Genomic DNA, 72,089 nt, shown 5'->3' with positions numbered 1-72,089 from the left:
CAACCGGACGCACACAGCGTGCGTTGAGGGGCTTTGCTTGACAGTGAGTGGTGAGCCATCGGTGTGAGGAGGCTGCCAGAGGGCAGTCACCACCTCGGGCATGACACCTAGGTCAGGAGAGGTGAGGGCACATGCTGATGGAGGACAACATGTGGTCTGGATGTCACACTTAAGAGATTAACAGGAGTGAGCTCACTGTGATGGTAAAGGAGATGCAGAAGCACATCACGGAAGAAACAGATGAAGATAGCACTGGGGCTACTTAGCCTGGAAAAGAAAAAGCTAAGGAGGGACTTCCCTGGAGGTCCAGTGGTTAAGACTTCGCCTTCCAGGCTCAATCCCTGGTCGGGGAACTAAGATCCTACATGCCTTGCAGCCAAAAAACCAAAACATAAAACAGAAGCAATACTGTAACAAATTCAATAAAGACTTGAAAAATGGTCCACATTTAAAAAAAAAAAAAAAAAAAAAAAGCTAAGGAGAACCCAGAGCAGCCATCAAATGGGTGAAGAGTTGTCTTGTGGGGAGAAGGTTTGAACTCTTTCTGTTGTTACCAAGAGCCGAAAGGAGGATCAAACATCCTGAAGTCACAGAGAGCCAGATTTCAGATTAAAGCAAGAAGTATCTTTGGCCTGCAGAAACTACCCCAAATGATTTTCCAAAATTTTCAAAAGGGAAAAAAGTCATCTTGAAGGCATTTGAGTAGGCTGGACAACACATTTGCAAGAATATCGCTGAGACAACTCATGCATCATCTAGGCAGTAAAAGTAGGAGATACTGGATTCTGAGTCATGGTTAGAGCTGTGGGTGGAAGAAGAAAAATCTTCACCTCAACACACGCAGTGACTTGAATCCCAGACGGAAAGTCTTGTTTTTCTAAGAGACCTAAAGGTATAGTTTGACCATGAGTCATTGTAGTCTTTCCCCAACTTCAGACTTCATTCTTATACTACTATCACAAATTTTGCAATACCCATTTAAGACCAGTACTGCTAATTCACTTAATATTTTGATTTACCTTGATTCCTTTTTCTTCTTAGATGTGTTTTTCAAAGTTACCCTATATGCTTGCTATGAAAGTCTGGACAGTCTATCTCAGCATCAGCTGAGACATTTAGATATTCAAAATCTCAAACTCTACTCCAGCTCTGCTGAATCAGAATATCTATTTCAACAAGATTCCCAGTTGGATTCCTATGCCCACCAAAGTTTGAGAAACACTGCTTTATATCACTACTATAAACAGATATTTCACTGTCTCTAAGTCGTTAGCACATATTATTCTATTTTATTCTAACTTTCTTCACATTTTCACAAAATATTATCTCTAAACTTGGGATGCATCTTATAATCAATGAAAGGAGTACTGTAATTAGCAGGGTGTTTTCCTTTATTAGTGGGACACAAAATAGGTTATCTTACAATCGATGGCATCTTACATTTTGCTAAAATAAGGTAATAGACTTTAATATAACTATTAAAATTAAGAAATAGTTGCCTAAAATCATTTTGTATTGGACCATTGGGACTATGCCATGGTTTTGGAAAGAGTGGCTTTATAAAAGCAAAATAATGCTCCCAAACATCACTTTGTTTGAGGCCCTTGAGAACAATTCAGTTTCCTCAGTCCCAACCACAGAGATTCTGTTGCAGATGATTTTGATGTGGATCAACTTTCGACACTTTGGGTAGCCGGCTGAACACTAAGTCAAGCTAAATGACATCAGATCATACACTTGCAGCCTGATGAGATTCCCTCACACTATAGTGCAACCATTCTCAAACTGTGGCCCATGGATCCTTGGAGATTCCTAAGAACTTTTCAAGAGGTACATGAGGTCAAAACAATTTTCATAATACCCAGATGCCATGTGCTTTCTTCACTGTGTTGACTTAATGATGCAAAAGCAAGGATGGATAGACGATCTGACACTTTATTACAAATCAAGATATGGCACCAAGCTGTACTAATAGTCATAGTATTCTTCACAGCCATACACTGACAGTGAAAAAGAATTTTTTTTTAATTTAAAAAGCCAGCTTCAGGACTTCCCTTGTGGCACAGTGGCTAAGAATCCGCCTGCCAATGCAGGGGACACGGGTTCGAGCCCTGGTCTGGGAAGATCCCACATGCTGCGGAGCAACTAAGCCCGTGAGCCACAACCACTGAGCCCGTGTGCCACAACTACCGAAGCCCACACGCCTAGAGCCCATGCTCCGCAACAAGAGAAGCCACCGCAATTAGAAGCCCGCGCACCGCAACGAAGACTAGCGCTCGCCGCAACTAGAGAAAGCCTGCACGCAGCAACAAAGACCCAACGCAGCCAAAAATAAATATAAATAAATAAATAATTTTTTTAAAAAGCCAGCTTCATTGAAAAATAACCTAAAAGTTGCAGCAGTGGAGAGTATTAATTTGATTACATCTCAATTTTATCCACATCTTTATAATATTCTACATGATCAAACAGGAAGTCCATGAAAAGCACTCCTTTTGCACACTGGACTTTGACATTTGTCTCAAGGAAAAACACATGTGCAGTTGTCTGAGTTGCAAGATGAACCAGCCACTTGATTCATGAAGCACCATTTTTACTTGAAAGAATGACTAGAGGACAAACTATTGTTTCTCAGACTTGTATATCTGGCACACAGTTTCTCAAAAAGCAGTGAAGTGTGTTTATCCTTTCAAGGAAAACTACTGACAGTGTTTTTTACTAATGATATAGTTGAGTTTTCAAGCAAAAATTAAAACTTTGGAAGACTTGTATCTACTATCATTAGCTTGACAACGTCCTAATATTTGAATTTTCTAATGAGATCAGTACTGATATTAATGATTGTGATTTTTTATACTGTATAATGAAACGTGCCAATATTTGGAAGTTCTGTATAATTCAGTGAACAATATTTTCCAAATGATCAACGTATGATGTTTACACATGGGTAAAAGTTTCATTCAAAGTTCAACACAGACCAACAGATCATAATGTTTGTTGATATGGTTTCAGATTCCACATTGCAACTAGCCTTTAAGGAACTACCACAGAAACTACCACGTGTCAAGTTTTGGTATAGTATCTAAAAAGAATATCCGCAATTATTTGAAAGGGTAATTAAAATACTCTTTCCTTTTCCAAATTATATATCTGTGAAAGATTTTCTATATCTACTTTAACCAATAAACAAACAAAAAAAACCAAAAAATCATACAGCAACAGACAGAATACAGAAGCAGGCATGAAAATCCATCCATCTTCTACTCAGCAGACATTAAAGTGAGTTGCAAAAATGAAAAACAATGGTACTCTTGCCACGAATTTTTTTGTTTTGGAAAATATAGTCATTTGCATAAAAATATGTCATTAATGTTAACATGCAATGAATTTGATAGGAACTTTAAATGAATTAGATTTTCTCAATTTTGACTTCTAATACCATAAATATTGGTAGATATGACCTGCATAAACCAAACTCACTGGGTTCTCAATGGTTTTTAAGAGTGTGAAGGGGTTCTGAGAAAACAAAGCTTGAGAACTGCTGCTGTCGTAAAACTCACTTAAGCCACAAAAGTAGGGACTATCTTCACAGATGAGGAAACAATATGGATGAATTCTTCCTCTCCACCAGGCAGTAACTGAGAAAATTTAAACTGCATGAAGCCTGCAAGCCAGAGGTCCTCTTTGTGGTGCTATATTGAGTTCCAATCTCTTAACTATGAAAACTTAACCACGAGCACACAGATGGTTCAGCAGAGCCGCTGGCCAAAGTAAAATCGAAATGCAACTTATCCTGAATAAGATCCAGAGGGAAGCAGTTGCTCCTCTTTCTGTAGGACTAGATCCCCCCAGAATCTCAAGGAGGGATATTGAAACAACAGTCAGTTACCAATGAAGAGTAATTTCATAAAGTGTAAGATTGAGGGCGGGGGAAGTTCCAAGGGACAACCATAAAATGTTCAATTTTCCCACTTCTAATAGGAAACATAAAAGGCTTTATTCAAAACATATGACCTATTTCTTAAGAGAGATATGGGGATATATGTGTGTAATTGAACTCCATTTTATGGTCACTTACAGAAGAATGTATGGAAAAGAAAAAGCAGAGAAAGAAAGGGAGAAGGGGAAGAGTTGTGGGGAAAAGAAGTAGAGGGTCAGGAAGGATACGGGAAGAGGTCCAGAGGGAACAGGAAAAGCAAATGCAGATGAGGAAAAGGAACCAGAAAAGTCACACAACCTGCAGGGGCCTTAGAAATGAGCTAGGCTTGCTTCTTCATTTTAAGTGAGATTAATGGCCCAAAGAAGTTAAGTGGTTTGACCAAGTTCAGTGCCGGGACTTTAAGCCAAATTTTCTAGCTTCTAAGCAAGGAAAACACATAAAGAGAAGGTCTGTGAAAGGGGATGGTTTGGAAAGAAGTGACAGGGGGGGATGAGCGGGAGGGTGGACAGAGAGATAGAGGCAGAAAGATACATAAACACACCATACACGCACATGCACACACACACACACGCTAAGCAGTGAGTTCTAAAGCATTTATTTAATTAAACACTGTTTGTCACACCCCGACACTGCTACACATAACTAAAGTTTGGAGACCCCTGCCTTAAGCCCAGTACTTCTCAACTCTACTATGCCTAGAAATCACCTGGAGATCTTGTTAAAGTGCAGATTCTGGTTTTGTAATGCGGGGTGGTTCTGAGATTCTGAATGTCTAACAACTCCTCGGTGATGCTGATGCAACATGTTCAAGGACCACTCTTGGAGTCAGAAGGCCCTACACCAGCAGTTCTCAGAGTGTGGTCCCTGGACCACAATGATGAATTCACCATCAGCTGATGAATGCACCACGAGCATTGCCTAAGAACTTGCTAGAAATGCATATTCTCAGGCCCCATCCCATACCTACTGAATCAGAAGCTCTGGGGGTGAGGCCCAGAAATCTGTGTTTTAACAAGCTCTCCAGGTAATTCTGGTGCATGTTAAAGTTTGGAACCATTGCACTAGGCCATAATGTCTCCTATCACCTTGTTGCCTGTAATTGGCTAAACAAGTGTGGCAGTACTTTATGTTCAAGTCATTACTTTTCACTGGGCTATCTGAACTTTCTACTAGGAATTATCAACACTTACCAAGAGGAACATGTCAATCTTGCCAACTATTCAGTTGGATTTCATGTCTGATGTCTAAAGGAAAAGATTCTCCTTGGATACAGAGAGTCTAAATTATACTCCCAGTTAAATGCCACCCATATCCCACCCCACTCCGTTCCCACAATGATAAAAATCAGTGTTCCCAAATCTGAGTAGTTTAGAGGAATTTTAAGAATCATGATATGGAAATGAACAAACCAAAAAACCTCAGCTCTCCTATGTCAAAAGAAAACCAAACTTTCACTTCAGGGTTTGGAGGAAGCGGTTTAGAAAGGCCACCACTGACAAAACGGTGCACTGTTAGTGGAGATGTAAATTTGTGCAGCCACTACAGAAAACAGTATAGAGATTCCTTTAAAAATTAAAAATAGAACTACCATATGATCCAGCAATTCCACTTCTGGGTATATACCCAAAGGAAATGAAATTACTATCCCAAAGAGATACTCCCACGTTCATTGTGGCATTATTTAGAATAGCCAAGACATGGAAACGATCTAAGTGTCCACTGATGGATAAATGGATAAAGAAAAGGTCATATATAATGGAATATTATTCAGCCATAGAAAAGAATGAAATCTTGCCATTGGCAACAGTGGACCTTGAGGGCATTATGCTATGTGAAATAAGTCAGACACAGAAAGACAGATCCTGTATAATCTCACGTATATGTGGAATCTTAAAAAACCAAACTCATAGCAACAGAGATCAGATCTGTGGTTGCCAGAGGTGGCGGGTGAGAGGTGGAAGAACTGGGTGAAAGGGGTTAAAAGGTACAAACTTCCAATTATGACATAAATAAGTTCCGTGGTTGTTAAGTACAGCATGGTAACTGTAGTTAATTACACTGTGTTGTATATTTGAAAGTTGCTAAGAGAGTAGAGCTTAAAAGCTCTCATCACAAGGGCTTCCCTGGTGGTGCAGTGGTTGAGAGTCTGCCTGCCAATGCAGGGGACACGGGTTCGAGCCTTGGTCTGGGAGGATCCCACATGCCGCGGAGCAACTGGGCCCGTGAGCCACAACTCCTGAGCCTGCGCGTCTGGAGCCTGTGCTCGGCAACAAGAGAGGCCGCGATAATGAGAGGCCCGCGTGCCGCGATGAAGAGTGGCCCCCACTTGCCGCAACTAGAGAAAGCCCTCGCACAGAAACGAAGACCCAACACAGCCTTAAAAAAAAAAAAATCTCATCACAAGAAAAAGAAACTGTAAGTGAAGGGATAGATGTTAAGTAGACCTAATGCTGTGATCATTTTGCAATATATACATATATCAAATCATTATGTTGTACACCTTAAACATATACAGTGTTATATGTCAGTTACATCTCAATAAAACTGGTGGGGCAGGTGGGTAGGAAAGGCCACCACTGTGTCCTCAGGACTCACTGGACACATCCTCTTGTGTCTGTCTCCAGGCGACGCCGGGGTGAGCAAGAAGGGCGGGAAGAAGAAGGGCTCCTCTTTCCAGACCGTGTCCGCTGTGTTCAGGGTTTGTTTTTTGGCAGCTTCCACATTCGGTTGTATTTCTGCCCAGTGCAACGGCGTTTGCTAAGGTTAATGTGCTTCTTCTGGTTTGTGTCTCAGGAAAATTTAAACAAATTGATGGCCAATTCAAGGAGCACTCATCCTCACTTTGTGTGATGTCTGATTCCCAATGAGACCAAGACTCCTGGTGAGTAAGAATCCATCAGAACAGGACTCCCTGAAACGTATGCAAAATTCTGTGGGTGTGGGTGTGGGTGCACACGTGAGTATGTACATGTGTCTGTGTGCACGTGCATGTGTGTTTCCCTGAGGACAGGCTCATGAGAGCCTTTATCACTTCTCAGTCTATGAAATAGGGCTGCCAGATTTGGCAAATTAAAACCACGAGATGCCCCATTAAATTCGAATTTCAGATGAGACAATGAAAAATTTCTTAGTATAAATATGACCCATGCAATATTTGGGATATACTTATACTAAAAAAAAAAAAAAGCATTTACTGTTTCTCTGAAATTCAAATTCAACTGGGCATCCTGGGCATATTTTATCTGGCATCCCTACTATGAAATTATATCCAAAATATTATGTACATATATAGGTACATTAAATCCATACCTTTCATAAAATTCTTAAAAACATTTCCCCCCAAAGTGAAGAGCCACTATATTTGGCAAATAATCAGTTTAGGTGTTCCATAATAAAAACAGCATCAATAACAACTGTTTTCTGAGCCTAATGCAGTCCCATTATTATGTTATCTCTACTGTTTACAACACTTCACTGCAAGATAAGCATAATCATCAACATTTTATAAATGAGAAAACTGAGAGTCAGAGACCAGGTATATAGACATAGAACACCATGTGGTACAGTAGACGTTTAACCATCACCAATCCTGGATTCACAAATATGGCTGAGTTTCAGGGCCATTTGTCACAAAGGAAAGAACAAACCATCACACAGACGGTGGCTATGAGGCAGCTCTCTCACCAGCCAAGCTGTTGAATCCCAAAGGCTGGGCTTCTGGCATCAAGGTCAAGGTCCTGCTTCAGCAATGTTACAGGAGAGCAGAGGAATTAGATGATCAAGGAAAAGATCCCAGCTCCACCTATTACTGCCCAAGGGACCGCAGATGAGTCCTTTAGCTTTCTGGTCTATAAAAGGAGGATTAAAATGGCATTTTCTTTATGCATTCACTTAGTTATTAATTCATTTATTTATTGAGTGAGCGCTTATAAAGTGTTGACTCATTTTGTAAATATTAACTCATTTAACCCGCCTTAGAGGGCTGTTGTGAGAATTAAATAAGCCAGTACACGTAAAGCATTTGAAACAGGTCCCATCACAAGAACAAAACAATTGTAACCATGTATGTTGACGGAGGTTAACCAGACTTATTGTGGTGATCATCTCAAAATATATACAAATATCGAATCAATATGTTGTACACCTGAAACTAGTAAAATGTTATATGCCAATTACACCTCAGTTTTTTTTTCACACACACACACTGTATTTTATTTTTACAAGAGATAAATAGACTGACACCAAGCATCGTACATGGATGACCACAACAAAAGCAACAATGATTGCAATTACCAAACATGAAACACACTCATACTATGCCATAATATTGACATTCAGTCCAGTAATCCTCCACTGTAACAGCTCCTTTACTTTGCAGTGAAAATTGATTTGTATATTCTTTGCCTCTGAGTCCTTGTGGGATTTTTTTTTTAATTCAGACAGAAAGTCACAAAAATTATACTCATCCTCATCTGTTCACTCAGTCCCATGTAATTAATTTTTTTGTTCATCTTGATCTTTTGTTAGCACTTTTATGAGTTCATCAGTTTTTCATTAGAGTTCTGAAAATGCTTATTCATTCAGTTCAGCTGTACAGTCAGTTACCAGAAACCTGTACTTGTCAGAGTCTTTTCCATGAATTTCTTGAAGATGAAACCCTTTTATAGGAACATATTTGCAAAAGCATCAGAGTACACCCAGAACTGTCTGTAAATGACAAAAGACTTAAAAATGACCACAGTTAAAGATCTGATGAAAGTTCATAATAATGCAGTTGACAAGAAAATTAGTTATTTCTGAGATATACATTTTAAAGTAATAACTAGGATTATGACTTATAACATTATACCAGAACATATAAGATTTTTAGAAATTTCATGTGATGTCTGAAACATTTATATTAACATATTGCCATACAAATAACCCAATGAAAGTTTAGTATTAGTTGTTTTGTTTGTTTGTTTGTTTATACTGCAGGTTCTTATTAGGCATCAATTTTATACACATCAGTGTATACATGTCAATCCCAATCGCCCAATTCAGCACACCACCATCCCCACCCCACCGCAGTTTTCCCTCCTTGGTGTCCATATGTCCATTCTCTACATCTGTGTCTCAAATTCTGCCCTGCAAACCGGCTCATCTGTACCATTTTTCTAGGTTCCACATACATGCGTTAATATACGATATTTGTTTTTCTCTTTCTGACTTACTTCACTCTGTACGACAGTCTCTAGATCCATCCACGTCTCAACCAATGACTCACTTTCGGTCCTTTTTCTGGCTGAGTAATATTCCATTGTATATATGTACCACACTTCTTTATCCATTCGTCTGTTGATGGGCATTTAGGTTGCTTCCATGACCTGGCTATTGTAAATAGTGCTGCAGTGAACATTCGGATGCATGTGTCTTTTTGAATTACGGTTTTCTCTGGGTATATGCCCAGTAGTGGGATTGCTGGGTCATATGGTAATTCTAATTTTAGTTTTTTAAGGAACCTCCATATTGTTCTCCATAGTGGCTGTATCAATTTACATTCCCACCAACAGTGCAAGAGGGTTCCCTTTTCTCCACACCCTCTCCAGCATTTGTTGTTTGTAGATTTTCTGATGATGCCCATTCTAACTGGTGTGAGGTGATACCTCATTGTAGTTTTGATTTGCATTTCTCTAATAATTAGTGATGTTGAGCATCTTTTCATGTGCTTCGTGGCCGTCTGTATGACTTCTTTGGAGAAATGTCTATTTAGGTCTTCTGCCCATTTTTGGATTGGGGTGTTTGTTTCTTTAATATTGAGCTGAATGAGCTGTTTATATATTTTGGAGATTAATCCTTTGTCCGTTGATTCGTTTGCAAATATTTTCTCCCATTCTGGGGGTTGTCTTTTCATCTTGTTTATGGTTTCCTTTGCTGTGCAAAAGCTTTGAAGTTTCATTAGGTCCCATTTGTTTATTTTTGTTTTTATTTCCATTACTCTAGGAGGTGGATCAAAAAAGATCTTGCTGTGATTTATGTCAAAGAGTGTTCTTCCTATGTTTTCCTCTAAGAGTTTTATAGTTTCCATTCTCACATTTAGGTCTCTAATCCATTTTGAGTTTACCTTTGTGTATGGTGTTAGAGAGTATTCTAATTTCATTCTTTTACATGTAGCTTTCCAGTTTTCCCAGCACCACTTATTGAAGAGACTGTCTTTTCTCCATTGTATATCATTGCCTCCTTTTTCATAGATTAGTTGACCATAGGTGTGTGGGTTTATCTCTGGGCTTTTTATCTTGTTCCATTGATCTATGTTTCTGTTTTTGTACCAGTACCATATTGTCTTGCTTACTGTAGCTTTGTAGTATAGTCTGAAGTCAGGGAGTCTGATTCCTCCAGCTCCGTTTTTTCCCCTCAAGACTGCTTTGGCTATTACAGGTATGTGACATTCCCCATCTCTCCCCCCATCACAGGTGAGTGACAGCCCCCAGCTCTCTCCCAATCACAGGTATGGGACAGCCCCCAGCTGTCTTCGCATCACAGATGCCCGACAGCCCCCAACTCTCTCCCCATCACAGGTATGAGACAGCCCCCGGCTGTCTCCGCATCACAGGTATGTGACAGCCAGCAGCTGTCTGCGCAGCACAGGAATGTAACAGCCACCAGTACTTTCCGCATCAAAGGTATGTGACAGACCCAGCTCTCTCCCCATCACAGGTGTTTGACGGTCCCCATTTGGCTCCCCATCAGAGGTGTGTGACAGCCGCCAGCTCTCTCCCCATGACAGGTGAGTGACAGCCCACAGCTCTCTACTCATCACAGGTGTCTGACGCCCCCAGCTCTCTCCCAATCACAGGTGAGAGACAGTCCCCAACTCTCTCCCCATCACAGGTATGTGAGAGCCCCCAGCTGTCTCCACATCACAGGTATGTGTGACCCCCAGCTCTCTCCCCATCACAGGTGTTTGACAGTCCCCATTTCTCCCTCCATCACAGGTATGTGACAGTACTCATCTCTCCCCCCATAACAGGTGTGTGAGAGCCCCCAGCTCTCTCCCTGTCACAGGTGAGTGATAGCCCCCAGCTCTCTCCCCATCTGAGGTATATGACAGCCCCCAGCTGTCTCTGCATCACAGGTGAATGAAAGCCCCCAACACTCTCCCCATCACAGGTATGTGACAGCCTCCAGCTGTCTCCACATCACAGGTATGTGACAGCCCCCAACTGTCTCCGCATCACAGGTGAGTGACAGCCCCCAGCTCTGTCCCCATCTAAGGTATGTGAGAGCCCCCAGCACTCTCCCCATCACAGGTATGTGTCAGCTCGCAGCTATCTCCGCATCATAGGTGCCTGATAGCCCCCAACTCTCTCCCCATCACAGGTATGTGACAGCCCCCAGCTGTCTCCACATCACAGGTATGTGACAGCCACCAGTAGTCTCCGCATCAAAGGTATGTGACAGACCCCCGCTTCTCCCCATCAAAGGTGTGTGACAGCTACCATCTCTCCCCGATCACAGGTGAGTGACAGCCCCCAGCTCTCTAGCAATCACAGGTGAGTGACAGAACCCAGCTCTCTCCCCATCACAGGTGATTGTAGCCCCCTGCTCTCTCCTCATCACAGGTTTGTGACAGACCACAGGTGTCTCCACATCACAGGTGCCTGAGAGACCCCAACCCTCTCCCCATCACAGGTATGTGACAGCTCCCAGCTGTCTCCGCATCACAGGTGCCTGACAGCCCCCATCTCTCTCCCCATCACAGGTATGTTACAGACCACAGTAATTGGACATCACAGGTATGAGACAGCCACTAGTTGTCTCCGCATCAACAGTATGTGTGAGCCCCAGCTCTCTCTCCATCACAGGTGTTTCACAGTCCCCATCTCTCTCCCCTTCACAGGTGTGTGACAGCCCCCAGCTCTCTCCCGATCACAGGTGAGGGACAGCCCCCAGCTCTCTCCCCATCACAGGAGTGTAACAGCCCCCAGCTCTCTCCCCATTACAGATGTGTGACAGGCCCAAGCTCTCTCTCCGTCACAGGTGTTTGACAGTCCCCATCCCTCTCCACATCATAGGTGTGTGAAAGCCCCCAGCTCCCTCGTCATCAAAGGTGAGTTACAGCTCCCATCTGTCTCCCCATCACAGGTGTGTGACAGCACCCAGCACTCCCCCCTTCACGGGTGAGTGACAGACCCCAGCACTCTCCCCATCACAGGTATGTGACAGCCGCCAGCTCTCTCCGCATCACAGGTGCCTGACAGCCCCCAGCTCTCTCCTCATCACAGGTATGTGACAGCCCCCACCTGTCTCCACATCACAGGTATGTGACAGGCCACAGCTGTCTCCGCAACACAGGTGTTTGACAATCCCCATCTCTCTCCCCATCACAGATATGTGACAGCCCCAAGCTCTCTCCCCATCACAGATGTTTGACAGTCCCCATCCCTCTCCACATCACAGGTGTGTGAAAGCCTCCAGCTCTCTCGCCATTAAAGGTAAGTTACAGCCCCCATCTGTCTCCCCATCACAAGTGTGTGACAGCCCCCAGCTCTCTCCCCATCACAGGTGGGTAACAGCACCCAGCTCTCTCCCCATCACAGGTGAGTGACAGCCCCCAGCTGTCTCCACATCACAGGTATGTAACAGCCACCCGCTTTATCCGCATCACAGGTGACTGACAGCCTCCAACACCTTTCCCAATCATAGGTGTCTGACAGCCCCCTTCTCTCTCCCCAACACAGGTGTTTCACAGTCCCCATCTATCTTCCCATCACAGGTGCGTGACAGCCCCCAGCACTCTCGCCATCACAGGTATGTGAGAGCACCCAGCCCTAAACAAATCACAGGTATGGGAGAGCCCCCAGCTGTCTCCGGATTACAGGTGCCTGACAGCCCCCAACTCTCTCCCCATCACAGATATGTGACAGCCCCCAACTCTCTCCACATGACAGGTACCTGACAGCCCCCAACTTTCCCCCCTTCACAGGTATGTGACAGCCCCCAGGCCTCTCCCCATCACAGGTGTTTGACTGTCCCCATTTCTTGCCCCATCACAGGTGTGAGACAGCCCCCAGCTCTCTCCCCATCACAGGTGATTGTAGCCCCCAGGTCTCTCCCCATCACAGGTTTCTGACAGCCCCAATTTGTCTACACATGACAGGTGCCTGACAGCCCCCAACTCTCTCCCCATCACAGGTATGTGACAGACCCCAGTATCTGCACATCACAGGTATGAGACAGCCACTAGTTTTCTCCGCATCACCAGTATGTGTGAGCCCCAGCTCTCTCTCCATCACAGGTGTTTGACAGTCCCCATCTCTCTCCCCTTCACAGGTGTGTGACAGACCTCAGCACTCTCCCGATCACAGGTGAGGGACAGCCCCCAGCTCTCTCCGCATCACAGGTGTGTGACAGCCCCCAGTTCTCTCCCCATCACAGGTATATGAGAGCCTCCCGCTGTCTCTGCATCACAGATGCCTGACAGCCCTCAACTCTCTCCCCATCACAGGTATGTGACAGCCCCCAGCTCTCTCCCCATCACACGTGGGTGACAGCCCCCAGCTCTCTCCCCATCACAGGTGTTTGAGAGTCCCCATCTCTCTCCCCATCACACGTGTGTGAAAGCCCCAGCTCTCTCGCCTTGAAAAGTGAGTGACAGTCCCCATCTCTCTCCCCATCACAGGTGTGTGACAACCCCGAGCTCTCTTCCCATCACCCATGCGTGAGAGCCCCCAGCACTATCCCCATCAGAGATATTTGACAGCCCAAAGCTGTCACCGCATCACAGTTACATGTCAGCCCCCCACACTCTCCCCATCACAGTTGCGTGACAGACCCCAGCACTCTCCCCTTCACAGGTATGTGACAGCCTCCAGCTCTCTCCCCATCACAGGTGATTGACATCCCCCATCTCGCTTCCCATCACAGGTATGTTACAGCCGCCACCTGTCTCCACATCACAGGGATGTGACAGCCACCAGCTCTCTACCCATCACAGGTGAGTGACAGCCCCCAGCACTCTCCCCATCACAGGTATGTGACAGCCCCCAGCTGTCTCCGGATCACAAGTGCCTGAGAGCCCCCAACTCTCTCCCCATCACAGGTATGTGACAGCCTCTAGCTGTGTCCGCATCACAGGTGCGTGACAGTCCCGAGCTCTCTCCCCATCACTGGTATGTGACAGCCCCCTGCTGTCTCAACATCACAGGAATGTGACAGCCCCCAGCTCTCTCCACATCACAGGTGAGGGACAGCCCCCATCTCTCTCCCCATGACAGTTGAGTGACAGCCCCCAGCTCTCTCCCCATCACAGATGATCGACATACCCCATCTCTCTTCCCATCTTAGGTGAGTAACAGCCCTCAGCTCTCTCCCCATCACACGTATGTGACAGCCCCCAGCTGTAACAGCATCACAGGTATGTGACAGTCCCCATCTCTCTCCCCATCACAGGTGTGTGACAGCCAGAAGCTGTCTCCCCATCACAGGTGAGTGACGGCCCCCAACACTCTCCCAATTACAGGTATATGATAGCCCCCAGCAGTCTCCACACCACAGGTATGTGACAATGCCAAGCTCTCTCCCCATCACAGGTGTGTGACCGTCCCCAGTTGTCTCCATATCACAGGTGCATGAAAGCCCCAAGCTCTCTCCCCTTCACAGGTGGGTGACAGCCCCAAGCTCTCTCCTGATCACAGGTGAGTGACAGCCCCCAGCTCTCTCCCCATCACAGGTATGTGACAGCCCCCAGCTGTCTCAGCATAATAGGTATGTGACAGTCCCCATCACTCTCCCCATCACCGGTTAGTGACAGCCCCCAGCTCTACCCCCATCACCGATGTGTGACAGCCCCCAGCTGTCTCAGCATTACAAGTATGTGACAATCCCCAACTCTCTCCCCATCACAGGTGTGTGACAGCCCCCAGCTCTTTCCCCACCACAGGTGAGTGACAGCCTCCAGCTCTCTCCCCATCACAGGTATGTGACAGCCACCAGCAGTCTCCACATCACAGGTGAGTGACAGCCCCCAGCTCTCTCCCCATCATAGGTGTTTGACAGTCCGCAGCTCTCTCCCCATCACAGGTATGTGACATCCCCCAGGTGTCTCCGCATCATAGGAGCTTAACAGACCCCAACTCACTCCCCATCACAGGTATGCCACAACCCCCATTGTCTCCACATCACAGGGATGTGACAACCACTAGCTGTCTCTGCATCATAGGTATGTGTTAGCCCCAGCTCTCTCCCCATCCCCGGTGAGTGACAGCCCCCAGCTCTCTCCCAATCACAGCAGTGTGACAGCCCCCAGCTGTCTTAGCATTACAAGTAAGTGACAATCCCAATCTCTCTCCCCATCACAGGTGCGTGACAAACCCAAGCTCTCTCCCCATCACAGGTGTGTGACATCCCACAGCTCTCTCCCCATCACCGATGAGTAACAGCCCCCAGCTCTCTCCCCATCACAGGTATGTGACAGCCCCCAGCTGTCTCCGCATCACAGGTGCCTGACAAACCCCAAGTCTCTCCCCATCACAGGTATGTGACAGCCCCCAGCTGTCTCCACATCACAGGTATGTGACAACGCCAAGCTCTCTCCACGTCACAGGTTTGTGACCATCCCCAGCTGTCTCCATATCACAGGTGCGAGAAAGCCCCAGCTCTTTCCCCTTCACAGGTGGGTGACAGCCCCCAGCTCTCGCCCCATCACAGTTGATTGACAGCCCCCATCTCTCTCCCCATCACAAGTGAGTGACAGCCACCAGCTCTCTCCCCATCACAGTTGTGTGACCGTCCCCAGCTGTCTCTATATCACAGGTGCGTGACAGCCTCCTACTCTCTCCACATCACAGGTATGTCACAGCCCCCAGCTGTCTCCCCATGATAGGTATGTGATAGACCACAGCTGTCTCTATATCACAGGTATGTGACAAACCCAAGCTCTCTCCCCATCATAGGTGTTTGACCATCCCCAGCTGTCTCCATATCACAGGTGAGTGACAACGCCCAGCTCTCTCCCCTTCACAGGTGGGTGACAGCCCACAGCTCTCTCCCCATCACAGGTGAGAGACAGCCCCCATTTCTCTCCTCATTACAGGTGAGTGACAGCCCCCAGCTCTCTCCCCATCACAGGTGAGTGGCGGCCCCCAGCTCCACCCGTCACAGTTATGTGACAGCCCCCAGCTGTCTCAGCGTCACAGGTATGTGACAGTCCCCATCTCTCTCCCCTTCAAAGCTGTGTGATAGCCCCCAGCTCTCTCCACATCATAAGTGAGTGACAGCCCCCAGCTCTCTCCCCATCACAGGTGTGTGACAGCCCCCAGCTCTCTCCCTATCACAGGTGTGTGAGAGACACCAGCTATCCCCATGATACGCATGTGACAAACCACAGCTGTTTCCGCCTCACAGGTGCGTGGCAGGCCCCAACTCTCTACCCATCACAAGTATTTGACAGGCCCCAGCTGTCTCCATATCACAGTTATGTGACAGCCCCCAGCTGTCTCAGCGTCACAGGTATGTGACAGTCCCCATCTCTCTCCCCATCAAAGCTGTGTGATAGCCCCCAGCTCTCTCCACATCATAGGTGAGTGACAGACCCCAGCTTTCTCCCAATCACAGGTATGTGACAACTCCCAGCTGTCTCCACATCACAGATGCCTGACAGCACCCAACTTTCTCCCCATCACAGGTATTTGTTAGCCCTTAGCTGTCTCCACATTACAGGTATGTGACAGCCCCCAGTTCTCTCCCCATCACAGGTGTGTCAGTCCCCAGCTCTCTCCCCATCACAGGGGAGTGACAGTCCCCATCCCTTCCCCTTCACAGGTGTGTGACATCCCCCATCTCTCTCCCCATCACCGGTGAGTGACAGCCCCCAGCTCTCTCCCCATCACAGGTGAGTGGCGGCCCCCAGCTCTACCCGTCACAGTTATGTGACAGCCCCCAGCTGTCTCAGTGTCACCGGTATGTGACAGTCCCCATCTCTCTCCCCATCAAAGCTGTGTGATAGCCACCAGCTCTCTCCACATCATAGGTGAGTGGCAGACCCCAGCTTTCTCCCAATCACAGGTATGTGACAACTCCCAGCTGTCTCCATATCACAGATGCCTGAAAGTACCCAAATTTCTCCCCATCACAGGTATGTGTTAGCCCTTAGCTGTCTCCACATCACAGGTATGTGAAAGACACCAGCTGTCTCCGCATCACAGGTATGTGACAGCCCCCAGGTCTCTCCCCATCACAGGTGTTTGACAGTCCGCATGTCTTTCCCCATCACAGGTGTGTGATAGCCGCGAGCTCTCTCCCCATTAGAGGTGAGTGACAGCCCCCAGCTCTCTCCCCATCACAGGTGTGTCAGTCCCCAGCTCTCTCCCCATCACAGGGGAGTGACAGTCCCCATCCCTTCCCCTTCACAGGTGTGTGACAGCCCCCAGCTCTCTCCCGATCACAGGTAAGTGACACCCCCAGCTCTCTCCACATCACATGTGTGTGACAGCCCCCAGCTCTCTCCCCATCACAGGTGTTTGACAGGCCCCATCTCCCGCGCCATCACAGGTGTGTGACAGCCCCCAGCTCTCCCTCCATCACAGGTGTGTGACCGTCCGCATCTATCTCCATATCACAGGTGCATGACAACGCCCAGCTCTCTTCCCTTCACAGGTGGGTGACAGCCCCAAGCTCTCTCCCCATCACAGGTGAGTGACACCCCCCAGCTCTCTCCCCATCAGAGGTAGTTGACAGACCCCAGGTGTCACCGCATAATAGGTGCCTGGCAGATCCCAACTCTCTCCCCATCACAGGTGTGTGACCGAGCCCAGCTGTCTCCATATCACAGGTGCGTGACAGCCCCAGCTCTCTCCCCATCACAGGTGATTGACATACCCCATCTCTCTTCCCATCTCAGGTGAGTAACAGCCCTTAGCTCTCTCCCCATCACAAGTATGTGACAGCCCCCAGCTGTAACAGCATCACAGGTATGTGACAGTCCCCATCTCTCTCCCCATCACAGGTGTGTGACAGCCAGAAGCTGTCTCCCCATCACAGGTGAGTGACGGCCCCCAGCCCTCTCCCAATTACAAGTATATGATAGCCCCCAGCAGTCTCCACATCACAGGTATGTGACAAAGCCAAGCTCTCTCCCCATCACAGGTGTGTGACCGTCCCCAGTTGTCTCAATATCACAGGTGGGTGACAGCCCCAAGCTCTCTCCTGAACACAGGTGAGTGACAGCCCTCAGCTCTCTCCCCATCACAGGTATGTGACAGCCCCCAGCTGTCTCAGCATAACAGGTATGTGACAGTCCCCATCTCTCTCCCCATCACCGGTGAGTGACAGCCCCCAGCTCTCTCCCCATCCCCGGTGAGTGACAGCCCCCAGCTCTCTCCCAATCACAGCAGTGTGACAGCCCCCAGCTCTCTTAGAATTACAATTAAGTGACAATCCCCATCTCTCTCCCCATCACAGGTGTGTGACAACCCCAAGGTCTCTCCCCATCACAGGTGTGTGACATCCCCCATCTCTCTCCCCATCACCAGTGAGTTACATCCCCCAGCTCTCTCCCCATCACTGGTATGTGACAGCCCCCAGCTGTTCCCGCATCAGAGGTGCCTGACAAACCCCAAGTCTCTCCCCATCAAGGTATGTGAGAACCCCCAGCTGTCGCCACATCATAGGTATGTGACAACGCCAAGCTCTCTCCTCATCACAGGTGTGTGACCATCCCCAGCTGTCTCCATATTACAGGTGCGTGAAAGCCCCCAGCTCTTTCCCCTTCACAGGTGGGTGACAGCCCCCAGCTCTCGCCCCATCACAGTTGATTCACAGCCCCCATCTCTCTCCCCATCACAAGTGAGTGACAGCCCCCAGCTCTCTCCCCATCACAGGTGTGTGAATGACCCCAACTGTCTCCATATCACAGGTGCGTGAAAGCCCCCAGCTCTCTCCCTTTCACAGGTGGGTGACGGCCCCTAGCTATCGCTCCACAACATGTATGTGACAGCCCCCATCTCTCTCCCCATCACAAGTGAGTGACAGCCCCCAGCTCTCTCCCCATCACAGGTGTGTGACCGTCCCCAGGTGTCTCCAAATCACAGGTGAGTGACAATGCCCAGCTCTCTCCCATTCACAGGTGTGTGACAGCCACCAGCTCTCTCCCCATCACAGGTGAGTGACAGCCCCCAGCTCTCTCCCCATCACAGGTATCTGAGAGCCCCGAGCTGTCTCCGCATCACAGGAGCCTAACAGCCCCCAACTCTTTCCCCATCACAGTTATGTCACAACGCCCATTGTCTCCACATCACAGGTATGTGACAACCAATAGGTGTCTACGCATCACAGGTATGTGTGAGCCCCAGCTCTCTCCCCATCACAGGTGTGCGACAGATCCCAGCTCTCTCCCCATCACAGGTGAGTGATAGACCCCAGCTTTCGCCCCATCACAGGAACGTGACAGCGCCCACCTGATTCCGCATCACAGGAGCCTGACAGCCCCCAACTTTCTCCCCTTCACAGGTATGTGTCAACCCCCAGCTGTCTCCACATCACAGGTATGTGAAACACACCAGCTGTCTCCGCATCACAGGTATCTGACAGCCTACAGGTGTCTCCCCATCACAGGTGTTTGACAGTCCCCATCTCTTTCCCCATCACAGGTGTGTGACAGACCCCAGCTCTCTCCCCATTTCAAGTGAACAAGAGATCCCAGCTCTCTCCTCATCACAGGTATATGAGAGACCCCATCTTTCTCCGCATCACAGGATCCTAACAGCCCCCAACTCTCTCCCCATCACAGGTATGTCACAACCCCCATTGTCTCCACATCACAGGGATGTGACAAACACTAGCTGTCTCTGCATCATAGGTATGTGTGAGCACCCAGCTCTCTCCCCATCCCCGGTGAGTGACAGCCCCCAGGTGTCCCCCAATCACAGCAGTGTGACAGCCCCCATCTGTCTTAGCATTACAAGTAAGTGACAATCCCCATCTCTCTCCCCATCACATGTGTGTGACAACCCCAAGCTCTCTCCCCATCACAGGTGTGTGACATCCCACAGCTCTCTCCCCATCACCGGTGAGTTACAGCCCCCAGCTCTCTCCCCATCACAGGTATGTGACAGCCCCCAGCTGTCTCCGCATCACAGGTGCATGACAAACCCCAAGTCTCGCCCCATCACAGGTATGTGACAGCCCCCAGCTGTCTCCACATCACAGGTATGTGACAACGCCAAGCTCTCTCCTCGTCACAGGTGTGTGACCATCCCCAGCTGTCTCCATATCACAGGTGCAAGAAAGCCCCAGCTCTTTTCCCATCACAAGTGAGTGACAGCCACCAGCTCTCACCCCATCACAGTTGTGTGACCGTCCCCAGCTGTCTCTATATCACAGGTGCGTGACAGCCGCCTACTCTCTCCCCATCACAGGTATGTCACAGCCCCCAGCTGTCTCCCCATTATAGGTATGTGATAGACCACAGCTGTCTCTATATCACAGGTATGTGACAAACCCAAGCTCTCTCCCCATCATAGGTGTTTGACCGTCCCCAGCTGTCTTCATATCACAGGTGAGTGACAACGCCCTGCTCTCTCCCCTTCACAGGTGGATGACAGCCCCCAGCTCTCTCCCCATCACAGGTGAGAGACAGCCCCCAGCTCTCTCCCCATCACAGGTATGTGACAGCCCCCACCTGTCTCCACATCACAGGTATGTGACAGCCCCCAGCTCTCTCCCCATCACAGGTATGTGACAGCCCCCAGCTGTCTCAGCATAACAGGTATGTGACAGTCCCCATCTCTCTCTCCATCACCGGTGAGTGACAGCCCCCAGCTCTACCCCCATCACCGGTGTGTGACAGCCCCCAGCTGTCTCAGCATTACAAATATGTGACAATCCCCAACTCTCTCCCCATCACAGGTGTGTGACAGCTCCCAGCTCTCTCTGCATCACAAGTATGTGACAGCCCCCAACTCTCTCCTCATCACAAGTATTTGACAGGCCCCAGCTGTCTCCACATCACAGGTATGTGACTGCCCCCAGTTGTCTCCCCATTTATGTATGTGACAGCCCCCAGCTGTCTCCACATCACAGGTATGGGGCAACCCCAAGCTCTCTCCCCATCAGAGGTGTTTGAGAGTCCCCAGCTGTCTCAGCATTACAAGTATGTGACAATCCCCAGCTCTCTCCGCATCACAGGTGTGTGACAGCCCCCAGCTCTTTCCCCATCACAGGTGAGTGATAGCCCCCAGCTCTCTCCCCATCACAGGTATATGACAGGCCCCAGCTGTCTCCACATCACAGGTATGTGACAGTCCCCAGCTCTCTCCGCATCACAAGTGCCTGACAGGACCCAACTCTCTCCCCATCACAGGTGTGTGACAACCCCCAGCTGTCTCCGCCTCACAGGTATGTGACAGTCCCCATCTCTCTCCCCATCACAGGTGTGTGACAGCCCCCAGCACTCTCCCCATCACAGGTGAGTGACGGCCCGCGGCTGTCTCCCCATCACAAGTATGTGACAGCCCCCAGCTGTCTCCGCATCAAAGGTGCCTGACAGCTCCCAACTCTCTCCCCATCACAGGTATGTTACAGCCGCAAGCTGTCTCCACATCACAGGTATGTGACAGCCACCAGCTCTATCTGCATCACAGGTATGTGACAGCCCCCAGCTGTCTCCACATCACAAGTATGTGACAGCAACTACCTGACTCCGCATGACATGTATGTGACTTGCCCCAGCACTCTCACCATCAGAAGTGTTTGACAGTCCCCATCTCTTTCCCCTTCACAAGTGAGTGAGAGCCCCAAGCTCCCTTTCCATCACAGGTGTGTGACATCCCACAGCTCTCTCCCCATCCCCGGTGAGAGACAGCCCCCAGCTCTCTCCCAATCACAGCAGTGTGACAGCCCCCAGCTGTCTTAGAATTACAAGTAAGTGACAATCCCCATCTCTCTCCCCATCACAGGTGTGTGACATCCCCCAGCTCTCTCCCAATCACCGGTGAGATACAGCCCCCAGATCTCTCCCCATAACAGGTATGTGACAGCCCCCAGAGGTCTCCGCATCACAGGTGCCTGACAAACCCCAAGTCTCTCCTCATCACAGGTATGTGAGAACCCCCAGCTGTCGCCACATCATAGGTATGTGACAACACCAAGCTCTCTCCTCATCACAGGTGTGTTGCCATCCCCAGCTGTCTCCATATCACAGGTGGGTGACATCCCCCAGCTCTCGCCCCATCACAGTTGATTCACAGCCCCCATCTCTCTCCCCATCACAAGTGAGTGACAGCCCCCAGCTCTCTCCCCATCACAGGTGTGTGACCGTCCCCAGCCGTCTCCATATCACAGGTGCGTGAAAGCCCCCAGCTCTCTCCCTTTCACAGGTGGGTGACGGCCCCTAGCTATCGCTCCAACACATGTATGTGACAGCCCCCATCTCTCTCCCCATCACAAGTGAGTGACAGCCCCCAGCTCTCTCTCTATCACAGGTGTGTGACCATCCCCATGTGTCTCCATATCACAGGTGAGTGACAATGCCCAGCTCTCTCCCATTCACAGGTGTGTGACAGCAACCAGCTCTCGCCCCATCACAGGTGAGTGACAGCACCCAGCTCTCTCCCCATCACAGTGTCTGAGAGCCCCTAGCTATCTCCGCATCAAAGGAGCCTAACAGCCCCCAACTCTCTCCCCATCATAGTTATGTCACAACGCCCATTGTCTCCACATCACAGGTATGTGACAACCACTAGCTGTCTACACATCACAGGTATGTGTGAGCCCCAGCTCTCTCCCCATCATAGGGGAGTGACAACCCCCAGCTCTCTCCCCATCACAGGTGTGCGACATGCCCAGCTCTCTCCGCATCAGAGGTGAGTGATAGGCCCCAGCTTTCTCCCCATCACAGGTATGTGACAGCCCCCAGCTGATTCCGCATCACAGGAGCCTGACAGCCCCCAACTTTCTCCCCATCACAGGTATGTGTCAACCCCGAGCTGTCTCCACATCACAGGTATGTGAAACACACCAGCTCTCTCCCCATCACAGGTGAGTTACAGCCCCCAGCTCTCTACCCATCACAGGTGTGTGAAGCCCCCAGCTCTCTCTCCATCACAGGTGAGTGATCCCCCCAGCTCTCTCCCCATCACAGGTTTGTGACACCCCCAGCTGTCTCCACATCACAAGTATGTGACAGCAACTACCTGACTCCGCATCACAGGTATGTGACTGGCCCCAGCACTCTCCCCATCAGAAGTGTTTGCCAGTCCCCATCTCTTTCCCCTTCACGAGTGAGTGACAGCCCCAAGCTCCCTTCAATTCACAGGTGTGTGACATCCCCCAGCTATCTCCCCATCCCCGGTGAGTGACAGCCCCCAGCTCTCTCCCAATCACAGCAGTGTGACAGACCCCAGCTGTCTTAGAATTACAAGTAAGTTACAATCCCCATCTCTCTCCCCATCACAGGTGCGTGACAATCCCAAGCTCTCTCCCCATCACAGGTGTGTGATATCCCCCAACTTTTTCTCCATCACTGGTGAGTGACGGCCCCCAGCTCTCTCCCCATCACAGGTATGAGACAGCCCACAGCTCTCTCCGCATCACAGGTATGTGAAAGACACCAGCTGTCTCCGCATCACAGGTATCTGACAGTCCCCATCATTTTCCCCATCAGAGGTGTGTGACAGGCCCCAGCTCTCTCCCCATTTCAGGTGAGTAAGAAATCCCAGCTCTCTCCCCATCACAGGTATCTGAGAGCCCCCATCTGTCTCCGCATCACAGGAGCCTAACAGCCCCCAACTCTCTACCTATCACAGGTATGTCACAACCGCCATTGTCTCCACATCAAAGGGATGTAACAACCACTAGCTGTCTCTGTATCATAGGTATGTGTGAGCCCCCAGCTCTCTCCTCATCACAAGTGAGTGACAGCCCCCAGCGCTCTCCCGATCACAGGTGTGTGACCATCCCCAGCTGTCTCCATATAACAGGTGCGTGAAAGCCCCCAGCTCTCTCCCTTTCACAGGTGGGTGACAGCCCCTATGTATCGCTCCAACACATGTATGTGACAGCCCCCATCTCTCTCCCCATCACAAGTGAGTGACAGCTACCAGCTCTCTCCCCATCACAGGTGTGTGACCGTCCCCAGGTGTCTCCATATCACAGGTGAGTGACAATGCCCAGCTCTCTCCCATTCACAGGTGTGTGACAGCCACCAGCTCTCTCCCCATCACAGGTGAGTGACAGCTCCCAGCTCTCTCCCCATCACAGGTATTTGAGAGCCCCCAGCTGTCTCCACATCACAGGAGCCTAACAGCCCCCACCTCTCTCCCCATCATAGGTATGTCAGAACGCCCATTGTCTCCACATCACAGGTATGTGACAACCACTAGCTGTCTACGCATCACAGGTATGTGTGAGCCCCAGCTCTCTCCCCATCACAGGTGAGTGACAACCCCCAGCTCTCTCCCCATCACTGGTGTGCGACAGACCCCAGCTCTCTCCCCATCACAGGTGAGTGATAGGTCCCAGCTTTCTCCCCATCACAGGTATGTGTCAATCCCCAGTCGTCTCTACATCACAGGTATGTGAAAGACACCAGTAGTCTCTGCATCACAGGTATCTTACAGACCCCAGGTCTCTCCCCATCACAGGTGTTTGACAGTCCCCATCTCTTTCCCCATCACAGGTGTGTGACAGACCCCAGCTCTCTCCCCATTTCAGGTGAGTAAGAGATCCCAGCTCTCTCCCCATCACAGGTCATTGTAAGCCCTCAGTTCTTTCCCCATCACAGGTATGTGACAGCCACCAGGTGTCTCCACATCATAGGTGCCTGACAGCCCCCAACACTCTCCCCATCACAGGTATGTGACAGACACCAGTATCTCCACATCACAGGTATGTGACAGCCACTACATGTCTCCGCATCACAAGTATGTGTGAGTCCCAGCTCTCTCCCCATCACAGGTGTTTGACAGTCCCCATCTCTCTCCCCTTCCAGGTGTGTGACAGCCCCCAGCTCTCTCCCCATCACAGGTGAGCGACATGCCACAGCTCTCTCCCCATCACAGGTGAGAGACAGCCCCCTGCTATCTCCCCATTACAGGTGTGTGAGAGACCCGAGCTCTCTCTCTATAACAGGTTAATGAAAGCCCACAACTCTCTCCAGATCACAGGTATGTGAGAGCCCGCAGCTGACTCCGCATCACTGGTGATCGACAGCCCCCAACTCTCTGCCAATCACAGGTATGTGACAGCCCCCATCTCTCTCCCCATCACAGGTGTGTGACAGCCCACAGCTCTCTCCCCATTACAGGTGAGTGACAGCCCCCATCTCTCCCCCCATCACCAGTGTGTGACATCCCTCAGCTGTCTCAGCATTACAACTATGTGACAATCCCTAACTCTCTCCCCATTCCAGGTATGTGACAGCCCCCAGCTCTGTCCCCATCACAGATATGTGACAGACCCCAGCTCTCTCCCCATCACAGGTGAATGACAGCCCCCATCTCTCTTCCAACCACAGGGTGAGTAAAAGCCCCCAGCTCTCTCCCCATCACTGGAATGTTACAGCCGCCACCTGACTCCACATCACAGGTATGTGACAGCCACCAGCTCTCTCCGAATCACAGGTATGTGACAGCCCCCAGCTCTCTCCCCATCACAGGGGAGAGACTGCCCCAGCTCTCTCCCCATGATAGGTATGTGACAATCCACAGCTGTCTCCGCCTCACAGGTGCGTGACAGCCTCCAACTCTCTCCCCATCACAGGTATGTCACAGACCCCAACTGTCTCCCCATTATAGGTATGTGATAGACCACAGCTCTCTCCATATCACAGGTATGTGACAACCCCAAGCTCTCTCCCCATCATAGGTGTTTGACCGTCCCCAGCTGTCTCCATATCACAGGTGAGTGACAACGCTCAGCTCTCTCCCGTTCACAGGTGGGTGACAGCCCCCAGCTCTCTCCCTATCACAGGTGAGAGGCAGCCCCCATCTCTCTCCTCATTACAGGTGAGTGACAGCCCCCAGCTCTCTCCCCATCACAGGTGAGTGACAGCACCCAGTTCTCTCCCCATCACAGGTTTGTGACAGCTCCCAGCTGTCTCTTCATCACAGGTGCCTGAGAGCCCCCAACTCTGTCCCCATCACATGTATGTGAAAGGCCCCAGCAGTCTCCACATCACAGGTATTTGTCAGCCCCCACCTCTCTTCCCATCACTGGTGTTTGACAGTTCCCATCTCTCTCCCCATCACAGGTGTGTGACAGCCCACATCTCTCTCCCCATCACAGGTGAGTGACAGCCCCTAGCTCTCTCCCCATCACAGGTATGTGACAGCCCCAAGGTGTCTCCACATCACAAGTATGAGACAGCAAATAGCTGTCTCCGCATCACAGGTATGTGACAGCCCCCAGCTGTCTCCATATCACAGGTGTGTGAAAGCCCCCAGCTCTCTGCCCTTCACAAGTTGGTGACAGACCCCAGCTCTCTCTCCATCACAGGTGTGTGACCGTCCCCAGGTGTCTCCATATCTCAGGTGAGTGACAACGCCCAGCTCTCTCCCATTCACAGGTGTGTGACAGCCACCAACTTTCTTCCCATCACAGGTATGTGTCAACCCCCAGCTATCTCCACATCACAGGTATGTGAAAGACACCAGCTGTCTCCGCATCACAGGTATCTGACAGCCCCAAGGTCTCTCCCCATCACAGGAGTTTGAGAGTCCCCATCGCTTTCCCCATTACAGGTGTGTGACAGACCCCAGCTCTCTCCCCATTTCAGGTGATTGTAAACCCCCAGCTCTCTCCCCATCACAGGTATATGACAGCCCCCAGCTGTCCCCGCATCTCAGGTGCCTGACATCCCTCAACTCTCTCCCCATAACAAGTATGTGATAGCCCCCACATGTCTCCACATTACAGGTATGTGACGGCCCCCTGATTTTTTCGCATCACAAGTGCTGGACAGCCCTCAATTCTCTACGCATCACAGGTATGTGACAGCCCACAGCTGTCTCCGCATCACATGTGCCTGACAGGCCCCAACTCTCCCCATCTCAGGTATGTGACAACCCCCAGCTCTCTCCCCATCACAGGTATGTGACAACCCCCAGCTCTCTCCCTATCTCAGGTATGTGACAGCACTCAACTGTCTCCACATCTCACGTATGTGACAGACCCCAGCTTTCTCCCCATCACAGGTGAGTGACAGCCTCCAGGTGTTCCCCATCACAGGTATATGACAGCCTCCAGCTCTCTTACCATCACAGGTGTTTCACAGCCCCCATCCCTCTCCCCATCACAGGTGTGTGACACCCCCAGATCTCTCCCCTGCACAGGTGTGTGACAGCTCCCAGCTCTCTCCGCATCACAGCTATGTGACAGCACACAGCTGTCTCATCATCACAGGTATGTGACAGTCCCCATCTCTCTCCCCATTACATGTGTGTGACAACCCCCAGCTTTCTCCCCATCACAGGTGAGTGACGGCACCCAGATGTCTCTCCATCACAAGTATGTGATAGTCCCAAGCTCTCTCTTCATCACAGGTGCCTGACAGCCCCCAACTCTCTCCCGATCATAGGTATGTGACAGCCCCCAGCTGTCTCCACATCACAGGTATGTTACTGCCCTCAGCTCTCTCCCCATTACAGGTATATGATAGCCCCCAGCTGTCTCCACATCACAGGTATTTGACAGCGCCAAGCTCTCTCTCCATCACAGGTGTGTGACCGTCCCCAGCTGTCTCCATATCACAGGTGCGTGAAAGCCCCCAGGTCTCTCCCCTTCACAGGTGGGTGACAGAAACAAGTCCTCTCCCGATCACAGGTGAATGACAGACCCCAGCTCTCTCCCCATCACAGGTATGTGACAGCCCCCAGCTCTCTCCCCATCATAGGTGTTTGACAGTCTCCAGCTCTCTCCACATCACAGGTGATTGACAGCCCCCAGCTCTCTTCCCATCACAGGTGAATAACAGCCCCCAGCTCTCTCCACATCACAGGTATGTGACAGCCCCAGCTGCCTCAGCATCACAGGTATGTGACAGTCCCCATCACTCTCCCAATCACAGGTATGGGACAGTCCCCAGCTCCCTCCCCATCACAGGTGAGTGACAGACCCCAGCTCTTTCCCCATTACAGGTGAGTGACAGTCCCCAGCTCTCTCCGCAACACAGGTGTGTGACAGCTCCCATCTCTCTCCCCATTACAGATGAGTGACAGCCCCCAGCTCTCTTCACATTACAGGTATGTGACAGCGCCCAGCTGTCTCCACATCACAGGTATGTGACAGTCCCCATCTCTCTCCCCATCACAAGTGTGTGACAGACGCCAGCTCTCTCCCCATCACAGGTGAGTGACAGCCCCAAAATCTCTCCTCATCACAGGTGTCTCACAGGCTCCAGCTCTCTCCCCATCACAGGTATGTGACAGCCCCCAGCGGTCTCCGCATCACAGGTGCCAGACAGGCCCCAACTCTCTCCCTATCACAGGTTTGTGAAAACCCCCAGCTGTCTCCGCCTCACAGGTATGTGACAGCCCACAGCTCTCTCCCCATCACAGGTGAGTGACAGCCCCCAGCTGTCTCCCCATCACAGGTATATGACAGGCCCCAGCTGTCTCCACATCACAGGTATATGACAGCCCCCAGCTGTCTCCCCATTATAGGTGACAGCCCCCAGCTCTCTCCACATAACTGTTATGTGACAACCCCAAGCTCTCTCCCCATCACAGGTGTGTGACCTTCCCCAGTTGTCTCCATATCACAGGTGCGTGACAATGCCCAGCTCTCTTCCATTCACAGGTGGGTGACAGCACCCAGCTCTCTCCCCATCCCTGGTGAGTGAGAGACCCCCTCTCTCTCCCCATTACAGGTGAGTGACAGCCCCCAGTTCCCTCCCCATCACAGGTGAGTGGCAGCCTCCAGCTCTCTCCCCATCACAGGTATGTGACAACCCCCAACTGTCTCAGGGACTCAGGTATGTGACAGTCCCCATCTCTCTCCCCATCACAGGTGTGTGACAGCCCCCTGCTCTCTCCACATCACAGGTGAGTGACAACAACCAGGTCTCTCCCCATCACAGGTACCTGACAGCCCCCAGCTGTCTCCGCATCACAGGAGCCTGACAGCCCCCAACTTTCTCCCCATCACAGGTATGTGACAGCCCCCATTGTCTCCACATCACAGGTATGTGACAACCACTAGCTCTCTTCCCATCAGAGGTGAGTGACAGCCCCCTGCTCTCTCCCATCACAGGTGTGCGACTGCCCCCAGGTCTCTCCCTATCACAAGTGAGTGACAGCCCCCTGCTTTCTCCCCATCACAGGTATGTGACAGCCCTCAGCTCTCTCCTCGTCACAGGTGCCTGACAGCCCCCAACTTTCTCCCCATCACAGGTATGTGTCAGCCCCCAACTGTCTCCACTTCACAGGTATCTGAAAGACACCAGCTGTCTCCGCATCACAGGTATGTGACAGCCCCCAGGTCTCTCCCCATCACAGGTGCCTGACAGCCCCCAACTTTCTCCCCATCACAGGTATGTGTCAGCCCCCAACTTTCTCCCCATCACAGGTATGTGACAGCCCCCAGCTGTCTCCACATCACAGGTGTGTGACCGTCCCCACCTGTCTCCATATCACAGGTGTGTGACAGCCCCCAGCCCTCTCCCCTTCTCATCTGGTTGACAGCCCTCAGCTCTCTACCCATCACTGGTATGTGACAACCCCAAGCTGTCTCCACATCACAGGTGCGTGACAGCCCCCAGCTCTCTCCCCATCACAGGTAGGTGGCAGTCCCCATCTCTCTCCCCATCACCGGTGAGTCACAGCCCCCAGCTGTCTCCCAATCACAGGTATGTGACAGCCCCCAGCTGTCTCTGCACCACAGGTGCCTGACAGCCCCCAACTCTCTCCCCATCACAGGTATGTGACAGCCCCCAGTCGTCTCTACATCACAGGTATGTGACTGCCCCCAACTGTCTCCCCATCACAGGTATGTCACAGCCCCCAGCTGTCTTCCCGTCACAGGGGTGTGACAGCCCCCCTTCTCTTCTGGCCACCACTCCCCCATTTGGCCACAGCCTCCTCCTTCCCGATTCCCCACAAAATCCTCACATCTATTCACTTTACCCTGGGACCCAAACTTCCCCAATGTAAGGCATAGTCACAGTCAAGCCTTGTTCTCGAGAACAGAGGGTTCGCTGGGCTGCTAAGCTCCGTGCTCTTCTACAGAACATATCTTCCATGGATTCTGTCTCTACATGGCTTTGTGTCCTTGATCCTGTCACTAGATCCCTTAGGATCTCAGACCGCTGTCCTACAAAACTAGACCAGACCCAATGCCCTCTAAAGCCCCTTCTATTTCTGAGACCATGATTCTATGTGTTTTCTCCACAGTAGTCTCCCCCGGTCCTCTCTGTGACCCTTTTGTGTACCGTGTGAAGGTTCAGGGTCATACAGGTGTTCTGTTGTTCCTCCCTCTGCATCTTCAGGTGAGGCCACACACCTGTGTCTTGTCGACACCTCCCCCGAAAGGTTTCCCTGTCTTTGTCCTCTCCTATATGAAGGTCATGAATGAATCACCAATCCCCAAATTCCCTGGCAAATGCCGGTGCTATCAGACAGAGCCTGTGAAAACAGCCTAAATCAAGCCTGTGCTTTGCAGAAGAGATTTCCGACTTAACCATGCAGATTGCGGAAATGAGCAAGAATCTTCAGGAATTGGAGAAGACCAGGAAGCGAGTGCAGCAAGAAAAGTCAGACCTCCAGGCTGCCCTGGAAGAGGTGGAGGCACTTGTCTGAGAAGTGAAGGAGGGCGGGGCGCTGAGGAAGGGGACTAGACCACCCCCAGGGGCCCTTCCTGCAGGAGGCACTGGGGCTCCAATGGGAAGAATCCAGCCCCACCCCCACCCTGGGGGGGACCAGCTGCTCTCTGCTGCCTCGCCTCATGAGTGTTCTCTAGTCCATCGTATTTCTCCTATTGAATAAATAAACTTGTTCATTATGTCCTCAACGTCTTCCTCTCAGAAAGCAAGAACTCAATCACCAAACATCCTGAGAGCCAGCTCAGAATCCCTTAGTTTTAACAGAGAGTTATACAAGGTCATCTTTGGCTGCTGGGAATTCTGTGTGGTCCAAAGAGTGCAGGATCCTGATGCTATCACCAGCTGTGGCCAGTGAGGGGCGGATGCTTAAGAGGGTCTAGGGAAATTTGCACTATGCAGGATAACAGGAGAGCAATTCCTCTGTCTTTCTCTGTCTTTTTTGAGCAGAGGTTGGCTCCTGACTTATGGTCACTATTTAAAAAGACACAGTAATCAAAATTTTTATTAATTGAAAACGATGCTCTGTCCTTCTCAAGACATAAGATTGTTAACAACAAAGCTTCAATTCTAGTTTCATTACTAGTAACAATTTGGGAGCAAACTGTTTGATCTTTTTGAGTACTGTTCTATTTATTTGTAAAATGAGCCTAATAATACCCTTTTTATCCTAATGGGGATGAAAAACCTCATTCAAGAAGGTGGCTGCCCCCGGCAATCCCAATCACTCCTTTACTTTTATCAGGGTTCCTTGAAGCATGAAGAGGGCAAGATTTTGCGTGTCCAGCTAGAGTTGAACCAGCTGAAATCTGAGCTTCACCGCAAGATCACTGAGAAGGAAGAAGAAATCGAGCAGCTGAAAAGAAACAGCCAGCGGGCAACAAAAGCCATGCAAAGCGTGCTGGATGCTGAGATCTGGAGCCGGAATGTTGCTCTGAGGCTGAAGAAGAAGATGGAGAGAGACCTCAGTGAGATGGAGATTCAGCTGGGCCACTCCAACCGCCAGGTGGCAGAGACCCAGAAATACCTGTGCTCAGTCCAGAGCCAGCTCAAGGTGAGTGCACGGCCCCTGGAGGACCTGGCGGGACCTCAGCCTGCCCTGGGCTCCGGTCTCACCACTGGTTTCTCGTGAACGACTCCCAGTTGCATCTGGATGACACCCTGAGGAGCAGCGAGTACCACAAGGAGCAGCTGGCCCTCGTGGAGCGCAGGAATGGCCTCTTGCTGGAGGAGCCGGAGGAGAGGAAGGTGGCCCTGGCACGGACGGAGCGCACCCGCAAGCTGGCGGAGCACAAGCTGCTGGAGGCCAGCGACCGCGTGCAGCTCCTTCACTCCCACGTGTGTCCGTCCTCACTCCACTCTGGGTCCACCCTGGAGGCAGGCAGGACCCAGGCTTGATGGAGAGGAGTTCCCACCGCTCCTTCCAGGCTAGCGGTCAAGACAAACTTTCATTAGGCCTAGTTCTTGGAATAACTTGGTCTCTAGATGGACAGATTGCTGAGCTTTCTTTTATCTGAAGATAAAAGATCATGGGGAAATCAGAGCAAGGCATGACAAATTATTGCATAAAAGGGCTGGAAAAGGCTTCACAGAGGCAGTAACATTTAAGCTGCAAGCTTAGAAAATTAGGATTGTCTTTGGAAATAATTACTTTTAGGAAAGTTCAAGAATTCCTTGTTTCATTTCTTATTTTTTTGGACCACACCACATGGCATACGGGATCTTAGTTCCCCAACCAGAGATTGAACCCGCGCCCCGCGCGGTGGAAACACAAAGCCCTAATCACTGGACTGCCAGGGAATTCCCCCAAAATTCCTTGCTTTAAAAACTATTTTTTGAATTAGCCAAAAAACTAGAAAAATACCAACCATATTGTTAGCATTTTGGGATCTCCTATTCTAGGCTCTTGTTTCTATACATAAATATGATATTTTTTGTAAACGTGATCAATCCTTTTGCAACTTTTTTTCATTTAACAACGTGTTGTGAACATATTTCTATATTTTAAAATAGTTTTCTATGATACAGTTTTTTAATGGCAGAAAAGCAGTCCATTTTAGTTGTGTATTATGGCACATTTACTTAATCAGTCTTCTACGGTTGGATATTTTTAGACTGTTCCCAATAAAAATTTTTATGATTAGAAGATTGTATGACTAACTCCTTCATAACTAAATTTTCACATATATCCATGATTACTATTTCCTTAATATTCCTAAAAGTAAGTAAATTCCTGGAAGTATATATTCATGGTCAAAACAGCAAAGACATTTATGATATGTTGTAAATTGGTCTTTAACAAAGTTGTCCCAATTTTTACTCCCATGGGGAAAATAAGTGAGAGTGCTTAGCTATTATTTTTTTTAATCTTCACCGATTTTATGGTTGAAAATGTCTCATTTTAAAAATTCTTATTTCTTTGATTACTAATGAGGTGGAACATTTTGTCGTATTTGTTGGCTATTTGTATTTCTTCTGGTGTGTCTTAGCTATTTGTACTTTTGCCCTTTTTTCTTAATGATTTGTCTTTTTTACATATTAAGGAAGGAACTATTTTTTCAGTAATGCACATTGCAAATGTTTCCTCGTTTGTCATCATCCTAACAACTCTGTACAATGTTTTTTTTTGTTTTGTTTTATTTTTTAAAGATTTATTTATTTATTTATTTATTTATTTATTTATTTATGGCTGTGTTGGGTCTCCGTTTCTGTGCGAGGACTTTCCCTAGTTGCGGCAAGTGGGGGCCACTCTTCATCGCGGTGCGCGGGCCTCTCACTATCGCGGCCTCTCTTGTTGCGGAGCACAGGCTCCAGACGCGCAGGCTCAGCAGTTGTGGTTCACGGGCCCAGCCGCTCCGCGGCATGTGGGATCTTCCCAGGCCAGGGCTCGAACTCGTGTCCCCTGCATTGGCAGGCAGACTCCCAACCACTGCGCCACCAGGGAAGCCCTGTACAATGTTTTGATCATGAGAATTATTTTTCATTTCACATAGTTATGTCAACCATTTCCTTGTTCCAGCACCTTTAACTAAATAATTTATCCTTCCTCAAATATTTGAATGTCCACATTTATCATTTACTCAATTCTTTTATGTACAATTCTCGGGCCTGTTTTGGGATATCTGTCTATCAAAAATGAAAGTCTTTTTAATTTTTTTTCACCTGTGTGAAAAATAAGAAATGGAACGTTCTCGAGCTTGACTTCTTTCCCCACCCAACCCTCTCCCTTCCAATCGTTGTAAGTGTCCAAATGTAGCCCGAACCTCTTATCTAATTTTTCTTGTAGAACACGTGCCTGATAAATACCAAGAAAAAACTGGAAGCTGACTAGCCCAATGCCAGGCAGAGGTGGAGAAGTCTATCCAGGAGTCCAAAAATGCAGAGGAGAAGGCCAAGAAGGATGTCACGGATGTGCACTCCATTCTTTCTTATCAGAGATGCTGTCTGGAGATAAGAAAGGGGCTTCTACGCCGCCCCTTTGGGACCTGCAAGTAGGTTTCCTCTCCTCACCCCTGCATTCAGTCAGTGGTGGCTTCCCGGAGAGACGGAAGGAGACGGAGCCTCAGCAGAGGCAAAGTGGGAGGGGAACCATGCAGCATCAGCGGTGGCTGCGGCAAGGAGGAAAGCATCAGCGTGCCTAGTACCAGCCTCACAGCACCCTCCGTGTGCCCGCATAGGAGGGGTGGGTGGCCCACTGATGCCTCTTGTGAACTTAACCAGGCGGCCATGATGGCCGAGGAGCTGACAGAGAAGGAGCAGGACACCAGCGCCCACCTGGAGCGGACGAAGAAGAACCTGGAGCAGACGGTGAAGGACCTGCAGCACCGCCTGGACGAGGCTGAGCAGCTGGCCCTGAAGGGTGGCAAGAAGCACATCCAGAAGCTGGAGGCCAGGGTGGGTCTCTCAATCTCTCTGAATCCGGAAAGTGAAAACGGCACTCCCCGATCCTTCTCTCTTCTTGTATACTGACTCCCATCCTTATCCTGTGGCTGGGGACAGCCACCCAATATCGTCAGTAGGTCCTGAGGTAATTAACATCCCCCAAGACTGACTATATAAGTATCTTTCTTGATTGCAGGTACGTGAGCTTGAAGGAGAGGTTGAAAGTGAGCAGAAACGTAATGCTGAGGCTGTTAAAGGTTTGCGGAAACACGAGAGAAGAGTAAAGGAACTCACCTACCAGGTAAGGGGAAGAGCTTTCTAGAATATCCAGACTTCCTGCACAAAGGGAAATTGAAAACCTGGTGACTATGTGGTACTCACAAATAGCTACATGTTAACTCGATATACATAAGGGGCAAATGACACAATCACCTATCACAGACCCTTTCCTAAGCTAGGAAAATCAGGAAGGCCTTTAGAAAATCGTGTAAGTGAGGAAAGAATACAGGTTTCAAAGACAGATAAACTGGTGTTAGTCCTAGTTTGGCCTCTTACTTTTTAAACTCGGATAGGTTACCTAACACTCTCAACCTTAATTCATCACCTGTAAAATAGAATAAAAACATCTACTCACCAGAGTAGGCAGGTAAGGATTAGAGACGTGTATAACTCTCCAATATAGTGCCTGCACACAGTGGACATTTAACAAGAGTGGCTACTGTTAATACTATGAAGGAAGCCTCAGAGTTGACCACATTTACCCCAGGCCCACCTGCCATCATATCAAAGTGATTTACTTCACCACCTGTAGTGGGTTGATTTTGTTGGATTCAATGCAGACCATTTTTTTCAAACTTCCAGACTGAGGAAGACCGCAAGAATGTTCTCAGGCTGCAAGACCTGGTAGATAAATTACAGGCAAAGGTGAAATCATACAAGAGACAAGCTGAGGAGGCTGTAAGTATCTTTAAGCCCTTGAGGGAAGAAGAAAACTTCGTTGGGGGTAGAAAGTATATTAAGAGAATGTGTTAATGAGAAAGAAAGAGACCAAGTAAGAATATGTCATTCTTATTTTAAGAGAGAGGATATAAATATGAATTTACCCCCAAATCCTAATTATAGAATAAGACCTCAAGACGAGATATTTTTATTATTAAGCAATTTGTAGGGGTTGGGGGAAAAAAAGAAAATTCCAAATAACCCACCTTACTTGATAGCTGCAAAGAATATCCAGCAGAAAATCTAACACCATGATAAATATTCCTCTCCCTCTAGAAATGCACAAAATCAATTGTTCCCAAAAGCCAAACAGAAATCTTTTACCCCAGCTGACTCCTTCCCTCACTACCACTGTCATCAGCAGGGACTTATCCCTGCACATTCGCTGTAGCAAATTAGGATGTGTTGGGAGATTCTCCAGCTTCACTTTTCCTGGTTGTTCCCCACTCTTCCAGACACAATGTAGTGGGTAAGAGGTAAGAAAAGGGAACACGAAAGGGAGAGGCACGAATGGTAGTAAGTGCAACCAACAAAGGGCATAATTTCTTCCTATCCCCATCCCCCCACCCGCAGCGTCTCTGTATACCGGAGTTAAAATATATGGCAAAAACACTTCAACTGGGATTTTCCCAAAGTCAGAATTTGACCTTACATTTACTGTCTAACCTCTGTGAGCGAGCGCACATGGGTCTCTTCCTCCTTTCCACTCAGTCCATACATCGTAAATAGACTGCACGTATACATGGGTTTGACATAATGAGCTCGTCTCTTCCATTTCAAAACGATTTCTTCTTTCATTCTTTAGAGTAAAAAATGTAACTGAAGTTACAAGTTCTGTCTGGATTTGAAATCAGATATGACAAACAAACCGTAAGAAGGAAATATCTGAGTTGAGGAAATAATCCTGTTTGTGACAAGTGCAATGAGAACCACAAAGTCTAACTCTCACAACTTTATTCTTAGGAGGAACAATCCAATGCTAATCTTGACAAATTCTGCAAGCTCCAGCACGAGCTGGAGGAGGCCGAGGAACAGGCTGACATTGCCGAGTCCCAGGTCAACAAGCTGCGGGTGAAGAGCCGGGAGATTCACACACAAGTCAGTGCAGAGTGAACACATCTGCCTGATGCTGCCAAGGGGCTGAAGAAATGCACAAAACGTGCTATTTTGGGTCACTTGCTTTGTGATGTTTTTCTCTTCATGTTGAATAAATAAAAACTACAGTGAACTGATAAACTGAACCAGACTCATTTACTTCCAAAATTACTTATTCTCAAACACAGTTCTCACCTAGCTATTATTATTCTAACATTATATATGGCCTTGTGGAACATTCAATATCTGTACCTCCCTCACCACCCCGCATCCCCTTTCCCATCTCCAGCTCCACCACACACACACACAATTATCTTTTACTGGACTTAATTTTATTAAGTCTCTCTAGATTGTTACAAATGACTAAGGAAACCACTCACTGAGGTTACGCCTTCAGACAGGACACACTCATGCACCCACTCCACAGGTGGTTACTGAGCATCTACTATGCGCCGGGCCCTGCTCTCAGTACTATGGGAATAGCAGTGAACAAAGCATAGTTCCCTCCCTCTGGGAACTTATATTCTGCAAGGAAAGAAACGCAGTCAACAAATAAGAAGCTGTGTCTACTATATTTAAAATAGATAATCAACAAGAACCTAGTGTATAGCACAGGGAACTCGGCTCAGTATTCTGTAATAACCTAAACGGGAAAAGAATTTGAAAAAGAATGGATACTTGTATGGGTGTAAGTGAATCACTCTGCTGTACACCTGTAACTAACACATCATTGTTAATCAACTATACTCCAACATAAAATTTTTGTAAAAAGATCTACAAAAAAAATAAGAAGCTGCGTAATGTGTCAGGTAAGTGCTCATGAGAAATAAAAAAAGTAAGAGGGAGGCAGTTAGTACTATGTAGAGAGGAGTCAAGCAAGGCCTCTCTAAGAAAAACACATTTGAGCTGAGACCTGAAGGAAGCAAGAGTATTCCAGGCAGAGGGAACAAAAGAAAATGCAAAGGCCCTGAGGCAGGGGCAGTTTGGCATGTCCCAGGGACAGGAAGGAGGCCAGCAGGGCTAGAGGAGAATGAGCAAGATAGTTACGGCATAAGAGAGGAACCTGGGACCCCAGGGATCATGTAGGGCTTCAGGGCCACCTGAGGACTTTTTTCTTCACTCAGAGTGAGATGGGAAGTCTTTGGAGTGTTTTGAGCAGAGGAGTGATATTAACACACATTCTAAAAGAATCACTCTGGGGACTTCCCTGGTGGCGCAGTGGTTGAGAATCTGCCTGCCAATGCAGGGGACACGGGTTCGAGCCCTGGTCCTGGAAGATCCCACATGCCGCGGAGCAACTAAGCCCATGCACCACAACTACTAAGCCTGTGCTCTAGAGCCTGCAAGCCACAACTACTGAGCCCGCATGCTGCAACTACTGAAGCCCTCACACCTAGGGCCCGTGCTCCACAACAAGAGAAGCCACCGCAATGAGAAGCCTCTGCACCGCAAGGGAGAGTAGCCCCCTCTCGCCGCAACTACAGAAAGCCCGTGCGCAGGAAAGAAGACCCAACACAGCCAAAATGAATAAATAAATAAGTCTTTAAAAAAAAAAAAAGAATCACTCTGCTGCATTGAGAATACACTGAAGGGGGCAGAGGTCGAAACTGTGAGACCAGTTAGGAGCCTACTGCAAAATAAAAGATAAAAAATGACAGTGGCTTAGACCAGAGAGATAGGCACTGGGAGATGACGAGAAGCAGATGGATTCTAGATGTACTGTGAAGGTAGCGCACATAGGGTTTTCTGACAGATTGGATGGATGAGTGGGTGAGAGAGAGAGAGAGAGAGAGAGAGAGAGAAAGGACTTATGAAAAGAGGAAGGATAAAACAAGATAGATTTAGTGCAGTATAAACATGAGGAGTTTGGTATCTAGAAAGAGAGGAAGCAGTAGAACAAAAATGCAATCTAGACAAAAATTGTACTTTATGCACTCCTGTCCCTCTTCCACCTTCTACCATCCACACTCCCTTGCCTCCCAACCCCTATCAGCCTCACTCCTTTACAGTATAAACTGCACAGGCCTCAATCGCAAAAATGTCTAAAATTAATAACAGTTTAAAACAAAAAAATTCAAAATACTCTCCTAAATTAAATTTTGGATCAAAGAGGAAACCAAAAGTAGAATCACAAAAACTTCTAGAAGTAAACATAAGAGTAAATCTTTGTGACCTTGGTTTACACAAAGATTTCTTAGATGCCAACACCAAAAGCACAAGCCATGAGAGAAAAAATTGATAAACTGCATTTCATCAAAATTCAGTTTCTGCACTTTGAAAAACACTGTTAAACAGAATGAAAGGACAAGCCACCGACTGAGAAAAAGTATTTGCAAATTATACCCCTGATAAAGGACTTGTGTCTAGAATACATACAGAAATCTATATCTTCACTAAAAAGAAAACAAATCACCCAATTTTTAAAGAACCAAAAGATTTAAACAAACATTTCACCAAAGAAGATATACACAGAGCACATGAAAAATGCTCATCATGAATCATTAGGGGACTAATAATTAAAACATAATGAGATATCACAACACACCGATTACAATGACTAAAAGTCCAAGTGTTGGCCAAGAGGTGGAGGTACTGGACCTCTCACACCAGCTAGTGGTCATGTAAAACAGCATAACCATTTTGGAAAATAGTTTGGCAGTCTCTTAAAAAGTTAAGAAATTACCCATTTGTTCCAGTCGTTCCACTTCTAGGTATTTACTCAAGAGAAATGAAAACGTATGTACACACAAATATTCACAGCATATTTATCTGTAATAGCCCCAAACTGAAAACCACCCAAATGGCCATTAACAGGTGAATGGATAAACACATTGTGGTAAATCCATATAATGTAATACTACAAAATGATAAAAAATAAACTATTGGGCTTCCCTGGTGGCGCAGTGGTTAAGAATCCGCCTGCCAATGTAGGGGACACGGGTTCGAGCCCTGGTCCAGGAAGATCCCACATGCCGTGGAGCAACTAAGTCCATGCACCACAACTACTGAGCCTGCGCTCTAGAGCCCGAGAGCCACAACTACTGAAGCCCACGCACCTAGAGCCCGTGCTCCACAACAAGAGAAGCCACCGCAATAAGAAGCCCGCACACCGCAACGAAGAGTAGCCTCAGCTCGCCGCAACCAGAGAAAAGCCCGCCCGCGGCAACGAAGACCAAATGCAGCCAGAAACAATAAATAAATAAAATAATAAAATAAATAATTTTTTTTTAAAAAATGATAAAAATAAACTATTAACACACACAAAAACATGGATGGATCTCAAAATAATAATGCTGATGGAAAGTAGCCAGACCAAAAAAGTGTAGACTCTATTATTCCATTTATATAAAATTCTAGGGAAAAAAAAATGAATCTATAGTGACTGAAAGCTGACTAGTGGTTGCCTAGGGATAGAGAGGCAGGATTTATGGGAGGCACAGAAGGACAGTAGGATGTATTACAAAGGACCAGGAGGAAACTTTGCGGGTGATGGACATGTTCATTATCTTGATTCAGATGATGGTGTCACAGTGTCTACATATGTCGAGACTCTTTAAATATGTACAGTTCGTTATACATCAATTATATCCCCATAAAGCTGTTAAAATTTTTCATTGGGGGAAATACTACAATTATAGTGCTTTGGGAAAATAATAATTAAGATACTGTATGTCCAACTTTAAAGCCAGAGTTATAATTTTTGATAGGAATTACATTAAATCTATTTACCAGTTTGGGGAAAATTAGCTTACTATATTGATTCTTCCAATTCGTAAATAAAGTATGTTTTTCCATTTATTCAGATCCTCTTCAATTTCTGTCTTCCTTGTTTTACAGTTTCCAGCATACAAGTCCTGTACATGTTTTGTTAGATTTACACCTAAATTCTTTTTCTTTCTTTTTGTTTTTAAGTAATTGTAAATTGTATTGTACTTCTTGTTTTTTTTTTTTTTTTTTTGGCTGCATTGGGCCTTTGTTGCTGCACGCAGGCTTTCTCTAGTTGCGTCGAGCGGGGCTGCTCTTCATTGCGATGCGCAGGCTTCTCATTGCGGTGGCTTCTCTTGTTGTGGAGCACGGGCTCTAGGCACACGGGCTTCAGTAGTTGTGGCTCTCGGGCTCTAGAGCATAGGCTCAGTTGTTGTGGTGCACGACCTGAGTTGCTCCATGGCGTGTGGGATCTTCCCGGACCAGGGATCAAACCTGTGTCCCCTGCATTGGCAGACAGATTTTTAACCACTGCGCCACCAGGGAAGTCCCTGTATTTCTAATTTTGGTGTCCACATGTTCACTGCTAGCATACAGCCTAAAGAAATACAACTGATTTTTGTATGTTTATGTTATACCCTGAAACCCTACTGAACTCACTTCATAGTTCTGAGTTTGGGGGGAAATTCTTTGGGATTTTCTACATCAACAATCATGTACCTCAGAAAACAACCACTTAAGGTGAATCGAAATTAATTAAAATGAAGTCCAAAATTACACAGTAAATTGTGGGGAAAAAGTCTGATTGGGATTTTATCACAAAAATCAAGCCAGAACCACTGAAATAAATTTATTTTCTCTTATACTTCACAAGATTTACGTTACAACTGCATCTCTGTTAATTCTTAGAACAAAGAATGAATCAACGTTGGAGTTGGGAGGAAAGGAACATCCTTCTCACAGTCTTGTATGATGTGGCACCCTTTATGTTTAACTTTTGCAATGCAATCATAAAGAATGCCCTTTTTTGCAAAAACTGTATGATGTCTTCATTGATATTTTAAGGGTCTTCCTAATCCTTTGATCCTAAACTCACTCCCTTGAAGCACTTATTGGATCATCATTGTCCATGTTCAGAATTTTATAATTATTAACTAGTTCAGTGCTGCTGCATCACCCTGACCAGTGGCTTTGCAAAATTTAAGCAGGTTTCTAATACCACTTTCATCAACTTCATTAAATTCTGAAAATTTTGCAGTATTTGTCATTTTATTTTGCAGTCATGTTGCACTGACTATTGCATATTTACAACACCTGATAATCAGTATGCTCATGTACTAGGGAATAACAAAACTGACTCCATATCAGATCTGTTTCTTTTACTTTAACCTTTGTACTTTGTTTTTGCTACAACTTAATGTTGTCTATAGCCTGAAATATACAGGATAGCCAATTCTCAAGGCTCTGGCCTTTACAGGTGTAACACTTTTCCATTCATAGAGAGATAAAAAGTTGCAGAACAGAGAATAACGTTTGTCTCGTTGGGAGGTTTACAGGAACAGCATGACCTGACCTAAGTGGACAGCTACAAGAACAAAGGATTCCGACACCAAGTTTGCAACAGCTAACAACACTCCCTCCCCTTTTAGTATAAAAAAAGCCTGAATTCTACCTCGGGGAAGATGGTTCTAGCCCATCTTACCTGAGGACCCTAGCCCACCATCTTCTCGGTCTGCTGGCTTTCCGAATAAAGTCACTATTCCTTGCCCCAACCACTCGTCTCTCGATTTGTTGACCTGCTGTGCGGCAAGCAACATGAGCTTGGGCTCCGTAACGATCATTAGAGAATACTTATTGTTTTCTTATGCCACATCACTACTGTGGAGACTCTAATAACATGCATTGTACTACTGCAAACCTTAAAACAGTCATACCCTTTGCCCAGAAAGTCTATTCTATAAATATCGTCAAGATATGCATAAACATATGCACACATATGTTTACAGGAATATTTAAAAGAAAAAAAAATTAGCGCACCCTAAGTGCCCCAAAATAGAAAACTGAGTACAGTCATAGGATGGAACGATATGTAACTATTAAAAATCATGATGTAGAAGAAGAGTTAATATCATGGTAAAATTTCCCAGAATCTGTTAAGTTGCAAAGGCAGAATACAAAACCATGCTTACAGGCTGATACCCTAATTGTGTATTTGTTTAAAGCACGTGTTTAAAAAAACAAAACAAAACTGTGTATGTGTTTACAAACATAAAAAAAAGTGTAAAAGGACTTAATCCAAATTCCGGTAGAGATTACTTCTATGCTAAAATCTTAGGAGTGATTTAAATTTTTCCTTCAGTATGTTTGATTATGTTTTTCAATCTTTCTACAATGTGTACCTCACTTTGAGAATTTTTTTAAAGGCTCGTGTTCTTTAAATACAATAAATAAAAGGAACGTGCTTCTTAAGAGGACTTCATATCCAATTCTCGTCAAAGACATGGGTATAACTGACAAGAGAAAGGTGAAGAGGAGAGGGTCATTTGATGGACGAGACCATTAGCACAACTACTAAAAGCTGTTGCCTTTCAGCCAAGTTTTCGGTAAGCATTAACATTCCAGGGCTAACACAGCAGCTGTCGGTGAGCAAACTTAAATTCTGCCTCCTGGCTGTGACAGAGGTTTGGGCACATGTTACATTGACACCAGTGTCCCCAGGCACCTTCACTGTGGACTTAGTCGGTCCCATTTTCCTAAGTGGGAGGCTGAAGAATCAGCTGTGGGCAGATGCAAAGAACCTTACTTCCTTAAGGATGGAATTTACCAGCCTGATTCCTCCCTCCTGGCTCCAAGCGCCACCAAGATGCTGCTTCCGGAGCCCACGAGAGAAAAAGAAAGCCTCTTCGCTGATGAAGGAGAAAAACATTCCCCTTGGGGAACACACCCAAAACAGGGCTTTTCTTATATTATAGTAGCCTGACCTTCCCAAGAGGGCGGGCTATTTTCTCAGCTCCTCACAGAAACAACGGCTTATGGCTCTCTCTCGGGGCAACTGAGGTACGACACAGGGGGAGCCCTCAAATTATGAAAAATGTTGTTAAGAGGATGGATGGGAAAGGTGGTATCTTTGGAGCAACAGAATCATATTTTTTTCCGGTATATTCTGAAAAATAATTCTATTGATACCCCCAGTTTTTAGTACCCCAAAATGGATTTAGCCCTATATATTACATAAGTACATGTATATGCAATGTAATAAAACGCCTACAAACGTACTGAAAAACTTCAAATGGAATTTGGCGACTTGAGACTTTTCAGAAATTTCCTTGCGGCCCAGTCACGTCAAGAGCCAGGAGTTCGAATTCCCTCGCCACTTCCGGCTTCACACCCTCCCACCACACGCACAGTTAAGCTCTGGAATCGCGGAGCTGACGAGAAACGCCTGCCTCTCTCACAAACTCCAAACGTACACTCACCGGCCAGGGCCCCTCACAGTCTCCAGGCTCGTCCCAACCCTGGCGGAATCACTTCCAGCCTTTCCTTCCCCGGTGGCGCACTCCTCCCATGATGCCCTGGGGCGCACCCCTCCCATGATGCCCCGGGGCACACCCCTCCCATGATGCCCCGGGGCACACCCCTCCCATGATGCCCCGGGGCCCACCGGAAGCAACTCCTCACCTCTCTGGGAAATTGAAACCGCCTTTCTTCTCGGTAGTTACCGGCTGTTTCCTTGGAAGTCCATGGCTGCTGATTTTTTCACGTGTTTTCAATACTGTGATCCACCCACCCTCCCCGAACTAGATGGTAAGCTGTTGGAGAGAACCAACTTCTAATCCCCAATGCCTGGAACGGTGTCTTTATAAGCCATTTGCTAAATGAAGAGCAGCTAAACGTTTTGTTTGACAGAGTGAAGCAAAGCTGAGTAGAAAAACAGCAGATAACAGAGCCAACGCTCAGCAGAGAATATGGAAGAATAGCGTTACCTTTATCATAACAGCTGGCATTTAAAACCCTAAATCCTTACCTTAGTTTGCAAGGCTCTAAGCATCTGGCCCCTAGCCGCTTCTGCCACTTCATTCCTTGCTACTGTATCCCTGGCTCCTTTCATCCCTGCCCTACTGGCCTTTATTCTGTTCCTGTGCAGGCAAGTTCCCCTCCCAGAGCCTTTGCATTTGTTTCCTCTGCCTGGAATACTGTGCCCCGTTGATATTCGCCTGGCTTGCTCTTCCTCTAAGTGCTCAAATATCATCTCTTTAGAGAAACTTATCCTGATTGATCCATTTCAAACCCACACAGCCACTGTTTGCTTATCCTAATTTTCCTTTCCTTCAGAGAATTTATCACTAATTGACATTTGATATCTGTTTGTTTGTTGTCTGTCCCCACATACACACACACTAGAATAGAGTTTCCATGAGGGCAGAGACTTTGCCTGTTCTGTTCCCTAGTGCTTAAAATCTTCCCAGCATGTAGTAAGCCCTCAATGAATGTTTGATGAATAAACAATTGAATACGCGCATGCTCCCTGTTACCGGCTCTGTGCATGACAGCTTCAAAATTAGCAATTCCATATGTGAATTTCATCACCATCCTGGTTTTGTGAGAGATCTCAAGCTGGTTCCATCTAGCCCCATCTTGGTCAAGTTTGAGGATTTTGCCATCATACCCCCAACCACCTTTTGGGTAGGGTGATAAATTTATCTGGGTTTGTTTGCCCAGGATTGTCCTGATTTTAAAACTGAAGTCTCAGGAATCTCTTCAATTCCAAGCAAATTAGGAACGTTGGTCACCCTGCTTTGAGGTATCTAGGCTCCATCTTCCTCGTCTTGTTTTATTGTTGTGTGTGGAATGAGGGGGTGGGGGTGGGGGGTGGCGGTGACTTAGTGTTCTGGGCCATCTGGAGAGGAAATTGGCTATATGTAGTGGGTAGAATGGGAGGGCTGGATGGCCAGTAGTGAGGCTGTGGTCAGCTGATGGGCCTTACCAAACAGCAACAAAAAAGAGATGAAAGAACAACATAGAAGATGCTGTCCTGGCTTCCAGAGCCCTCTGGCACAGGCAATGGTTGGTACATTCTCTAGAGAAAGTTCCTGGCTTCTAAGTCTCAGGCTCTGCTGTTGACATGGCCTCACCCACTCCATGTCACTTTCAAAAAGTAGCCTATCATGCATTTATTAACTCAGTTGTCACAAGAACCCCATGAGTTAGGTATTGTTATTATCCCCATTTTACAGATGAAGAAACTGAGGCTCAGAAAAGTAGAATAAGTTGCGCAAATTCAAATAGTTTAAATAGTGAAGTCAGGATTTGAACCTCAGTATTCTGACTCTCAAAGTCCACTCTTAGTCACTACATTATCATGCAGCTCTTAACAATGTAAATATGCATTTGGGCTATGCCTAGCCAAGGGCATAAAATCTTTTTTTTTTTTTTTAGGCTATGTTGTTTCATACCCCAACAGTTGAAATTAAAAGTAATTGATCACGCGTTTCTTAGTTCTAATGAGGCTTTAAGCACTGAAGAAACCAAAAAAAACAACAACAAAAATACAACTACTAGACAAAAAAGGGCAAATGACATGGACCCTAAGTCTCACAGGCATCAGTCAAGATTATGAGTCCAGATAAGAAAGTCTCCAGTTTACTGGACAGACCTAACTGGTAGAATTTCTTCTCTGAACACAATGTTCCAAGGCCATGCACACACTCTCTCCATGATATTTTCAGAGAAGGATGCCTCGTTTGCGTGTAATTCTGAGAAGCATGTATAATTCTGAGAGCGTTAGTGTCTTAACAGGATCTTGCAAAGCTAGAAACAGCTGTCTTGTAGTGAAAACACAAACTGGACTTGGATTCAAACCAGACTTGTTCTAGCTCCCATTCTGCCACTTACTAGCTGTATGACTAGTCACTTAATCTTGCCAAGCCTCAGTTTTCCAACCTGTAAAACTGATAAATCTATGTCCTCACTGATTGAAGGAAAATCAGTTTAAATATTTCTCTGGATAATCCCCCATCAACTTTTTGCTTTGCAAAATCGTAGTGTAGAAATGCCAGCAGTATGGAAGTTTATGTATTGCACTTGAAAGAGTTCTGAACTAGCGCTCTTGGATCTGAGAGTAGAATGGGAAGGGGGTCTGTCTAATGAATTAGCATTAATTAGGTAACCTGTCCAGAACCTCAGTTTCTGATTCTGTAACATCAGGGTTAGATTAGGTAATATTCAAGGTTCCCCTCTAGTTCTGGATCTAATATTCTCACTCAATATTTTTAATTAGGCGATTAAATATAAATTTGTATCATTCACTAATATACCTGTCCTGTGACTTTTGCCCAGAAATTTCTGTTTCTGGCTGGGGAACTTCTTGCTGCTTTTGGAAATTTCATCTGTTACATAGCTCTTAGATAGTTGTAACGGGTAAGGGATGATCCTCCTATCAGCACAATTAACTGCCCTTCCTTCTCAAGTAGCCCTCTGCGGAATGAACTTGATTACACTTGTTTCCTGGGCCTCTCTATTTGGCCCTGCTGCTGTTTTCTCCATCCAAATCTGCATTTCCTCTGAATGTGCCTTATATAGTGATTGGTGGAGAGATTTGCTCCCGGGGAAATCAGGAAAACGTTTTCCTCCTCCTTAACACCTGCTCACTCCTTAATCCTTGGCTTCAAAGCTTCCACCCCCACCATCCTGCTGACATTAATGTCAGGATCACCTCTCTGACTGACCCAATGCCCTTTTCATGGTCCTCCTTTTCTCCATCTTCTCTGTAGAGCTTTTTACTATATCCTCTCTCTTGAAAATACCACCCTCTCGAAAATACCACCTCCCTTGACTTCTTCTGACACTAATAATGAAGTTCCCATCACTTTAGAGTTGACAAAATGATTTTGTCACAAGACTGGAGAAAACCCTCATTGACAGAACTCCTCTCAGGGTTGGGAGAGATGGAATGATGGTGTGGGGTGTGAGCTGGGGACTACAGGGCATAGTGGTGGGATAAAGATGAAGCTCCCAAGGGGAATATGTGAGTAAAAATAGGTGATCACCAAACTTGCTAAGGATAAAAGTGGTGTTCTTTACTTGAGGACTTTTATTTTGTTGAGTAACCAGATGAGTAGGCATGCAGGTCAATGGCAGAACTAAAGGGCCCCATGTAACAGAGGAACAACTGAGTACCCGCAGGGGTCGGGCAGACACCTCAGGGGAAGAAAGGAAATCAACCACCTGCATCAGTGTGAAGGAAAATGGACTTCGTGGAAGTCATTGCTGATGGAAACTGAATACTTTAGGGGATGTAATATAATCCTCTTCTAGTCTGCTCTACAAAATCTTCAGTAAAGCCTGCATTGCTCACTTATGTTTTTTGTGCTAGTGGATTATTTGCCAAGGTCTGTGTCAAGGTTGATACAGATTGAAGCATACTGTTTGGCACTGGCTGGAAAGAGACTGCCTGCGGAGACAGCCACGTCTTGACAGTATCTCATTTGATCCCCACACTATCCCCATGACTTGGGCAGAAACAGAATTATGTTTCTGATTTTGCAGCGGAAGGAGAAAACATCACAGCTGCGAAGAGAGGTGATGGGACTTGCCATTTATGGCAGTAAATGACAGAAGTAAAATATGGATCCACGTGGCTCTTTTGACTCCAGCAAGATCTCACTCAGGTATTTGTTTACCTGAAGAATAACCTTTTTTTTTTTTCCACTCTTTTTGTCTTCATTTCCGCCTCTCACCTCCTCAACATGCAGCCTTTCTCTGAGAACCCAGCTTCCTTAATAAGTTCAACTATCAACTGCATACAGGTGACACCCTCATACTCACAGACCTACATCTTCATTCTTAATGTCTCCTGTATGTAAACTTTGAATCCTTATCTCTACCTACTTAGCTGGATATCACCATCATCTCAATCTCAATCTGTCCAAAATCGAAATTCTTATTTCCCTCCCTTCACTATTTCTCCTGGGCAGGTATCATGCCCCTAGATTTCTAGGCTGCAATGAGGGCTGGATGAAAGGTAGGCTCCTCTGATTCCTTTTTCCTCCTCAAACTCGGCATCATCAAAGTCTTGTGGATCCTGCCTTCAGGGTATCCCTTGGGTTTTCTCTTTCCTTTTACATCTCATTTCTGTACTGCTTAATCAAGGCCCTCTTCATTTTACACCATGATTATTTTTATATTCAATGCAAATAGATATTACTTGCATGTTTAATATTATGTTGAGAGGATTGTAATATATTAATGTGGGATAGGGCCTCGAAAAATAAGTCTAGAGGACTTCCCAGTGGTCCAGTGGGTAAGACTCCGCGCTCCCAATGCAGGGGGCCCGGGTTCGATCCCTGGTCGGGGAGCTAGATCCCACGTGCATGCCACAACTAAAGATCCCGCATGCCACAAAGAGGATCTCACATGCCGCAACTAAGACCTGGAGCAGCCTAAATAAATAAATAAATGTTAAAAAATAATAAGTCTAGAGCTCAGAGAGGTCTTAAATGAGAGAAACATATTCTTTTCACCTCCTGAGGTTCTCTTTTTGCCAGGCCTAAACGGGACAGTGAGGCAGACAACTTCAAGCCCACACAATACTCTTCTTGAACCTACGGGATGGACCCGGAGATACCAGGGGACAATCACTGGGAAAGCCAGCCCTCTGGTGCTATGGAGAATTTTAACACACATCTGAATTTATAGGGTCATCCAGGGGTTAATTCTAACTGCCCACCTACTCCCATAAATCATATCAGAGCCTGTATAATCATCTTGGCAAGTTGTACACCAAGATTTTCTAAATAGTTGCTAAGTGGTTCTAGGACCTCAGGTTCTCCCTCTCCATTATATCCTACCATCAGTTCTATACTAATCTTCAGATATATGTGTGTGTCTACACACACACACACACACACACACACGTTCACTTTTCTGCTTAAAACCTTGAAAGCTTCCCCAATGATCTCAGAATAATGTCCTGACTCCTTCCATGGGCATTGGGAGCCCATCACAGACAAGCCCAGCTCACTTCTCCAGCCTCACCTCCGTGTTACCCCCAACCCTTCCATCCAGGCTTGCCCATTCCACCTTCCTGAAACACACCCTGGGAAGTCTTGTTTCTAACCACAATCCCTACGTTCCCTAAGCCTGGAACCTCCTCCCTGTACTCTTAAAATCTGCCTCCTTTAAGAGAGAGTAGAGGATAGAGGAAAAGGCGAGGCTTTGGAATCAGCAACCTGGGATTCCAATTCTGGCTCCATTGCCTACTAGCTGTGGGGCCTTTTGGTCAATCACTTAACTCCCTTAGGCCTCAGTTCCCCATATGGACAATGGGAATAATAAGAATATAAACAGTATAACCCCCTAAGGCTAGCAGAGAAAAATAAACATAATAAAATATACAAAAGTGCTATGTAAACTGGAAAGAACTACAAAAAGCATTATTATTATTATTTTATTATTATTATTATCTCCACAGTCACCATCCCCTTCAGATATCTCCTCCAAAACAGTATCATTATTATTAATAACAATTCGAGAATATTTTACATACACAACATACCTTACGGGTTTTAAATACCTTGTCCATACATCTAGTCCACTGTGCATCTCACTCATCTTGGCACTTAACCTTGGAAAAGTAATTTATCTTTTCGTGTCTATGTACTCTCTTCCCATGTCCATTATCACCTCCTTTGGAGCAATGTCCCTATTTCATATCTCCTTTCCCCATTGCCAGCACTCAAAAGTGATGGGCTTGCAAAAGTGAAAGTTTATAGGCATTGGCTCTAGAGCCAGAGAGGATTTGAATCCCATTTCTGCCACTTACTAGTTGTGTGGCCTTAGGCAGTTTATTTAAACTCTCAGTGGCCCAAATTTCTTCAGCCATAAAATGGGAATGATGTTAGCACCTACCCCACAAAACTATTATGATGCTTAAGTGAGCCAATATGGATAAAGCCTGGCACGTAGTGAGTTCTTAATAAATATAAACTATTACTATTAAGTGAGACTGAGTCTGATTCCATTCTTTTCTGCCTTATCACTTCAGCCCTCTTTCAACACAGATTCCCCATGAATCGTCCTTATTCATTTATACACAGGAACAAAATCTACTGAGCATCTGTTACATACAAAAGACTGTCCCTTGGATAAAAGCAGCTGTGTTTATGCCTGATCACTTTCTGTTGCTTTCTCCTGGGCCAAATGGTACTAAGAATGAGACAAGTTCTCTGTGGATTGCAGCCTTCAGCTTTCTCCTCTTGTTTTCTCAAGCAGGGAGTAAGATGGTGTTCCAACATCAGATCACCAGGTACAAAAATTTCTTCATATTTTTTTACTGAAAGGCTTCTCAGGCCCCTTAACATGCTAGTATTTATGGTGAATCTCCAACAACAGGGAATAGAGTTGGCCACATTTCCTGAACTCATTTAGCCACGGGACCTTTTATTTCACAGTTTCTCTCAGAATCAGCATTCTGTCAAATCTACTTTGGAAAATGCTACGTGGAAGTCCTATTCCTATCTGTTTCTCCTTTGTCCACAATTTCATTTTGACTAATGCAAACTGTCCTTGGAAATGCCTCACCTATATGAGACTACCCACTGGAAGACTAGAGAATCTTTTTTTCTTTTGAATTGAAGTATAGTTGATTTACAGTATTGTGTTAGTTTCAGGTGTACGGAAAAGTGACTCAGTTTTATTGTTTTCAGATTATATTCCATTATAGGTTATTACAAAATATTGAGTATAATTCAGTACACATTGATCATATACAACATAAACAAGTCAGGCTGTATTGCTGTAAATGGCTCTAACTTCTAAAATGTATGGTAATTCCTACATAGTCAAACATTACTTATGTTTCAGCCAAAAAACAACCCCGAGCAACCATAAGAGTTGTCACAAAGACCATGTATTTCCATTAGAACTTCTAGAACTTCCCATGGAACTTATGACTCCTTTTGTTTGTTTGTTTTTTCCTTTAGCTTGCTCATCTGTTTCCCATTCTATAGCAGATTAGAAAAAGGAAGATTGGGCTCACAGAGGCAAACAGACTAACCACAGACAGAATACAGCTGAGTACCTTGCCGTGAAGGTGTAGATATAAAAACTAGAAAGGTGACACAAAAATTCATTGCAACCTAGGAACAATTAGTGCAGGGTAAAATCCGCGAAGAAACTATAATATCCCTGACGACTTTATTACATCACCTCCCAGGCCCCTGAATGATCAAGGAAAAGTTGAAGTCTATTCAAGATACTAGATTAAATAAATCAAGATAATATATAATACATTTTAGAAAGTTTTCCATCTACAATGGATTTTTTAACAAAATAAATTAATGGCTAAGAATAGATGAGTTAGATGGACCTAGAGATTATCACACTAAGTGAAGTAAGCCAGACAAAGACATATATACGATATCGCTTATATGTGGAATCTAAAAAAAAAAAAAAATGATACACATGAACTTATTTACAAAACAGAAGTAGACCTACACATATAGAAAACAAATTTATGGTTACCTAAGGGGAAAGGGAGGTGGGGGATAAATTAGGAGTTTGGGATTAACACATACACACTACTATATATAAAATAGAAAAACAACAAGGACCTACTGTATAGCACAGGGAACTATACTCAGTATTTTGTAATAACCTATAAGGGAAATGAATCTGAAAAAGAATATATAGATATATGTGTGTGTGTGTGTGTGTGTGTGTGTGTGTATATATATATATATATATATATATATACACATGAATCTCTTTGCTGTACATCTGAAACTAACACAACATTGTAAATCAAATATACTTCAATTAAAAAATAATGTTTAAAAAAAAAAGAATGGATGTGTTAAATGGCCAATCTTATGTTTTCCGGAGATTTCTGAGGAGAGGCGCACACCACCTCATGTTTACGATGCTGGGTAAAGGAGACGTACTTAGTATCCATGCTATTGATCATCCATCGCTTGACAATTCACCCTGTGGCTCTGCCCTTCACTGACCTTCTTAGCACACTCTGCCCCAGTTCTGCTCGGCCTCTAGGACTCTCTAAGTCTCAAAGATCTGTGTCCAACGTCAAAATCCCTACGCAGCTGACTTGGCATTATACAGCCTCCGCTGGTCATTTATCCAAGTAACTTAACAAGAGTGAAAGATCAGGGCTACGATGCATTTACATCTAAGGAGTAAATGGTGATCCCCCAATACAGCCACGTTAGAGTGCTGGGCTTGCGCATTTGGGAGTATAAAGGGAGCTGGGGGGGCCACACTTTCGAAACTGCTTCGACCACAGCATCGCAAGGTAAGTGCTCACAAGTGCCCACTTTTTTGCTCCATGTAGCTGTGATTATACCTGATCAGGTTACCTGGAGAGGAGAGAAGGCAACACAGCAGCCTTTGCTGAGGGCCTACTAAGCGTAAGGAACTGTGTTAAGGGCAATATGGGAGACAAGATGGCGAGGCCTTTCAAGAAGCTTCTACAAAGAGTAAAAAGACAAGAATATAAGCAATTATGACACCAAAAAAAAAACAAACTAACCTGCAGGATATAAAGCTGAATATAATACGTACTTACCCCTCTAATTGTTTAGGTCAGTATTATAATTGCAGTTAGCAAATAAACATGCTAATTTGTGATATCTCTTCTGTGATTGCCTTGAAGTATTATTTGAAATTTTTGTGGTTGGTTATGTAAATTTTTTTCTTATGTCAGGATTTCTGGGAGATGATTGCGGGAAGAAATTCTCCCATGCATTTTATCCATCTCAGAATGCATCCTAGTTTGCTTATTAATGACCAGTGTCCAGACTGCTCATTCATGGCATGCCTTGTGGACTTCGGGCTGGGTCGTGTCTGACACTGCAGGAGCGTCCCTCAGAGGGATTCTGTAGCTCTAGGAGCTTGCGATGCTTTGATTTCTGGCCACCATCTTCACCAGAATACCTTCTGTCAGACATTCACAGGGTTAAGAGAAACCTTGGGGATTTTCTGGTCCATCTGTCTCATTTACAGAAGGAAACCAAAGCTCAAGGAAATTACAACAGCTACTTTACAGAGCTGGCATTAGAAAACCGAGGTTCTGCCTCCAAGTGTGATTTCGTTTGAACCAAGGATTCAGAATATGACACTTAATCATTTAATCTTTTCCTGAGAAAGTTGTGAGAAATTTAGGATATAGCTGGAGATTATTAGAGACTCATAAAAGGAAGAGACCAAGAGTACGCGACCAAAGTAGGAAAGCAAGCGTTGAAATGTCTCTTCCTGCCTAAATGGTATTTCACGACATGTTCCCCAGGTTCCATAAAAGTACTGTGTGGTAAATGGGAAGTTTAAGTTAAATTTGATATTGAAAATTATTCAGACTCTTATGGTATCCTGAGATCTTCATGTAGGTTATCAACTTCTGGACTGAGATTCCTTAGTCCCAAATAAGTTATCAGCTACCCTACCTTCATCTTCTCCAAGAGAATATAGGATATTTAAGAGAGTGCCCTTCCTAGACCTCTTAAAGAAGTCTTGCCCATAATTCACAACTTTTCTCTCATTGCCAAAGAATTCAACTTCTGGTCTAAAAGCATCCAAGTTACAATCCGGATCATTCCCCTCCCTCCCTCCTTTCTTTTTTGACCCCTCACGGCCCCCTACCCTCAGCTGGAAGCATCATCTCTCTAAGTCCCCATAACACTTCATTTAGTGCTTACAGAATTTGTATTATTCTTCCTTATTCAAAGATTTATTTGAGCATTTCTCTTAACTGTTCCTAAATTTTGCATTCCTTTAGGTTAGAGACTGTCTTTATCCTTTTTTATACCCCCTTAAGGAGCTGACATGGTACTTTGCACACACAGAAGATACTCAAAAAAATTGTTAATCAGTGCTGTAATTACCCAATTATTTAAAGAATGATGACTTAACCGAAGGGAAAAATGGAAAATGTATTTCCATCCCACACCATCCACTGTGTACTATTTAAATGTAGCTAAACTTAGAAAAGTACAATTTCTAGATTTATTTAAACTCTTCATAGTTCATTTGTTCTTTGTTTTGTTTAGTTTTGATTTCTGGAATCACTCTCTCAGAAGCCACTTCATTCCTGAAGGACACTAACCATTGCTTTGGAAACCAAGAAGGTAAGAGTCACTTTCATCTGGATTGGGAATACAGTAATTGAAATTAGCAAACAGTGTTCTACACATTCTCATTCTTGCCACACTCATAGGAATCTGAAACTGATGAAATTAAAATCCATTACTTAAGTATTTCTAAAGGCAGATTACAAAATATGCAGCTAAGGAAGCAGGGCTTCCCAAATTTGCTCATCACACTAACAGGAATAAAACACACTGCAGAACTTTGACACACAAGCTCCAGGTCAATATACTTAGGTTGGCCCCAAACATGATGTTCGTAGGCTCAAGATTCAGTCTTCACACAAGTCTAACTTTGCTGTGTTTTGAGCAGAGGCCGCACCCGTGAATCCCCTCAGCTGTGTCTTTACTCACAAATGATGCTGAGAGAATAAGGAAAAATGGATTCAAACCTATGTCCACTGTAGTAATAAAAAAAAACTTACTCCCCCACCTCAAGATTCGTGTTTATTGGAAGTAATTCTAGATGAATTAGGACCAAGGAAACCAAAGTATAATTAAGTCATGACCACACCATTGCTGACAAGATGCAGTAGCTGAGAAGATCCCAGGAGAGGGCTGAAAGTTGAGAGCAGTGTCATAGCGCACTGACAGCAGTAAGAGGGGTTGGGGAGCACTCAGAAGGTGGTGCTGGAGGTCAGGGAGACTGGGATGGCCATCCCCATTGGAAGACCCCTAAAGACAGGAACAGAGGGGATGGTTGGAGGGACACAGCTGTGTAGGGCTGGAAGCAGGTCAAGCTCTCAAAACCAAGAAGCAGATAATTAGGGGACTTTCTGGGGGTAGAGTTTCCAGGGACACCATGAGTCATGCCAAGAGAGTTGGATGAGACCTAACAAGGGAAAGTTTTATCAGCCAAGAATACATGGTTTTAGCCCTGGGTCCCAGAGTACAGTTGTATAAATATGGGGACAAATCTGACTTAGCAACCAGACGCACACAGCGTGCGTTGAGGGGCTTTGCTTGATAGTGAGTGGTGAGCCATCGGTGTAAGGAGGCTGCCAGAGGGCATGACACCTAGGTCAGGAGAGGTGAGGGCACATGCTGATGAAGGACAACATGTGGTCTGGATGTCACACTTAAGAGATTAACAGGAGTGAGCTCACTGTGATGGTAAAGGAGATGCAGAAGCACATCACGGAAGAAACAGATGAAGACAGCACTGGGGCTACTTAGCCTGGAAAAGAAAAAGCTAAGGAGGGACTTCCCTGGAGGTCCAGTGGTTAAGACTTCGCCTTCCAGGCTCAATCCCTGGTCTGGGAGCTAAGATCCTACATGCCTTGCAGCCAAAAAACCAAAACATAAAACAGAAGCAATACTGTAACAAATTCAATAAAGACTTGAAAAATGGTCCACATTAAAAAAAAAAAAAAAAAAAAGCTAAGGAGAATCCAGAGCAGCCACCAAATGGGTGAAGAGTTGTCTTGTGGGGAGAAGGTTTGAACTCTTTCTGTTGTTACCAAGAGCCGAAAGGAGGATCAAACATCCTGAAGTCACAGAGAGCCAGATTTCAGGTTAAAGCAAGAAGTATCTTTGGCCTGCAGAAACTACCCCCAAATGATTTTCCAAAATTTTCAAAAGGGAAAAAAGTCATCTTGAAGGCATTTGAGTAGGCTGGACAACACATTTGCAAGAATATCGCTGAGACAACTCATGCATCATCTAGGCAGTAAAAGTAGGAGATACTGGATTCTGAGTCATGGTTAGAGCTGTGGGTGGAAGAAGAAAAATCTTCACCTCAACACACGCAGTGATTTGAATCCCAGACGGAAAGTCTTGTTTTTCTAAGAGACCTAAAGGTATAGTTTGACCATGAGTCATTGTAGTCTTTCCCCAACTTCAGATTTCATTCTTATACTACTATCACAAATTTTGCAATACCCATTTAAGACCAGTACTGCTAATTCACTTAATATTTTGATTTACCTTGATTCCTTTTTCTTCTTAGATGTGTTTTTCAAAGTTACCCTATATGCTTGCTATGAAAGTCTGGACCGTCTATCTCAGCATCAGCTGAGACATTTAGATATTCAGAATCTCAAACTCTACTCCAGCTCTGCTGAATCAGAATATCTATTTCAACAAGATTCCCAGTTGGATTCCTATGACCACCAAAGTTTGAGAAACACTGCTTTATATCACTACTATAAACAGATATTTCACTGTCTCTAAGTCGTTAGCACATATTATTCTATTTTATTCTAACTTTCTTCACATTTTCACAAAATATTATCTCTAAACTTGGGATGCATCTTATAATCAATGAAGGAGTACTGTAATTAGCAGGGTGTTTTCCTTTATTAGTGGGACACAAAATAGGTTATCTTACAATCGATGGCATCTTACATTTTGCTAAAATAAGGTAATAGACTTTAATATAACTATTAAAATTAAGAAATAGTTGCCTAAAATCATTTTGTATTGGACCATTGGGACTATGACATGGTTTTGGAAAGAGTGGCTTTATAAAAGCAAAATAATGCTCCCAAACATCACTGTGTTTGAGGCCCTTGAGAACAATTCAGTTTCCTCAGTCCCAACCACAGAGATTCTGTTGCAGATGATTTTGATGTGGATCAACTTTCGACACTTTGGGTAGCAGGCTGAACACTAAGTCAAGCTAAATGACATCAGATCATACACTTGCAGCCTGATGAGATTCCCTCACACTATAGTGCAACCATTCTCAAACTGTGGCCCATGGATCCTTGGAGATTCCTAAGAACTTTTCAAGAGGTACATGAGGTCAAAACAATTTTCATAATACCCAGATGCCATGTGCTTTCTTCACTGTGTTGACTTAATGATGCAAAAGCAAGGATGGATAGACGATCTGACACTTTATTACAAATCAACACATGGCACCAAGCTGTACTAATAGTCATAGTATTCTTCACAGCCATACACTGACAGTGAAAAAGAATTTTTTTTAATTTAAAAAGCCAGCTTCAGGACTTCCCTGGTGGCACAGTGGCTAAGAATCCGCCTGCCAATGCAGGGGACACGGGTTCGAGCCCTGGTCCGGGAAGATCCCACATGCTGCGGAGTAACTAAGCCCGTGAGCCACAACCACTGAGCCCGTGTGCCACAACTACCGAAGTCCGCATGCCTAGAGCCCATGCTCCGCAACAAGAGAAGCCACTGCAATTAGAAGCCCGCGCACCGCAACGAAGAGTAGCACTCGCCGCAACTAGACAAAGCCTGCACGCGCAACAAAGACCCAACGCAGCCAAAAATAAATATAAATAAATAAATATTTTTTTTTAAAAGCCAGCTTCATTGAAAAATGACCTAAAATTTGCAGCAGTGGAAAGTATTAATTTGACTACATCTCAAATTTATCCACATCTTTATAATATTCTACATGATCAAACAGGAAGTCCATGAAAAGCACTCCTTTTGCACACTGGACTTTGACATTTGTCTCAAGGAAAAACACATGTGCAGTTGTCTGAGTTGCAAGATGAACCAGCCACTTGATTCATGAAGCACCATTTTTACTTGAAAGAATGACTAGCGGACAAACTATTGTTTCTCAGACTTGTATATCTGGCACACAGTTTCTCAAAAAGCAGTCAAGTGTGTTTATCCTTTCAAGGAAAACTACTGACAGTATTTTTTACTAATGATATAGTTGAGTTTTCAAGCAAAACTTAAAATTTTGTAAGACTTGTATCTACTATCATTAGCTTGACAACGTCCTAATATTTGAATTTTCTAATGAGATCAGTACTGATATTAATGATTGTGATTTTTTATACTGTATAATGAAACGTGCCAATATTTGGAAGTTCTGTATAATTCAGAGAACAATATTTTCCAAATGATCAATGTATGATGTTTACACATGGGTAAAAGTTTCATTCAAAGTTCAACACAGACCAACAGATCATAATGTTTGTTGATATGGTTTCAGATTCCACATTGCAACTAGCCTTTAAGGAACTACCACAGAAACTACCACGTGTCAAGTTTTGGTATAGTATCTAAAAAGAATTTCCACAATTATGTGAAAGGGCAATTAAAATAGTCTTTCCTTTTCCAAATTATATATCTGTGAAAGATTTTCTATATCTACTTTAACCAAAAAACAAAAAACCATACAGCAACAGACAGAATACAGAAGCAAGCATGAAAACCCATCCATCTTCTACTCAGCAGACATTAAAGTGAGTTGCAAAAATGAAAAACAATGGTACTCTTGCCACTAATTTTTTTGTTTTGGAAAATATAGTCATTTTCATAAAAAGATGTCATTAATGTTAACATGCAATGAATTTGATAGGAACTTTAAATGAATTAGATTTTCTCAATTTTGACTTCTAATACCATAAATATTGGTAGATATGACCTGCATAAACCAAACTCACTGGGTTCTCAGTGGTTTTTAAGAGTGTGAAGGGGTTCTGAGAAAACAAAGCTTGAGAACTGCTGCTGTCGTAAAACTCACTTAAGCCACAAAAGTAGGGACTATCTTCACAGATGAGGAAACAATATGGATGAATTCTTCCTCTCCACCAGGCAGTAACTGAGAAAATTTAAACCGCATGAAGCCTGCAAGCCAGAGGTCCTCTTTGCGGTGCTATATTGAGCTCCAATCTCTTAACTATGAAAACTTAACCACGAGCACACAGATGGTTCAGCAGAGCCGCTGGCCAAAGTAAAATCGAAATGCAACTTATCCTGAATAAGATCCAGAGGGAAGCAGTTGCTCCTCTTTCTGTAGGACTAGATCCCCCCAGAATCTCAAGGAGGGATATTGAAACAACAGTCAGTTACCAATGAAGGGTAATTTCATAAAGTGTAAGATTGAGGGCGGGGGAAGTTCCAAGAGACAACCATAAAATGTTCAATTTTCCCACTTTTAATAGGAAACATAAAAGGCTTTATTCAAAACATATGACCTATTTCTTAAGAGAGATATGGGGATACATGTGTGTAATTGAACTCCATTTTATGGTCACTTACAGAAGAATGTATGGAAAGGAAAAAGCAGAGAAAGAAAGGGAGAAGGGGAAGAGTTGTGGGGAAAAGAAGTAGAGGGTCAGGAAGGATACGGGAAGAGGTCCAGAGGGAACAGGAAAAGCAAATGCAGATGAGGAAAAGGAACCAGAAAAGTCACACAACCTGCAGGGGCCTTAGAAATGAGCTAGGCTTGCTTCTTCATTTTCAGTGAGATTAGTGGCCCAAAGAAGTTAAGTGGTTTGACCAAGTTCAGTGCCGGGACTTTAAGACAAATTTTTCTAGCTTCTAAGCAAGGAAAACACATACAGAGAAGGTCTATGAAAGGGGATGGTTTGGAAAGAAGTGACGGGAGGGATGAGCGGGAGGTTGGACAGAGAGAGAGAGGCAGAAAGATACATAAACACACCATACACGCACATGCACACACACACACACGCTAAGCAGTGAGTTCTAAAGCAGGTATTTAATTAAACACTGTTTGTCACACCCCGACACTGCTACACATAACTAAAGTTTGGAGACCCCTGCCTTAAGCCCAGTACTTCTCAACTCTACTATGCCTAGAAATCACCTGGAGATCTTGTTAAAGTGCAGATTCTGGTTTTGTAATGCGGGGTGGTTCTGAGATTCTGAATGTCTAACAACTCCTCGGTGATGCTGATGCAACGTGTTCAAGGACCACTCTTGGAGTCAGAAGGCCCTACACCAGCAGTTCTCAGAGTGTGGTCCCTGGACCACAATGATGAATTCACCATCAGCTGATGAATTCACCACGAGCATTGCCTAAGAACTTGCTAGAAATGCATATTCTCAGGCCCCATCCCATACCTACTGAATCAGAAACTCTGGGGGTGAGGCCCAGAAATCTGTGTTTTAACAAGCTCTCCAGGTAATTCTGGTGCATATTAAAGTTTGGAACCATTGCACTAGGCCATAATGTCTCCTATCACCTTGTTGCCTGTAATTGGCTAAACAAGTGTGGCAGTACTTTATGTTCAAGTCATTACTTTTCACTGGGCTATCTGAACTTTCTACTAGGAATTATCAACATTCCAGTAATTCTTTTCAGACACCCTTAAGATTTGGGAATGACACCGAGATCATGAGGCTCAAATGTGATGTGTAATTAAGGAAGTATTTTCTGAGGCCTCCTTTATTAGGCTCAGCTTGGCTTCCTCTAATTGGTTTAGACTTCCACACCTGGAGCTGGACTAAGAGATGTCCCCTCAAACTTTTTTCTTGGAGTAAAATATCTCCTTTAGCTCACCCCCACTTGCCCACTCTAGGCCCCTATACCAGGTCCTGGATTCCTCAGAACGTAGGTTAATCCCAGGAACTTTTGAATCTGGCCCCCTGTCTGAATGGAAATAACAGGATGGAGCTCCCCAAAGCTCCAGATTCAGCAGCCCTGGTCTTCCCAGCCCCTGCAGTCATGAGCTCTGATGCAGAGATGGCCATTTTTGGAGAAGCAGCTCCCTACCTGTGGAAATCAGAGAAGGAGAGAATCGAGGCTCCAAATCGCCCATTTGATTCTAAGAAAGCTTGCTTTGCAGTGGATGATAAGGAATTTTATGTGAAAGGTATGATCCAGAGCAAGGAAAATGACAAAGTCACAGTCGAGACCCTCGACAACCGGGTAAGTGTTGATCTCAGATGTCCTTGCTAACATGGGCATCCCCCTTTGCCTTTGGAGTAGAATAGTAGAAATTGCACGCTGGCCCATAGGAATCTGAAGATAGAACAAGACTCACATTGATCTACTCTGAGTGAAGTCGCAGGTAAAAACTGCCATGGCACATACCTTTCCTCTGACTCTTTCCTTCAAGGACTTGGGCTTTGAGAGTTTTTATGATGTTTGCTTTGGAGAAAGGGGAAGGTGGTGGTGGAAGAGTTTGGACTATTTAAGGGAGAGATTGATACAGATTGCTGCTGGATGGGCGAATATACCAAATAGAACTCTCTAGGCTGCAGAGTGACTTACAGAGGGAGCTCCAGAGGCAATGCCTAATTTAATGCAGAGAATTACAGAGCACCATTCAATTCAATCCTTACTGGACACGCACCATGTCTAGGTCACAGTGTCTATCACTCTGCAAATATGAGCAAATCTCAGTCCCGCTTCCCCAAAGTTTATCATCTAGTGTAGGAATCAAGAGTACACGGCGGGTATGGGGACTTCCCTGGTGGCACAGAGGTTAAGAATCCGCCTGCCGATGCAGGGGACACGGGGTCAATCCCCGGTCCCAGAAGATCCCACATGCCGCGGAGCAACTAAGCCCGTGCGCCACAACTACTGAGCCTGCACTCTAGAGCCCGCGAGCCACAACTACTCAGCCCGTGCGCCACAACTACTGAAGCCCGTGTGCCTAGAGCCTGTGCTCTGCAACAAGAGAAGCCATGACAATGAGAAGACCGTGCACCGCAACGAAGAGTAGCCCCCACTCGCCACAACTAGAGAAAAGCCCGTGTGCAGTAAGGAAGACCCAACGCAGCCAAAAATAAATAAATAAAATAATTTTTTAAAAAAAGAGTACATGGTAGGTATGAATCGCAGTTCACAAATTCAAGCATACAAGACAGATGATGATGACGATGATGATGATGATGATTGTTATTATTAAACTTAACCTCTGGTGTCAGCCTCTTTTCACAGGGCCGGAAATAAATTTTCTGGAGTTACTATTGGGGTCCCCTCCCCAGAGCCATGCCACATTTTCAGTAATACCACATGGGGTGTCACTGCCCCCCCCTGAAGGATTGCTAAGAAACAAGCCCCAGTTTCTTTTTTTTTTTTTTTTTTTGGAAAAGATTTTTTTATCCAGTGTTTAAGTAAGATTAAAAACTACAAGATTTTGCTTGCAGCTGATGAGCAAGAAGAGAAAAGTTAAACCCAAATTATCATCTGATTGGCGAGTTAAAACGCTCTGACTCAAGATCAAATTATTCAGTGACACACCAGTTACTTTGTGTGGGCTGAGGAGTTCTGGAGCAAAACAGCCCTAAACAAAACATATCATCTGAGAGCACAGGGCTAATGGGCATATGAAATACTAAACAAGAAAGCTGATAAAGGGAGGCTGTCGCAGACCTTTTGCTATTTTAGGCTTCTAGCAGTTGCTTACCATATACAAGGACCTAGCAGCCAGTTATTTTATCTCTTGACTTATCTGAGGTTAAACAACTTTAACCCACTAAGCAGGAATAAAGAGACACTTTGTAGATGAGTTGGAAAACATAAAGCAGTCCCACTTCTCCAGTAGAGTTTTAGTTGACTTAAATCATAAGAGAAACAATGATTACTGCACATATTGTCCTTGTCACACTGCATCTGTTGAGTAGAATTTCCATTCCAAGTGTTGTTTTCATCTTCACCATCGTCTTGAGTCCTCAATCTATATATCTTGCCCTCCTTTTTAAAGTCTTCCCCCCGTTTCTCCAGCACTCTTTTTCTGACTGGTTCCCTTTTTTCTGAGTTGCTAGAGGATGCAAGGTTTGAGGATTCCAATGATGCTGCTCTCACCGAGGTCTGTGCAGGAGGAGGATTACTAAATAAGAAGTTGCTAATCAATCTCCAGATGGCAAGGAATGGGTAAAGTACTGTCCCCAAGAATGTCCAAAAGTCGCCACTGGAAGAATGTACCATGGATGTAGTTGGTCTTCCTGCTGGCAACAGTACCACTGAAGCACTTGTGGCAAGTTCCAAATCCAGTAATTTCTTTTTATAATCTTCTTTGGTAAATTCCCTCCTGGGAAACATTGTCGCTAATGAAAAATTACTGTAAGTGTTGCCAACAGTCTGTGCAGCAAACTGCCTTGCTTCTTCTAGAGGAGCATCAGAAGGGAACTGATTTGTGAAGGAAGAACCATCAGGAAGACGGAATTGAATTCTCGCAACACTGCTTCTTTCTGTTGTGGAAGAGTCTCTCTTGACTTCCATTTCTGCCTGTTTGGCCAGCAGGGCAGCAGCTTTAGCAGCTTCTACTTCTTCCTGTGTCTTTGCAAAACGAGCAGCTCTCTCTGCACGGTCCAGTGCAATCTTCTGTTTTATACGCTCTCGAGCTGCCCTATCTTCTGCCTTTTCTCTGTTCCTTTCCTCTAACACTCTTTTTGTTAATTCTTCTTCTTGCTTTCTTTTATAATCCAACATTTCTTTTCCAGTTTTCCTCCTCTCAATTTCCTCCTTAATCTCTCTCTGTTCTTCCTCTTTCCTTTTCTCTTCTCTCTTTTCTTCAAGTTTTTTGGTTAGTCTTTCCACTCTGACGGTGAGCTCCTCTGTAGGTCTCTGATTTGAACATCCACCAGGCTCTGGAGACACAGTGGCCTGGCCTGAAATTTCTCCTCCTGTTGCAGAATCTGACTTTGTATCAGAAGTGGGTGGTGTCTCACAGAGCTCTACATTTCTGGACTGACAGTTTTCAGAAGTGTTGTTCTGATCAAATGAGGTGGATGGAGTAGAGACTGAACTTTCTCACTGGCCACTATTTGCCACTGATATTTCACCTTTTAACGAGTGCATCTGCCGGACTTTGTGGATTCTGGTAACAAGTTCATCTGCAGGAACACTTCCTGCTATTACTTCCAAGGGAATTCCACTGTCTCCAATAAAGAAACTGGATGGAACACACACTACAGGATAGATCTGTGAAAACTGTAGGCAGGCTTGACTTTTGGTATCGATTTTCACAGCAACAAAACTGTTGGAAGATGCTTCTGTCACTTTCTCATCTTCCCAACTTGCAGCCATCTGTGTAGCCTGTTCATCATCACCTGCCACGAACACCACGAAGACCGCGCCGCTCCTCTTGGCCGACGCGATGGCGGCCGGAATGGCGCCCTGGAACCACAGCATCGCTGCCCTCGGGCACAGGCGCTCGCTCGGCGTGTTGCCGCCTCGGTCCCGGAGCCGACCCGCCCTCTCCGTCTTTGGGCCCCCGCGGCCCGCCTCCGGCTCCGCACCGGCGCGCAGGCCCGTCAGCGGCTCCCAGGACGCGTGCAAGCGCGCAGGCCGAGGCGCGCCCCGCGACGCGTGACGCCACGCGTCGCTGTTGGCAGCGCGCCCGTGTCCTTTGTCTCGTTGGCAAGTCGGTGCGTGCGGGAGCCCGGGAGACCGCAGGCCCTGCAGTCCCGGAAGTGGAAGGAGCGCCCCAGTTTCTGAACCTTCAGGACACACAGATTATTCCATCTTCCTTATGCTATTTTGGATGTCCCTCTCTCTCTAGTTTAGGGCGGTGGGGCAGAAGGGCTTCCTTTCCTCAAGAGATTTGGTCTATATCAACAAATCTCCTCCCTTTTATCTTTTCGGTAAAACCCTCAAAGCTCTTCTGAGGATTCGGGCTTTTGGAAAACAAACGCTAGAAAGGCTTACAGGCTCTCTCGCTTTTATGCCCTATTTTCTACCTTTCCTGAGTAATGGAGTGCCAGTTGTATGCTTAAAGGGGAGGGAAAACAGAGAGGGGAAAATTAGGTAATAGTCTCAAAATACTGTTCAGGCATGGACCATGCTTCAAGTCCAAATGTTTTAACTATTAGGGCAGCGGTGCAAGGAATTCTGGAAGCCTTGAAAAGACAGGGGAGAGCAGAAACAGGTCATGGAAGAGGTGGCACTTCAGAAGAGCTTTGAAGGTTGCTGATGTAATTTGAATGTAGATATATTCCAGACAAAGGGACCCACATGAGCAGAGGTATTGAGGTGGAGATTTACAGAATACACTGGAAGAGTTTTTTCCAATCTTCCAAGCTTGATCTCTTTGCAGCACTCATAGCAAATGGGGTAAACAGAGGCAAGCTGCTGTGGCCTTGGCCATCCTGAGTTCCACCTGGCCACCCTGAGGCTGAAGGGCTCTATAACTTTGCACACCTGTAACCCTCTTCTGGCACACAGAATGGCATGCTGACTTGGGGGCATCAGACCAGAATTGGTTATACAGTTTGACCAGTCTTAGATTTATCAAGAACAGTTATTTACAGATCATCTCTGGGCACAGAAATGATCCATAAAGTCAACCACGGTAATGGGGTAATCTCACCACAATAACTCACCATTTTCACCCCACTGGTAGGTCATCACATCGGCTCTCCCACTCATCATGTGATTTTTCCTCTCAATATCCAGACACTCACTCCGAACAGTGACCAAGTCTTCCCCATGAACCCTCCCAAATTTGACAAGATCGAGGACATGGCCATGATGACCCACCTACACGAGCCAGGAGTGCTGTACAACCTCAAAGAGCGTTACGCAGCCTGGATGATCTACGTGAGTACCCTTCAACCTCTCTTTATTCCATTTCCTTCTCTTAGTAAAGTCAAGATCCATAGGTTGAATTTTCTGATTTTCTCAGACCTACTCAGGCCTCTTCTGTGTCACCGTCAACCCCTACAAGTGGCTGCCGGTGTACAACCCTGAGGTGGTGACGGCCTACAGAGGCAAAAAACACCAGGAGGCCCTGCCCCGCATCTTCTCCATCTCTGACAACGCCTATCAGTTCATGTTGACTGGTGAGTAATTTCTTTAATCCATATTTTTAAAAATAGTTTTAGTGAAGTATTCAAGTCCTTTAACTGCACTGGTTCTTAGTTAATTACTCGAGCCCTTCACAGGCTTTGGTCATCCAAACGGTGCAATGACCAAAGTGACCTCAGTAGATTCAGAGGATGTCAGGATGGAAAGCCAGGGGCGCAGTATCTTCCATTACCAGTCACGGTTCTTAAGCCAGAGCTTGGGACTGAAGCCACACTAAGTACATGCTTCTCTGGGGGTGGATGTGAAGCACAAGGAGATGCGCTGCCCCCACCTCCAAAGAAATCCCCAACAGGAGCACACTTGGAAGAGAGACTATATTAGTAGCCACTTAGGAATGCAAAGTTGGAGAAATGGGCACAGCAACTTCCCTTCACCTGTTTTCTCAGGCTCCCTCTTTCTCCTCCTTAAATTTCCAGAATAGCAGATGAAATAGCAGAGATGTGGTAATACTGTCACCCTTGTCATGCCTAACATCACTTCGGTCTGTTCCACTTTCACCTGATTTGACTTGGTGCAGAGAGAAGAAGTAGAAGCAAGCATCTGAGATCTGAAGATGCTTAAAAGTCATCCAGGACAATGTTGCCCAAACTTCAGCCATTCCAATGTCACATTCGCAATCCTGGCCATTTCTGCATATTTAAAATCTTTCCTTATAGTGACTGAAGTTCCGTCCATTTCAAAAAGGAAGAATAGGGACTTCCCTGGCGGTCCAATGGTTAAGACTCTGTGCTTCCACTGCAGGGGACACGGATTCGATACCTGGTCAGGGAACTAAGATCCCACATGCCACGTGGCGTGGCCAAAAATAAAAATAAAATAGGAACCGAACAAATCTGCCCTTTGATCTGGAGGAAATCTATTTTTTTAAAAAAGGAAGAATAATATCACTATTAGTATTAGTTTCTTAGGACTGCCGTAACCAAGTACTACACACTGGGTGGCCTAAGCAACAGAAATGCATTGTGTCACAGCTCTGGAGCCTGGAAGTCTGAGATCAAGGTGTCAGCAGGGTTGGTTCCCTCTGAGGGCCGAGAGGGAGAATGTGGTCCAGGCCACTCTCCCAGCTTCCGGTGGTTTGCTGGCCATCCTTGCCATCCCTTGGCTTATAGAATCATCACCTTGATCTGCACTTTCATCTTCACATTGTGTTCTCATCTGTCTCCAAATTTCTCTTTTTATAAGGACACCAGTCATATTGGATTAGGGGCCCACCTACTCCAGTATGACCTCATCTTCACTAATTACATCTGCAATGACCCTATTTCCAAATAAGGTCACATTTTGAGGTACTGGGGGTTAGTTAGGGCCTCAACATATTAGTTTGTTGGGGGGAACGCAATTCAACCTATAACACTCTTGTAAATGGAAAACCACGGTCACTGTCCACAAGTAGAAAGTAAAGGTGAAAGAAAAAGGCAATGACAACAAATCAGTGTCCATAAATTCTAATTAGAAGCTGTGGCTTCTTACAAGTTCTAAGTCTGAGACTTGCTTTCTTTGTTGAAAAGGGAGATAAGAAAGCGCTATTGAGGAGGTAAAGATCTGTGAACACGAATAACTTCCACACTGTGGGACTCACCGTTCACTTCCCATGCTGCCCACATTACACATCCAGCATTTGGGAAATCTGCACAAATTGTCTCCAAGAAGATTCGACGTGCCCAAATCATCACACCACTAGTTAATGGCAAAGCCAGAACTAGAACTCATGGGCTCTGTCTACCCCCAATGTTGCCTGATTTGTATATCCTGCCTGTATCTTGTTTATTTATTCTGTCCTGCTTCCTTCTGCATTTCTAGATCGAGACAACCAGTCCGTCCTCATCGCGTGAGTAACCTGTGTTGTTGCCATGATGACTTGGAAGGGGCTGTCCATTCCTTCTGCTCTCCTTTAGCTCACTTACTTTTTAAAAAAAATTTTATTGAAGTATACTTGATTTACAATGTTGTATTAATGTCTGCTGTACAGCAAAGTGATTCAGTTATACATATATATTCCTTTTCATATTCTTTTCCATTTTGTTTTATCACAAGGTATTGAATATAGTTCCCTGTGCAATGCAGTAGGACCTTGTTGGTTATGCATTCTATATCTAATAGTTTGCATCTACTCATCCCAAACTCTCAATCCATTTGTCCTCCATTCCCCCTTTCCTTGGTCCCCTTGGCAATTACAAGTCTGTTCTCTATGTCTGTGTATCTCACTTTATTTTATTTTATTTTACTTTATTATATTTTATTTATTTTTGGGTGCGTCGGGTCTTAGTTGCAGCACTCGGGATCTTTTGTTGGGGCGCGTGGGCTCTTCGCTGTGGTGTACAGGCTTCTCTCTAGTTGTGGCAGGCGGGTTTTCTCTTCTCTAGTTGTGGCACGCAGGCTCCAGAGTGCGTGGGCTCTGTAGTTGTGGCACGCGGGCACCTGAGCACGCGGGCTCTGTCGTTTGTGGCACGTGGGCTCTAATTGAGGCGCGCAAGCTCAGTAGTTATGGCGTGCGGGCTCGGTTGCCCCGCGGCATGTGGGATCTTAGTTCCCTGACCAGGGATTGAACCCGCGTCCCTTGCATTGCAAGGCGGGTTCTTTACCACTGGACCACCAGGGAAGTCCCTCTCACTTACTTTTAAATCAACAGCGGAGAATCCGGGGCTGGGAAGACAGTGAACACCAAGCGTGTGATCCAGCACTTTGCAGCAATTGCGGTCACTGGGGAGAAGAGGAAGGCGCAGCGGCCGGGCAAGATGCAGGTGAGCAGCTTCCTGCACCTGGAAGGCTTGCTGGAATGAGTATAACTGAAACCTCAGGTGAGCCCCAAGTGTCTGCAGGGCTTTGTGCTCAGCACGAGGTCCTGCCCCAGGGGGTGTTTACGGGGCAAGGCAGGAAATGGCTCCACCTTGTGGACTCGGGCTCTAGCACCAGCTCCATCAGCAACAGCCGAGTGACCTTGAACAACTCCACATCCTCCTTTGGCGAAGGAATGGTTTAGGCCAGTGGTTCTCAAACTGGAGTGCACGTCAGAATCACCAGGAGGGTTCGTTAACAACAGATTGCTGGTCCCCAGGCCCAGAATTTCTGACTGAAATTCCTGTCTCACATTCAAAATCCTGGCATGTTGCATTTCTGTCATGTTCCCATTGTTCATGCCCTGTCCAGGGATCACACTTTGAGAACCACTGGGCTGGACAGTAGTTTCCAAACAGCTCTGAAGTCAGAAAGGCAAGCAATCATGTGGGGAAGGGGGAAAGGTGAAAACTCTGCTTTCTATAAGTGGATTTCTACGTAATAATTCTCACAAAATATTTTATGCAACTTAAACATTTTTTTTGAGAACCACTGTTTCTATCATATGGGTCACTTTCATTGCTCACAGTCTGTTTCTACTTCTGAACCCGAATATCTGTATAAATGGGTCCTGGTGCATGCAGGAACAGAGGTCTATATTTTACAAATCCATAATTTATAATAAAATGTTATCAGAGAAGAAAGGCCATCTGGGAGATTGAGAGGTAGCGGGTAGGGCTCCAACCTGGAATCTGGTGTGGCCAGAAGCCACTTTGATGCTGTGCTAAGACTCCTTCTACGATGGGACCTTGAAGCCTCCTTGGGTGGGGTGGGGATGGGCCTGTGGGTACTCAGCACAACTGTACCTGCCACCAGCCTGAGCTGGGCGACATCTCTCCCTGGGACCTTCCCAGAGCATCCACACTTTTGAGTCACTGGGAAGTTACTTCGGAAGACGTCCAAAGTCCTCTCTTTTCCTCTTCTCACTTATTATTAGGGAACCCTGGAAGACCAGATCATCCAGGCCAACCCCCTCCTGGAGGCCTTTGGAAATGCCAAGACCGTGAGGAATGACAACTCCTTGAGATTCGTTAAGACTCAGTCCAATTGTCAATGACCCCCAGAAAGAAAACCCTCTCCTCCAATGCTGAATATGAAAAATGGCCACATAAACTAGGATATACCTGGCCTTAGTCTACCCCCAAGCGCTTCAGATCAAGCTGCCCAACCGGGATATTCTGATAACCCTTCAAAGAACATTTTGTCTTATTCCCAGCCGAAGGAAGATTTAGCTGTCCTTCCCTAACTAATCAGCATCACCTCAGAGCCTCCTGAAGTCACAATGATTCAAGATTCAAATTCCACAAGTACAAAATGACTTCTCTATGCTAAAATTGGTCTCTTCAGGTGGAAGCATTTTAAAATACATAAGTCCATTGAACAGTATCCACTGACTTATTAGCCATGAAAACCTTAGTGTGAAGTTAGTTAGCAGATCTGACCTTCTCCAAGTCAGGAGGTGCTGGGAGGAGGGAAAACCTGGTGGAGGCAGCAGAGCTCAAAAATTGGGAAGAAGTTGATACTGAAGATACTGAAGGATATGTCCCATCCTTCAATGTTTCGCTTAGGATTAGCTCAACCAAAGAGGCATTTACTTCCGACACTGGCAAATAAACAAGTATCCAGTCTCCTATCTAATTTCACTGGCCAGTAGAGCAAGTACCCAGAGGCACTTGCATTCAGCAGCTAGAACTCCTGAAGAGCGAACACATAATTCACATAAACCTACACTGGTCCTTCATTAACTCTTCTTAGGCTTCATTCAGAGAATACTGAGAATACTACTGAGGATGTACTACATTCCAGGGTCTGTGGGTGAACAAGCAAGGCAATATTTTTGCCCTCCAATTGGCTCACAGAGTGGTAGCGACCAATTAAGCAGATGATGTAAGAAGGGAGTATACACACACACATATATACTATATATAATTTCACCCCTTACTCCCCAAGATTGGGGGAACCCAAGTGCTGAGTGGGTCTTTGGGGAGCCAGGAGGCCTGGCCTGGGAGCTAGGTTTGCATGTAGTAAGTAGTAAGGAAAACTGAGGCAAGAAATCTCAGAAGTAACATCCAGAGGCAAAAAAGAAGTCAGATAGTCCAACCAGGTTATCAGTTCAAAGAGTTTGAGCAGGATAAAGACCAAGGAGACAGTCAGGTGTGAGGTGGTCCCAAACAGAGACTTGAGAGGGAGCCTGCAGGCATCCCCAGAGCTATGGGAACAGGGCCAGGTGCTTTGGGCAGAGCTACCTGAGTCTTGGCTGAGCCGGCGTGGGGACCAGATGCCAAGCAAACAGAGAGGAGGAAGGTCCTCATGCTTCTGGCATCACCTCCTCCGTGAGCCTACACAGCCCACCCATCCTCAGTAGTACCTAACAGAAGCTGGCTACAGTACCATAGAAAGAAAATAACTGTGTTTTTCAATCTGTCTTTGGACAGGGGATGTTCATTCGCATTCACTTTGGAGCCACAGGAAAGCTGGTGTCAGCAGACATTGAAACCTGTGAGTCCAAACACTCTATCTGGCACCTTGGCTTTGGCCACAGAGGCATCTCCTGGGGACCCTAAAATCACATCGTTTTTTGTTATCTTAGATCTCTTAGAAAAATCCAGGGTGGCATTTCAGTTATCCCGTGAGAGAGGCTATCATATTTTTTACCAAATCATGTCAAACAAGAAGCCGGAACTTATGAGTAAGTTCCTTGGTTATCATTCTCATCTTCCAAATCGATCACATTGGAAAAAAACTCAGAGTCAGTTGTGCATAAGATGCTAAAGGGATCCTTCTGCTTCACAGACCTGCTTCTCATTTCAACCAACCCCTTTGACTTCCCCTTTGTGAGCCAAGGAGAGGTCACCGTGGCCAGTATTGATGACAGTGAGGAATTGTTGGCCACTGATGTAAGTATTTTGTGTGTTTATTTACTTAAGTAAGGAATTGTTGAATTTATGAACTGAGAGGTACCCATGATCTCAGGAGGAAGCTGGGATGCAGGGATGCTCAGTGATTAGACCCAAGAGCTCAGAGAATTAGTACAGATCACACCCCTCCCCCACTTGGTTCCATTTCAGAAGATTCCAGGAAATGGGAATACAGAAAGTTCTCCAAAATAGGCCTTCAGTTCCATTCTCCAGCTTTTGAGAGTAAATGTTTGCATGGATAAGGTCTTTAAAGTTTTTGTTGGAAGTTTTCAGGGTACAAAACCATCTA

General features: G+C 46.0%; 2 protein-coding genes and 1 pseudogene across 3 annotated transcripts; 2 read left to right on the top strand and 1 right to left on the bottom strand.

Annotated features, from left to right (window-relative positions):
- Window positions 1–34,136: 34,136 nt before the first annotated feature.
- LOC309630567 (uncharacterized protein) lies at window positions 34,137–36,898 on the top strand. Its single transcript, XM_082395896.1, has 5 exons — window positions 34,137–34,219; window positions 34,449–34,622; window positions 34,807–34,911; window positions 35,472–35,567; window positions 36,573–36,898. The coding sequence occupies exons 1-5, from the start codon at window positions 34,166–34,168 to the stop codon at window positions 36,720–36,722; spliced, it is 579 nt and encodes a 192-aa protein (XP_082252022.1). The 5' UTR covers window positions 34,137–34,165; the 3' UTR covers window positions 36,723–36,898.
- Window positions 36,899–60,375: 23,477 nt separating this feature from the next.
- LOC309630565 (myosin-13-like) lies at window positions 60,376–71,825 on the top strand. Its single transcript, XM_082395887.1, has 8 exons — window positions 60,376–61,160; window positions 65,637–65,780; window positions 65,866–66,022; window positions 67,848–67,875; window positions 68,677–68,788; window positions 71,318–71,381; window positions 71,473–71,571; window positions 71,676–71,825. Exons 1-8 carry the CDS (start codon window positions 60,900–60,902, stop codon window positions 71,810–71,812), a joined length of 1,002 nt encoding a protein of 333 aa, XP_082252013.1. The 5' UTR covers window positions 60,376–60,899; the 3' UTR covers window positions 71,813–71,825.
- On the bottom strand, window positions 61,704–64,487 carry LOC309630557 (UBX domain-containing protein 4 pseudogene; annotated as a pseudogene). Its single transcript has one exon. The product of its transcript is annotated as a UBX domain-containing protein 4 pseudogene (transcript).
- Window positions 71,826–72,089: the final 264 nt, after the last annotated feature.

The sequence above is a fragment of the Balaenoptera borealis genome (genome assembly GCF_965194805.1).
Source record: "Balaenoptera borealis genome assembly, chromosome: 6".
In the NCBI taxonomy this organism is placed as follows: Eukaryota; Metazoa; Chordata; class Mammalia; order Artiodactyla; family Balaenopteridae; genus Balaenoptera; species Balaenoptera borealis.
This window is presented reverse-complemented; position numbering and strand designations above follow the sequence as displayed.

What these genes read in the sequence shown, in the direction of transcription:
- LOC309630567 (XM_082395896.1), top strand. Translation starts at nt 34,166, where the DNA reads ATGCTGTCTGGAGATAAGAAAGGGGCTTCTACGCCGCCCCTTTGGGAC. An exon ending in TAAAGGAACTCACCTACCAG is followed by an intron (nt 34,912 to 35,471) that starts GTAAGGGGAAGA and finishes TCAAACTTCCAG; the next exon opens with ACTGAGGAAGACCGCAAGAA. An exon ending in AGAGACAAGCTGAGGAGGCT is followed by an intron (nt 35,568 to 36,572) that starts GTAAGTATCTTT and finishes CTTTATTCTTAG; the next exon opens with GAGGAACAATCCAATGCTAA.
- LOC309630565 (XM_082395887.1), top strand. Translation starts at nt 60,900, where the DNA reads ATGGAGCTCCCCAAAGCTCCAGATTCAGCAGCCCTGGTCTTCCCAGCC. An exon ending in CTATCAGTTCATGTTGACTG is followed by an intron (nt 66,023 to 67,847) that starts GTGAGTAATTTC and finishes CTGCATTTCTAG; the next exon opens with ATCGAGACAACCAGTCCGTC. An exon ending in AACCAGTCCGTCCTCATCGC is followed by an intron (nt 67,876 to 68,676) that starts GTGAGTAACCTG and finishes TTAAATCAACAG; the next exon opens with CGGAGAATCCGGGGCTGGGA.